The 72,089-nt window shown below is 42.7% G+C and overlaps 1 protein-coding gene and 1 non-coding gene across 2 annotated transcripts; both read left to right on the top strand.

Annotated features, from left to right (window-relative positions):
* Positions 1-26,480: 26,480 nt before the first annotated feature.
* On the top strand, positions 26,481-58,949 carry BEND4 (BEN domain containing 4). Its single transcript, XM_047091864.1, has 5 exons — positions 26,481-26,967; positions 34,289-34,855; positions 47,997-48,088; positions 54,643-54,883; positions 58,330-58,949. Exons 1-5 carry the CDS (start codon positions 26,481-26,483, stop codon positions 58,545-58,547), a joined length of 1,605 nt encoding a protein of 534 aa, XP_046947820.1. The 3' UTR covers positions 58,548-58,949.
* A 9,502-nt stretch (positions 58,950-68,451) lies between these two features.
* Positions 68,452-68,638, top strand: LOC124521483 (U2 spliceosomal RNA). Its single transcript, XR_006964560.1, has one exon. It is a non-coding gene; the product is annotated as a U2 spliceosomal RNA (small nuclear RNA).
* Positions 68,639-72,089: the final 3,451 nt, after the last annotated feature.

Here is a 72,089-nt window from a genome sequence, read left to right as displayed (position 1 = left end):
CTCCTAAACCCACTTTAATCCAGCCTGGCATCAAACATTCTTATCAGTGTCACCAATAACTGTCTAACTTTTCAATCATCTTCCTTTTTAAACCGTGATCCTGCTAAACTTCCCTGTGGCTTTTGAAGCTGTGAGTCATGTCCTCCATCAGGAACTGCATCCTCTCTTGGTGTCGACATGACTATCATGAGATTTTCCTCTTTCCCACCCCATCCCGGGAATTCTGTTCTTGGGGCCACCAGTCTTCTCCCAGTCACTCACCCTTGGTCCCATCCATCATCACCCGCCTCTCGTCTGCTGATGGCTCAAGCCCTGTAATCTAACACGCAGCTCCCTTCTGAGTCCTAGGACATCCCCAAGAACTTTACTCCCCACCTCCCTTCTGAGTCCTAGGACATCCCCAAGAACTTTACTCCCCACCTCCTTCTGTGTGTTCCAAGTCACATAAAATTCAACATATCTAAACAGAAAGCCTCCTCCTCCTGTGACCTACATTGAAGAACGGCACCTCCACTGAGCCAGATGCCCTGGTCAGAAATCTGGAAGTCACCCTGCCTCTTGTTAATCACTCTTATCCCCAAACAGAAAGTCACATAATTCTAGCACACCTTCCCAGAGAGGGCCTTGGAAATGTAATGCACAATTCAGAACAGAGTTTAGAAAAGACTCCCTAGTAGTCTGAAATTTGGGTGGTTCTCAAAAGGACAAACAACAAACTTGAGCTGCTCAAGGCCACCCAGTGGAGTAGATGGTGCCTGCCTTTTGGGAACCGACTCCTCCATGAGCCAAACCCCACAATCCCCAGCTCCCGTGCCTCAGTACTTCCTACCTCGCCTCCAGGGCCAGCTCCTCCATTAGGCAAGCTTCGCACAGTGCCTAGGGCCACGATCCTTTCGGGAACGCACAAAAAAATGTTTTAATTTACGTTCTTTTTAAGTCAGAAGAAAAAAATGAATACAATCTACCAGAGTGGATTACATTCATCTATATGCCAATGAAATCGTAAAATATGATTTTTGACATTTTTTATGGAGGAAGGAGCCCACAGAGCGAAAGTACTTAGGGGATAAAGCAACCTGCTTGGGTCTGCCTTCCCTCTCTGACTGCCTTGCCGAGGGCCCTTCTTTCAGTCACAAAGGAAAAGATAGACATATTAATTCACACTGAAGCACTAAAGATTGATAATTTACTGGGTAGCCATCCGAGGAAGATTTGCTTCAAATTTGTCTGAAGCCAAAGAGAAGGAGCCTTTTTTTTTTTTTTTTAACATTCACTGCTCCTTTTTAAGTGTAGAGGAAATACCTAAGCATTGTAGGAATTTTAGAGAATTCACAAAAGTTTAAAGATAGAAATAGGGGCGGCTGGGGTGGCTCTGTCAGTTAAGCGTCCGACTTCACCTCAGTTCATGATCTCACGGTTCATGGGTTCGAGCCCCATGTTGGGCTCTGTGCTGACAGCTCACAGACTGGAGCCTGCTTCAGATTCTGTGTCTTTCTCTCTCTCTACCGTTCCCTGCTCTCACTCTGTATCTCTCTCTCTCTCTCTCAAAAAATAAATAAACATTAAAGAAAAAAGCTTAAAGATAGAAATAATCTATAATGCTAGAGATCATCACTATTAACAAGTTGATGCATTTTCTTTTGGTATTCATGTGTGTGTATATACATTTCTTTTTTTTTTTAATGTTTTATTTATTTTTGAGACAGAGAGAGACACAGCATGAGCAGGGAAGGGGCAGAGAGAGAGGGAGACACAGAATGTGAAGCAGGCTCCAGGCTCTCAGCTGTCAGCACAGAGCTCGAAGCAGGGCTCGAACTCACGAACTGTGAGATTGTGACCTGAGCCGAAGTCGGACGCTTAACCGACTGAGCCACCCAGGCGCCCCATATACACATTTATTCTTAATAAAATGGAATTCCTCTTCTTAACTTGTGGCACTTTTAATGCTATAATTAATATATTTGTGCAAACATTTTTGTCAATTTTTTTTTATTTATTTATTTAGAAAGAGAGAGTGAAAGAAAGCACAAGCAGGAGAGGGGCAGAGAGAAAGGGAGAGAGAATCCCAAGCAGGATTGAGTATGTCGTCAGCACAGAGCCAGATGTGAGGCTGGATCTCACGAAGTGTGAGATCAGGACCTGAGCCAAAACCAAGAGTCAGACGCTTAATTGACTGAGCCACCCAGGTGCCTCTTTGTCTACATTTCTAATTATTTCTTTAAGATAAATACTTCAAGATTACTGGGTCAAAAGCTATAAATGTTTTTAAAGTTTCTGATGCACACTGCCAAATTTTTTATCAGAAATGTTATATAACTTTCTCATCCTTGATGCCAAATTCCCTATACCCCAAGCAAGACTAGAAATTATGCTTTATGATCTCTGGGAGCCTGATATGCAAAAACTGGAATTTCTTTGTTCTAATATGCATATATTTGATTACTTGCGATATTAAAAGTATTTTTTAAGAATTTGGGGGGTTTTTTGGAGAAAGAGTGAGAGAGAGAGAGCAAGCACGAGCAGGGGAGGGGCAGAGAGAGAGGAAGAGAGAGAATCTTAAGCAGGCAGGCTCCACTCCCAGTGCAGATCCCAACCCAGGGCTCTATCCCACGGCACTGGGATCATGGCCTGAGCTGAAATCAAGAGTCGGACGCTTAACTGACTGAACCACCCAGGTGCTCCTTAAAGGTACTTTTTTTTTTTTAATGTTTATTTATTTTTGAGACAGAGAGAGACAGAGCATGAACAGGGGAGGGTCAGAGAGAGAGGGAGACACAGAATCTGAAGCAGGCTCCAGGCTCTGAGCTGTCAGCACAGAGCCCAACGCGGGGCTCGAACTCACGGACCGTGAGATCATGACCTGAGCCGAAGTCGGACGCTTAACCGACTGAGCCACCCAGGTGTCCCTAAAGGTACTTTTTAAACATTTACTAAACAGTTGTTTCTGCAGTGAAATTCTGTTCATGAACTTAAATTATGATACTAGAATGATGGTCTTTTCCACATTAAGGGCGCTCTTCTATACAATAAAGATGTTAACTTTTATATGAGTGCACATTTTGTCCAAGTTTATATGCTTTTCAATTGGGTGTTATATTTTTAATCATATAGACGTTCTTAATTAAAATTCAATAAAATAGATCAGCTGTTCCTATTTCTACTTTCGAAGTTACACTTTAAAAGCCCTTTGCCGGGGCGCCTGGGTGGCGCAGTCGGTTAAGCGTCCGACTTCAGCCAGGTCACGATCTCGCGGTCCGTGAGTTCGAGCCCCGCGGGCTCTGGGCTGATGGCTCAGAGCCTGGAGCCTGTTTCTGATTCTGTGTCTCCCTCTCTCTCTGCCCCTCCCCCGTTCATGCTCTGTCTCTCTCTGTCCCAAAAATAAAATAAATGTTGAAAAAAAATAAAAAAAAAAATAAAAGCCCTTTGCCATCCTAAGATATTTACTTTCATTCTAACACTTTATGGAGTTTTGTTTTTACATTAAAATCTTCTCCATATTGAATGTATTTTGATGTAAGCAGTGAGAAAACACATTGTCATTCTTTTTTCCTACGGAATTAGAAAAGTATTCAAAAATTACATTTGAATAATCCATCCAGCCACTCCCTGATTCTGTTTTCCTTTATTAAACTGGAAGCAAGTCTGTCTCTTGACCTTCTCATCTGATTCATCACCTGCTGCCTCATTCCTGGCCAAGCATTGTTTTAATATGTGTAAACTTACCATGTATTTAAAAATCTACTGGGCTGGGACCCTATTTTTTTATCCTACTTTTTGAAATTTTTTGGTTACCCTCATACTTTTTTTTTTCATCTTGCAGATGAAGGAAAAGTAAAAGAGTGATGAAGGGAGACAGAGAGAGAAAGAGAAGGTAGAGAGAGGGTACTGAAGATAAAATGATTCGAGGCTATTTTAGTCCCTCTTCAGCCTGATTTACTCTAGCTGAAGAAATTCCGTTTCCATCAACATTTAATGAATGCATTGTGACCTAATATGTCAGTTCCCCCTCTTTAGTGTCAATATCTAACTTTAATCAATTTCATTTTTTTAACACTTTAAGGTCCAAAGAATATAGACAAGGCTTTCATGTCTTCAAGACTAAGAAATACATTTATTAGAGCACTGAACATCCTGAAGACCAATATTCCAAGATGTCATGATTTCCTGAGAAGAAAGACTTTGACAAACATGTCTCCATAGCAGGAATTCACATCCCAGGGCATACTTCACTGACAAGCACCTTTAAAATTATTTTATGGAGATCAAAGTTCTGAGGTTTTATTATGTCATATTTTAAACAATCTATTTCAGATGGTAAATATCCATCTCCCAAAAAACACAAAAATGCTCATAAAAAGTACCATAACCCAGAGCATTCAAAGAGTTTCTATGCAATCACCACATGATGGGCTCAAGTAAAGATAGGTTTTCACAGAAGGTGCAGAGGATGTCAAATTTCTCTCTCTACCACCTAGATCTGGACTCAATCTTGAACATTCCAGATAAACTGCCTCTCCCATCCTGGGCAGGGCAAAAGGTCCAGCCTTGTGGCCAACAGATTTACCTCCAAGTTCACCTCGACTACTCCTTTGCTTTATGATGCCAAGGCAAATGCTTTGCTTTCTGTGATTCAGTTTCCTTACCTATGAAATGGATAAAAATAATGCCAAGTTTTGGGTGATTGTGGTAATCAAATAAGTTAATGCATGCAAAATATTCAACAGAGAGCCTAGGAGGGGCAGGCTTCCTATAAATAATGACATACTTTTACTGGGGCTTTGAGGCTGAAAGGCTTTATGTCTTTTTCAAATCAATCATATTAAATCACAGGCCTTAGCACATTGTTGTCGCTCAATAAATGTCAGGGAACAAGTTAATAAGGCAGTACCTCTCCAAGATAATAAATTTAAAAATTCCTGAAAACTTCTTACAATATCAATTTACTATATATTTTTATATAGTAAATATATATATATTTATTATATATATGTTATATACTATCTATTTTTTCCTATCCACCAATGTAACACAAAGGGAAAAAAGAAAAAATGATCAACTCTGTTATATATGATAATTTATAGTGTGGTTTTTTTTTTTAAGTTTATTTATTTTGAGAGTGAGTGGACAAGTGGGGGAGGGCAGAGAGAGGGGGGACAGAGGATCCAAAGCAGGCTCTGTGCTGACAGCAGCGAGCCTGATGCTGGGCTCAAACACATGAACTGTGAGACCATGGCCTCAGCCAAAGTTGGCTGCTCAACCAACTGAGCCACCCAGGCGCCCCCTATAGTGTGTTTTTAAACCTCAGTTTTGCATCATACAGACATTTGCCACCTTGACTACATGTGCTCCTGAAGTGACTGCACGTGTTCCTGAAGACGGATGTGAACAATCCACCCATTTTGAACAGACAGCTATTCCCACACAACTAAAAGGTATTATAAATTCTCTAAATAACCCTCACTTTTGGGGCAGCTGGCTGGCTCAGTCAGCAGAGCAAGCGACTCTTAATCCTGGAGTCATGAATTCAAGCCCCACACTGCACGTGGAGTCTAATTAAAAAATAAATAATAAATTTTAAAAAACAACCTTCACTTTAATTTTGCCAATTCAACCAGCTTAAAAGCAGGTGGTCCAGCTAAGGTTAAGATTGATCACTTCATGTCTTCATAGTAGTTTCCTTCTTTGCCTTAATGGAGTAAAACGTATGAGATGTTCATTTCCTACCTCTTTAATTTTTCCACTTGCCACTTGTTTTTATAAATATCACAGGCAACATAAAACAATAATTTTCAGAAATTTGAAAACAGTAAGAACCTTTCTTAAAAAAAAAATTATCCAGAAGCCAAATACATAAAATAGGCCAAAATGAAGTTGCCCTGGTTGAAGGCAGGCGGGAGGCCTAGAGCCCTTCTAGAGACAACCGCTCCCAGCCCAACAACCCAGGTCTCTGCTACCCCCAAAGTCTCTTGAATAAAACATAAGTCAGATCATGTTATAGATGATGCTCAAGACCTTCCAACGGCTACCACTCACACAGGGATTAAAACCCAAAGTCCACACCTTGCCCAACTTGTTCTGGTCTCTGACCACCTCTGAGTCTTTTATGTCCTAACACATTTTCCTTCTCCCCTCAGCCCCCCATTCCACCCCGACCACCATCCTGATGCCCCAATCTACCACTGCTGCCGGCCTTACTACTCCTTGAACAAGCCAAACATGCTTATTCCCCAGCTCTTTGCCTCTGCCGTGCCCTCTGTGTAAGATGCCGCAAAACCATATGGTCCCTTGCCTGATTCCTTTCAGATATTTACTAAATTGTTATCTGCTCAGAGAGGTCTTGCTGGCTGCCCTGTACAAAGCAGTATGCCCCCACCCAAGTCCCTCTCTATCTCCTGTCATTTTTCCTCCTTAGCACTTATATTATTGACACATTTCTCTACTTACATATGTACTCATTTGTTGCCTGTATCTCACGATTAAATGCGAGCCCATGAGGATAGGAATTTTATTTTGTTCACCACCAATTCATAATACAGCACCAGACACGTGGTAGGTGCTCGGTAAGTATGTGCTGACTGGATGAACGTGACACAGCTGTGCATGCTTCACAGGGCAGTTTTAAACCTCTTCCATGTGCAAGTCAATACTCTTCTATAGACAAATATGGGGACACTGTCAAAACTGGCATATGAGAGGGACACTGAAAGTGCCACGTACACAACCCCCAGAAGTACCAGTCGTTTGGACATCCACGTTTTGTGTCTTAGGCTTAGATTTAGAAGAAACAGAGATGGGTTTGTGAATGGTCGCAAAGAGTCTCATGAGTGCAAATTATTCTTGTGGTCCATAATGTGTGAGAAATGAGCCAGGTCCCAAGGTCTCCACACGAAGGGGATCCCTGGCTTCTCGCTTTTACCCACTCTCTGCCAAAAAAAACTCTATCAATTTCCAAAAACAACTTATACCCATGTACAGTGCCTTCATTCCACTTATCATCAAGCCATCACCAAGGCCTAATGTCCAAGGTCTCGATACTGAAATCCTTATTGCACCTTCCTTATGCAATGTTTTTTTTTTTTTTTTCCTTTAATTGTATCTCAGGATCCAGGGATTTCCCTTATCTGTACTCTTAGGGGCTTTCCATGGGCTGACCCAGCCTACCAAAGCATGAAGCCAATGACTACTTTGAAAACATACCTAGAGGGCACCTTTTGGGATGAGCACTGGGTGTTGTATGGAAACCAATTTGACAATAAATTTCATATATTGAAAAAAAAAAAAAAAGAAAACATACCTAGAAACACGAAACTCTGTGGCTTAAGTGAAGGACTAGCTTCGGGAATGATTTATTTACTATTTTTTAATGTTTATTTATTTTGAGAGAGTGAGCACAAGCAGGGAAAGAGCAGAGGGAGAATCCCAAGCAAGATCCGTGCTGTCAGCACAGAGCCTGATGCGGGGCTCAAACTCACAAACCATGAGATCAGGACCTGAGCCGAAATTAAAAGTCAACTGCTCAACCAACTGAGCCACCGAGGCACCCAGGAATGATTTAAATAAAAAAAAAAAATGGACCCCCCAAAATTACTCAACCAAAGAGTTCTCGCATTCTCATTAATATCCACTTAACACCGGTATTATCAGAGTAGAAGCAGGTTCAAAGAAATGTGGCCCTAATCACAGGAAATAAGATGGGTTATTTTGGATGTTACTACAACCCATGTTTAAATTGGACTTAACATACCACAGTCAGCCATTCTGTAATTGATAAATTAAAGTTTTATGTATAGATCCCTGAAAGCCTGATCTTAAGAAGTTTTGTATTTTTTTTTTCCCCTCTGCCTGGAACATTCTTCTCTTCTTTACTCCTAGATAACTCCTACCCACATTTCACATCTCAACTCCCCTCACTATGAGTCCCTTAGAGAGGCTGTCCCGGACTCCTTTCCCACACCCCTACAGGCTGTCCGACTGCCACCTCCCACACAGTCTCAGAAAACCTGGACTTTTCCTTTAATGCTTTGAACTCATCTGTAATCAATGTGCATTTACCTGACCTGTTTAATATCTGCCTCCCTTACCAGACTGTAGGTGAGCTACATATGGGCAGGAGCCATGTTTGGATTGCTCACCGTTGTATCTCCAACACCTAGCATGGACTAAGTGTTCAGTGGATCTGGTGAATAAAAGAATGAGTGAATGGAATGCAACCTGAACCATGTGTTGAAATGACCATGGATACTTGCAACAGCCCCACTTTATTAAAATAACAATTCCCTGTTATTTAATAAACAGCCCCTATATTAAAATAACAATACAAAAAAAGTAGTGATCCCTTGGAGCCAGATGTGGATCATTTTCTCAAGGCTCCCATTCCCAAACCTCCCTAATGAGATCATTCAAATCCTTTCAGGTACGCCTACTGCGTCAGGAAGCTCATGGAATCTTGGGCTTGAGTTCTGATCAAAACTTGACCTTAAAAGTTTTGAAACATTAGTAAGAATGGTAGACATTGGGTCAATCATCATCCCAAAGACTCTGGTAGACATTAAAGAGCAACTAAAAAGAAAACCCCAAGCAGTATTTTTCAACGCCAAATGCAGGAGTGCCCTTGGCACCAGGTCATTCCTTCGCTTCTGGGAGGTGAGAACTCCCTGGGCGCCCAGAGAACCAGCAGCCTTCAGGGCATGAGGAGACAGCAGCTCCCAGTAGACACTGCCACTACCAATGGAGGTAAGGTCCTCCGGATGGTGACTTTGGCACTGTGTATCAACTAAGAAGAGCCAAAGCAAGAGAAAAAGAATATGATAGACACCAAACAGTGTCTACATCTGACCTTTAAGTTGTGGGGCTCATCTTTGAGGACTCCAAGCAATATTTGACAGGTGAGGTGCTTTCAGGGCATGAGACTGTGCAGCGTGAGAGAGTAAGAAAAGGAAATCTAAACTGATGCTGTAGCAACTTCGTTTGTATCCTTAAGGTGCTGTGCTTGGTAAACTTTGGGCAACACCATTATACATTAGGCATAAGGAAAAGGAAAAGAGAAGAAAGTTCAGAACATTATGAACAGGAAGCAAGGGGATCTGGCATTTAAAAAGAAAAAAAGATCCCCTCCTTAGAGAGAGAGTGAGCAACAGCATTAGAATCACCACCATGGGCTACAAATATTACAAAGGAGCAGGAACTGATGGGTGAATGCCAAGGCAGCAAGCAAACACAGCATGGCAGTGATGCCCGGAATGTCAAAAGCTTGGAAGTTGTCCTAATCCTTGTTTAATCTCCATGGGAGTTTTGTTTTCTTCTTCCACAGAAATGCATCTTTAATTTCATAATGAAAATCAAGAGGCAAATGGATTTGATTTTATAGCCAACAAACAAAAAGGTATCTACTCCATTAATGAGTGGACATTGTACTTCTAAAAAGAAGGGGTTCCAGACGATGATCGTTTAGCCTCTGAGGAAACTGCCTTCAGTTCACACATTCAACAAATTTTTATTGGGCCAGACACTGTTATAGGGGCTGGGAATGCTGAAGTGAACAAAACTCTCTGCCTCCAGGGGGTGTGCATCCCAGTGAGGAGAGGCAGACCATAAACGAAGGAAGTAAACAGAGAAAGTACTAGTTACAAGGCCTTTGGAGAAGAAGCAGAGAGAAGGCTAGTGAGCATGGCAGCAGGACAGGGCCCGTCTCACGAGATGAGATTTTGATCTCACTCAGGGCAAGCTCACGCACGCTGACAATATGGTCACAGACCTGAAGAAGGTGAAGGAGCAGGTCCTATGGACGGCAGCAGGGGAGTGAGGAGAGTTCCAGGCAGAGGGAACAGCAAGCAGAAAGACCCTGAAATGGGGCTGCCCTTCAAGTGTTCCAGAAACAGCAAGGCTGGTGTGGATGGATTGTGCTGGTCGTGGGAGTCGAGATCAGAGGTATGGGACAGAGGGGCCGGCAAGAAGGCCTTTGCAGGTTTTGTGTGAGTGAGAGGGGAAAGCATTGCGGGCCTGAGCAAAGCAGTGATGTGACTGACTGTCCTTTAAAAAGCATCACTCCAGGGATGCCTGGGTTGCTCAGGTGGTTAAACTTATGACTTCAGCTCAGGTCATGATCTCATGGTTCATGGATTCGAGCCCCGCATCCGGCTCTGTGCTGACAGCTCGGAGCCTAGAGCCTGCTTTGAATTCTGTGTCTCCCTCTCTCCCTCTGCCCCTCCCCTGCTCACGCTCTGTCTCTGTCTCTGTCTCTTTGCTTCAAAAATAAACGTTAAAAAAAATTTTAATAAAATAAAATAAAATAAAATAAAATAAAATAAAATAAAATAAAATAAAATAAAATAAAATAAAAAAGCATCACTCCAGGTGGCTCAGTTGGTTGAGCATGTGACTCTTGATTTCAGCTCATGTCATGATCTCACAGTTCGTGGGTTCGAGCCCCATGTCAGGCAGTGAGAAGCCTGCTTGGGATTCCCTCCCTCTCTCTCTCTGCCCTTCCCCCACTCACGTGTATGTGCTCTCTCTCTCTCAAAATAAATAAATAAACTTAAAAAAAAATAAGTATCACTCTGGAAGCAGCACTCAGGTGCTAGACATATTTGACCTGAAGCCCTCAACCCCCCCAAAAAATTAAGACTTAAACTTCTAGAGTTCCTACCCATCCATCAACTCCATTTCAATACTCCTGCTGAGATTTTCAACACTTGGCTGAGGGGTCGTTTTGCAAAAATGCAGAAAACAGCAATTCTTTTTAAACATAGCACAGAGATGCACAGGGTAGTACAGGATGGAACAGAGCCGCTTCTCCACAACGAGTCAGGTTATACATGTGCCAGGGTCTGCAGCTCCTGGACCACACTCACAGTTCCCTTCTGGTCCAGTCAGATTTGGGGGTACAGTGGCTGAAGGGAACATGAAGAGAGAAAGAAGGAAGAAGCGAAAGGACTGCATCTGACCCAAAACCTAAATTCAGTCTTGAGGAAAGGGCCAGGCACTGCCGCCCCAGCCTGAGGTGCGCCCTCCCTGTGGGAGCTAAGCTCGTACCCTGATGCTTTGATGTAGGCAGGCCGGGTCCAAAGACCCCCAGAGGGGGTCCCGCAGGACCAACCAAGAGGGTTCTTGGCTTCCTGCAGGATAGAAATCAAATTTGAGCTAACAGGAAATGAAAGCAGAGCTTACTGAATGGTGTTAAGTGATAGCAGACCAAGTGTCTGAGAGAGTCAGAAAGGAGACAGTAAGTCTTGTCATCGCTTGGGGTAAGGGGTTTGTATTAGAAAGGGGTCCATGGTACGTGTTTCTTCAGGAATCCAGGGCGGGGTCCAACCAAAGGCAAGTGACAGGTAAATAGTAAGTGCTCTTTCACAGATCATCAAAGTTGGGGGTATTGATGCCAGGGCTGGCCGAGGTTTGACCACAGCTAATGTCCTGGAACATGATGGGCTCTTCTTAGGTGTTAAGGGGCGTGGGATGAAACTCAGAGAATGATTAACTTTCTTGCTTCCCCCTTGGCGTGGGAACATAGCTTCTTCAGTTTACTGAGATGCAAGGTAAAATACAGAACGTTAGTCAATGCGGCCTAGCAGAAAAACAGCAGACATGGAGCCTTTCTAAACATGGAGTCCCTTCAGTTTTCCTATCTCAGTTCAATGGTGACCGTTGGTCCTACAGATTCTGGGACAGTCATGATTTCATACAGCATATCCCACTGGCCCCACAAACCATTAAAAATTGTCCCTGAAGAACTTCCCACAAGGCTGCCAATAGAAGACATCAGAGGTCTGTGTCACAGAGAGAAGAGAAGGGTAGGCTGGAGGAAGGGACATCTACCCAGGGGAACTAATAATGCTCAGGAGTCATGAGGAGGAGAGTGAGGGGGAAGTTCAGGATGTGCCCAGTAGCTGAGTCGTAGGCTGGGGCCGCCACTCACTGCGATGCTCCTGGGTTCGTGATCCTGATCCAACAAGATGGTGGGCATCTCCACAGGCACTCAGGCCAGCCCTCTTCCATCTCCCCTGCATCCTCCTATCACCTCTGAGGAAGGCTCCCGGGGAAAAGCAGGCAGGTTTTAGACACGTTGCACAACGGGATTCCACTTTCGTCCAGCACGCACACAAACACACAGGCACATACTATAAGAAAAGAACATACAGAAGACTGGAAGTTAAGTGGTTACTGCCATGTCTGGACTGTGATATTATGGGTAATACTTTTGTTGTTGCCCATCTGTGTCTTTTCCTTTTCCGCAAGGAACAGGGATTACTCACATTTTTCTCGAGGCAGAGAAGTGCATAATATACTGTAGGAAGGCTTCTAACACCAATGGTTCACGTGAAAAGGAAAATCCCTGACACACCGGAAACTAGTGTAATATTGTGTGTCAGCCATACTCAAATGAAAAACTTTTTTTAAAAAAAAAAAAAGAAAAGAAAAATAAAGTCCCAAAAATGCAAATGTCTTGTCATCTAAACTACATACTCCTGGAGCGCCTGGGTGCCTCAGTCGGTTAAGCATCCGACTTCGGCTCAGGTCATGATCTCATGGTTCATGAGTTCGAGCCCTGCATCAGGCTCTGTGCTGACAGCTCAGGGCCTAGAGCCTGCTTCCGATTCTATGTCTCCCTCTCTCTCTCTGCCCTTCCCCTACTCACACTCCATCTCTCTCTCTCTCTCAAAAATAAATAAACATTACAAACAAAAAATAAAAATAAATAAACTACATATTCCTGGACATGCCTGAAAGTGGTTCCTGAATCCCAGGCTGGGTTTTGGAATATATGGCCAGCGCATCACACAAGCCATAGAAAGTCTGGTTTGAGGATGGCATGGATGTCAGGCATCAGAGTACAGCCTCCACGTCTCCTCAGAGAAATGTGACATGCTCTTCCTATTGTTTACTTTTAAGCTTCCCAGTAAAGCCACCTCATATCAAGTGACTGGATTTGGGAGGGGACTCACTACTAGAGAAAGAATTCCTTGCTATTCCTGGATACCAGGATGTGAAAAAAGGCTAAGGACTGTGATTGCTGCATTTTGCTTTCCATTTTCTTATTTTTCTAACTGAGAGGCTTTAATTGCATTGATCCTTTTACCCTATTATTGTACACTGGGCATTTGGAGACTATTAGTCAAAGGTTGCCAGACCATAAAGAGGCATGCTTGAACCCGACCTGTGGAAAAGGGATTGCCTAGAAACGCTACCCTTGGAGCTAGATGTAGTAACTGGATGTGACATTGGGTTGATTCTCTTGATAGGGAGTATATGAACGTATTTTGGTTGCACGCGGAACAGTTAAGATAAACGAAAGCATTCTGGTGGTATTATGCTATGTATGTCGCAGATAGCTAAGGGCGGGACTGCCCTGGACTCCACTGACAATGATCTCATCCCTCTTCTCCTGAGAACACACACTCTGCCCCCGGCCACAGTGGTAAGCATCAGACCCAGATCAACCAATTGTAATATGTACTCTTTGGCAACAGAGATTGATTGGTCCAAGGGTTGGGCATATATGCCAAAGTAGAGTGAATCAGCCTCCCAGCCTGGGATGTATAGTACAAGTGCTGGATGAAAGAAGCTCTCTCACCCAAACTGAGGCTGCGGGTGGCAATCTGCTGGCTCTGGCGTGCAGACAGTCCACCTTCAGTAGGACAGAACGAGGACGACTCACCGAGAGAAACTGAGGCACGCAGGGATGAGTACCAGGTGGGGAGGGAAGGAGTTCTGCCAGCTCCAATCTGTGGTTCTGGTTGCTATAGCCTTGCTGCTCTGGTGACCCTGTTACCCCCTCCCACCTTCCTCAGTCAATACAGGCCTTTGCTCCTTCAGCAGACCTGAGCTGGGTTTATGGGTAACACCTCTACCTGAGGGTTCAGCTACAGTAACTAATACCAAAGAAGCCCTGGATCCATGTGGGTTTTTTTGTTTTCGTTTTTTGGTTTTGTCATACCTAAAGGAAAGCTAACTAGTTTATTTTTTATTCAAATCCATGCAGATCTTCCCTAGTCTCTCGTTCTTAGTCTACTTTCAATTGGTGTTAAAAGGCTGCAGGATTACAATGAGACATCAAATAAACAACGTAAACATCTTGTCACCTGCCACCCATCTGAACATTTCTCACAGCAACACCTGTGGTTAAGACAGACCTATGTTTCCTCTGTGGAATTCCCTAGCAACCGAACATAAATAAAGAAGGCAGCCATGGGAAGGGGGCGGGGGGGGGGGCTCAGTATCACAGGGCAACTGGGGGAGGGGGAGGGGGGCTCAGGTGAGAACAGTGTTTCCTGCACTACCTCAGAGAGCCAGCACCTAAGAGGAGTGCAACCTTGACAGATATGCAGAGTGTAGTCTCTCACCATAGGAATTACCAAAGAAGCTAAAAACAGAAACACGCACTGCATAATCTCTAACCTCAGGGGACAACAAAAACAGAGAATTGCTGTGTCAATCTCATTTCCTTGTTAGGCGCATTATCATAAGTGAGGGCCTTTCATTCTGAACGCCACACTTCACTAACATTTACCCGACTCTGGCTTCTGAAATATTGAATTCCATAGTAATTTTATTTTTTGCTTTTGATCTTTACTGTTTTGCTCATTTATCCATAAACATGAGCTGCTGAACTGAGTTTAAACCAAATAGCTAAGGTTAGAACATGAGGCCATCCAGACAGGACTGAACCAGTAGCCCAAGACGGGACCTCACTGTTGAAGGGAGTAAGAATAATAACTTTAAAATTTCTATCTTTGGATACCTCCATGGAAGGTTACTTGATAATGATCCATGTCTTGATTTATCTTGATGCTCTGCTTTACGAAGGGAAGAGATTTATATTACACAGGGATTTTCCTGGATAAGACGGTAAGCGTTCTCATAATGTGAATTTTATAAATCCTCCCCTTTTGTCAAAACACTCTCTTACAGAATGGTTCCATGACAGGGAATTGCTAGACCCACTCTGCAAAGCAGTACTTTGTATCACTTGACTAATTTTGAAAGTAGCTCATTCAACCAATTTTGGCAACTGAACTATTTCCTGAAATTCAGAACAGCGAAAACTTGAGGACGAGACAGGGACCAAATGGGGGAGTTAAAAACAAGTCACAATGCATCTCGGGTGTCTTGCATTTACTGAAATATTACCAGTGGGGGGAAAGGAGAGAAGGAGTACATCTGAGCCGGGGGGCCGCCCACTGATGCCGGGTCTCAGGTCAGGGGCAGCTGGAAAATGTGGTCTCCTCCATCTACCCAGCCAGCAGAGGAGGCAGGTCAGTGTGATTTTCCAGGGTTCACAGTTGAGGAAAATGGGACTCAGAGGCACGTCCAAGCTGCCTAGAGTCACACAACTTGTCCACCATCTCAGAGTCAATGAGTGCCGGAGCCTCAAGCAGGGTCCAGAGGTGCTGGTTCCAACATCTGTGCTCTTCACCCAATTTAGGGTGAGGCCAGCAGACTAGCCTAAGCTACAAAGATCCCTCTCATGGGCAGTTGTTTGTTTGGGATTAAGATATATACAAAGGATTTCATCTGATTGTATCTAGTGATGATGAAGACAATGATAAGAACTAAGCTTTCTGGAGTGTTTTCCGTGTGCCAGATTCTGTTTACGTGCCATGCATTTATCCCTGTTGTCCTTAGAACAATATTGTCAAGTGGGCACTGTTATTATCCCCATTTTATAGACGGAAAACCAAGATACTGAAGGTTAAGTAACTGGTACGAGGACACACAGCTGGTAAACAGAAGACCCAACAGAAAACCCAAGCAACTAGTTCCAGAGCTCATACTCCCAACTTCTATGCTCTCCTGTTTCTAAGACACACAGATAATGGGTAGTTAGCACAGCCTACAACTTCCTGATTCTACACTGTGCCGCTCAGACTTTTATTCAGAACAACACTCACGCTACCCTTCTATTGGCAAAAATGAGACCCTTGGAACATGGAGCAGCTTACATGTTTCTAAGGAAAAAAAACAGGATCTCTTTCAACTTGATTCCATTTCTACACTTGAAACCATATCTGTGTTCTTGGAAATCTCAAACGCCTATAATAGTGTCAACAGACTGAAAACAATTATCTCTACAGGTTCAAAATGGGTGTGTGGGGGGGTGGGAGGTTGGGGGGAGGTTCTGCTAGGCAGCTAGGCAGGCGTCACACTTCTGCTCTTATCTTCTGGATTCATGAATGACCCTTCCTGGGAAGCATGGAAACACAGCTAGAAGAGAAAAAAAAAAAAAATACGGAAGAAAACCACTAGGCTCTCCCATTAAAGGGAAAGTAACAGCTAAGTAACAGCTGCCGTCATGCATATTACAGAAAGTACATTACTTGCTTTACAGAGCAGACTGTGTCGCAAGTCAAGTCACTGTTTGCACAGGTGTATCTGTCCGTGAACAAACAAGTCCAGATCAATCCTCCTAAATTTCACCAAATAGAAAAGTGGAGATAGCAAAGCATAAAACTGGCTTTTGACATTCAAGATGGTCTTCCTTTGTCATTTTGGTTTTTCCCTTATAATTCCAAAGAAGGCTTTTTCCTTGATTTAGAGAACATCTTTATTCCACAGAAATGGCTTTTGTGAAAGGTTGAGAGAGAGCTATTAGTCTGCTCTCCAAGACAGCAGTTGCTCTGGTCTACCTAGCATTCTTTCCTTAGGGAAGCACATCCCTATGTGCAGTTCCAGTGGGGAGGCCTGGATCGCAGGGCTCATAACACAACCCTCTCTCCCAAGCAATACACTTGTCCAAGGATGGCATGTAACATCTCTTTCTCTTGTGGATTTTGTGTCTGCTGGGCCCATCTTTCCTGTAACATGGAGAGATGAGTAGGGTGGAGACAGAGAAAATTCTAGAACCAGTGAGTCCCTTTTTCTAATCTCAAAGACTCTAACTTCTGTAGTTTTCTTCCTTCCTGTGAGATGCCTTAGCATCCTTCTGAGTTGAATGAGCCAATAAATTTCCCTTTTGCTTAATCTGGTTTGAGTTGGGTTTCTGTCTCTTGCAACCAAAAGAGTCATAATATAAAAGACTAAAAGTTTAAATCACTGCCTTGACCTCTCCCAGAAGGTGCCTGCCTGAGCTGAATGTATTTCCCTCTCTTACAAAAGACTGAGTTTCTTTTATATCCAATAAACCCGTCGACATTCTAGTTTGAATCATCCTCTGATTTTAATCCATTTCTTCCTGTTTCATGCCCTACTTAGCCTGGACTTCTGGCCAATGTGATTACTCTCTAGCTGCAGTAACTTAGTCTGTCTTTGCAAAGACAGGGCCATATGCTGTTTGCTCATAAACAGCAAAATGCTCAAGCACCCCCCCAATGTGGAGTGGTCTTCCAAGTGGTTACCTCGATACCATGATGCATTTATACCAGTGACACTGCCATTGCTTCAAGCAGTGGTTCTTAAGATAGCCGTATATACAAATCACCTGAAGAGATTCTTAACCCACCAAGGCGATGAGGTCTTGCCCCAGAAGTTCTGTTTTAATTGGTCTGGGGAAGGTCCTGAGCATCATCAATCTTTTTAAAAATTCTCCCAGCCAAGGTTAAGTCAGCCAAGATTAAGACCTAAAAAAAAAAAAAAAATCTATATGTGTTTTTAATGATTTTTAGGTTTGAATCAACTAGAATAACTTGTTCTCTGACCGTGCCTTGGGGATGGGGTTGGAGATGGCATGGAGGTGTCAGCCCTACGTAACTCTCCTTCAGTATCTCCTGGGGGTGTGCTTGAATTCATTAAAGCACAGTGAATATCTCCAGGGGTATGATGGGGATGATCAAAGGCCCTGTTCTTAACATCACTTACACACTGTCCCTGTCTTCTGTGGCCTCATGGGAGCCCAGCGTTTGTGCCAAAGTGTGCATATCTGTTGTGTGGATTGGTCTTCTGCCTATATATATTATTCAAGTTCTGGTAGACTTGTTTAAAAAAAAAAATCAGACACTTGACCTTTCTGACAAAACTCACTTTGGTTAACAGAGATGATGTTATAGCCCACCTAAATGGTATATGTATTAATTTTCTAGGGCTGTGATAAGAAGGGACCACAAACAAATGGGCACACAGACACACACAGGGAGAGTGCCATGGGAAGAGGAAGGCAGATGTGCAGGCGATGCTTCTACAAGCCAGGGACACCAGAGATTGCCAGCAAAGCACCCACCAGAATCTAAGGGAGGTCGTGGGACAGACTTTTCCTCACAGCCCTCAGAAGGAACCAATGTGGCTGACACCCTGCTCTTGGACTTCCCTTCTCCAGAACTGTGAGACAAAAACTTTCTGTGGTTTAAGCCACCCAGTTTGTGGAACTTGGTTACGATAGCCCTAGGAGACAAATATAGTCCCTTGCAGAAAGGAAAAGTCTATGATTCTGTAATCGTTCACCTTTAATGCTGCCTGTAGTGATCAGGGGAAAGACCCAGATGTCTAACCCAAAAGCAGTAAGTTAAAGGGTCATTGCTGATCTTTATGCAACGCATGAAGTTTATTACCAGCTGATTTTTGAAAACAAAAGAAGAGGAACAAAAACCAAAACTTTCCTTTTTCCTAGCCTAGAAAACAAATTCCAAAAGCCTAGCTGCCTGGGCATTATAGAAATCAGTTAGAAAATTATCATAATTTTTACAGCAAAAACATATTTCTATTGGTCTTCAGAAATGGGTACTAACAGAAGCTTTGTTAGCAAACCATGAAATACTCCAAGCAACTGGTGCATCAGTCAAATCCAATTGCTTTCTTGGTTAGGGACATTTGGCATGGATTAATTTATAGAAAGCCCAGTAAACTGTATATAACTGTATATAAGCCCAGTATAACGTGTGATGTTAGGAAACCTCAAGTTGCCCTTATTTGAGACTGTATTTCATTGGCTCACTTCAGAACCTTCTTCATGGAAGCTGGTCCTTCTGGGGTACTTTGGAATAAGATGTGGGGTTAAACACTAATTAACATTGTGAACTCATTCTGTCCTATTGCAATACAATACTCATACAAAGACATTAAGAGAGGGCAGAATGCATCTTGCTGGTGGAGGCTGCTAACTCCACTAAGAACCTGAACGCATCTCTGACTTCTTGTTACCACATCTCCTCAACTTTCTCTTAATGACTTTTTTCTTTCCACCATTTTCCCTCCTGGCTTTAATATCCAACTTTGTTCTCATAAATATCTCAAGCTCAAACTTCTGCCCAGGGTTCTTTCAGCTCTTTGGGAGAAATGTTCTTCTAAAAATTGGAGGAAAGTGAAGAATGGAGAATAAAATATTAAATTTACTAAGTTTGACCAGGTATGTTTGCCACTTTGATTAAATAGAAGAACCTTGACTTAAGTTAAATCCTCCAATGACCTGCTTTGTGACTTTGGGAAATTTCTTCAATTCCTTGTTCTTTAGTTCTCTTCACTTTATGCGAAATAGCCCTAACATATTGTTTTTTTTTTTTTAATTTTTTTTTCAACGTTTATTTATTTTTTTTTTGGGACAGAGAGAGACAGAGCATGAACGGGGGAGGGGCAGAGAGAGAGGGAGACACAGAATCGGAAACAGGCTCCAGGCTCCGAGCCATCAGCCCAGAGCCCGACGCGGGGCTCGAACTCACGGACCGCGAGATCGTGACCTGGCTGAAGTCGGACGCTCAACCGACTGCGCCACCCAGGCGCCCCAGCCCTAACATATTGTAATAGTGAATGGGTCAATGAATAAATAAACTAACCCATTAACCTGACATAATTAGACAATGATGGCCAATTCTTTTGCTGGAGCCAATGGGAAACTGGTGCTCTCTTTCCACACAGTTGACAACTGCTGGTAGCTAGATGAACACTACAAGGGAAGAGCCTGCCAGAGAATGAAAAAAAAACACAAGGAAAATCAGAGGAGAGAAACGGAGAGAGAGATCCTTCCTAATAACATCAGAGAAGGATTGATGCCTATTCTATACCCAATACATGTATATGTATATACATATACATATAAATATATACAGTCTTCAGGGTCATGTGAGCCATAAGCATTTTTATGCTTAATCCATTTGCATTGGGTTTCTGTCACCGGCTACTAAAAGAGTCCTAATAAATATATGGAATCCTGTTAGTGAGAAAAATAGTAATTAGATCAAAGGTGGCTGTTCTTTTCTACTCTTTAAAAAGAATGTATCTGTTCTAAAAAGGTCCTAGAAGTTGTCATATGAAGGAAAGGGAGGGGACTGAACTTCCTCTGAATAGCCCGAGGGCCAGCAGTTGGAAGAAGCAAATTTGGGTTCAAGGTAAGGAACACCTTTTCATGACCCAGAGCTGCATAAAATGGAACAGACCCCCTCTTAAATATGTTCTGTATCCATGTACCTTTCTTTCATCCTCACTGCTGCTGCACCAGTCCAACTCATCTCCGCTCCCATCGGAGTTACTACCAGAGCCTCCTAAAGTCATTCATGCACTCAGCAGATATGTGTCAAGCCTCTAATCTGTGCTAGGCACGATGCTGAGGACTCAGCAGGGAGTAGAACACATAAAAATGCTGAGGACTCAGTAGGGAGCAGAACAAAAACCCCTGACCTAAAGGAGTCTGCATTCTGCATAGGGGAAACAAGCAACTTACAAGTACCACATACAACATGACATATGGCGCTAGGTACTAGATGGGAAAGGAGATGGGGAGCATGGGTGGAGGGCCCAGTTGCAATATAAATAGAGTGATCAGCGAGGCCCTCACTGAAAAAGAGATGCTAGAGCTAAAGAGATAGGCTAGGGACTGATGCAGATATCTGGGGAAAGAATACTTGAAGCAGAAGAAATATTTGAAGCAGAAGAATCTGGACAGGACATTAGGGCCTCTTCAAGACCAGTCAGACTGGAGTAGAGTGATGGAGGGGGAGGGAAGAAAGATTGAGGTCCAAGAGGCGGTGGATGGTTGTGGATCGTGACAAGTCTTAAGAAAGCAATTGCACAGACTCTGGGTTTTACTCTATGGAGGAGAAAGACAATAAAGGGCAGTGGAGAGACATGATTATATTTTAAAAGGGTCACTCCGTTGCTGTTTGGAAAATAAATTGTCTTCCTGCTGCCAATCTGATTCTCTACAGTCCACTGTCCACAAAGCAGAATGAATCTTCTAAAACATTGTCCAGCAATCCACTCCTGGACATTTACTCTCCCCAAAATAAAGTTTACATCCACACAAACACCTGTATGTGGCTTTTCAGAACTGCCTTGTTTGTAACAGTCCCAAACTGAAAACAATGAGAATGTCCTACAAATGTAGGCACGGTTTGTATGTAGGCAAATGGTTAAACAAATGGAGAGACATCCCTGCTATGGAATACTACTTGGCAATAAAATGGAACAAACTATTGATACACACAACATGGAGTGATCTCAAGGGCATTAAACTAAGCAGAAAGTCTCAAAAGATCACATATTGCATGGCTCTATTCATATAACTACAGTTACATGAAAAGTGCCCATTGGAGGAAATAGATGAAAGGTACCCAGGACCTCTCTGACCTGTCTTTGCAACTTCCTTGTGAATGTGCAATTATTTTCAAACAAAAAGTTTACTTAAAAAAAAAACTGTAGAAAAGACATTGTGTTCTGGTGAAAAAGTCTGCATTGTCTACGAAAAAGTCTGCATTGTCTATGTATAGCACATCCTTCCCAGTTACCTGATTCTATTCTTTCATTGTCTTTGAACTATTTTTACACCTTTGAAAGTTTAGATAACTGATAGACATGCAAACTGTCCTGTCTGGTAAAGGTTCCCTTCCCCTCTCACCTGCACGCCCCCTCCATGGAATCACGAGTTTACACATGTTAAAACCATTTACACATTCAATTCAACATTGCCTTATTCCATATCAATCTGTGTTTTGGCTTTTCCTTTGAATACTATGAGGGCATTGAACAAGTTAAAGAAAATCTTTAACATCTGTTCATTTTTTTTTGTCTGTATGAGAATCATAATTTTACTTTTTCTGAAAATTATCTTTCAAGAACATAAATCAGGTGGTGTCACTCCCCAGCTTTACCCCTCCCAAGCTTCCTGTTGCAGTTAAAATGAATGCCAGGGGCGCGTGGGTGGCTCAGTCAATTAAGCATCCGACTCTTGGTTTCAGCTTGAGCCATGATCTCACAGTTTCATGAGTTTGAGCCCTGCATCAAGCTCTGTCCTGAGAGTGAGGAGCCTGCTTGGGATTCTCTCTCTCCCTCTCTCTCTCTGCTCCTTGCCTGCTCACACTATCTCTGTCTCTCTCAAAAATAAATAAAACTTTTTCTTTAAATAATAAAGAAACAAACACACAAATAAAATGAATGTCAAACATTTTCCAAGGTGCACAAAACATGGCCAAGCCTGGGCCCGGTTTGCCCCAGGGCCTCATCTCCTCACTCTGCCCCATGCCAGGACACTCCAACTACTTGCCCTTGCTTCAGCTCCATGAGAACACCAAACTTGTTCCTACCTTATGGTCCCTGCACCTGCTGTCCCTCAGCCTGGACGGCTCTTCTCATGGATGGCTTTTTTTCTTGAGTAAACTCTCAGCTCAACTGTTCCACCTCAGAAAGATCTTCTCATACACACTGTTCTATCAAAAGTAACATCCCCATCCTATTTTTTAATCACAATTATTTCTGAAATACTGTCAATAATTGTGCTATTATTACATATGCTTTTTATATTATATTAATATTAGTAAAATAATCATATAAGCATATACATTTATGTATTTATTATATTATGTAAATGTGATATGTTAACATTGTTTGGTTAGTTTCTAGTTTATTTATTACCTGCCCACCCAAATTCCATAATAGTAGGATCTTGGAATCTGGTTCCATTATATCCCCCAATGCTTAGAAAGGTATCTAGCACATAGTAGGCATTCAAAAAATATTTGTTGAATAAATCCTTGGGTGAAGGGCACCTGGCTGACTCAGTCAGTAGAGCATATAATCATGGGGTCATGACTTCAAGCCCCACATTGGACAAAGAGCTTACTTAAAAACAACAACAACAACAACCAAACAATCCTTGGGTGAATGATGCTTCTGGAAGTAGTGAGGTATTCAGGTATCACTGGAAGTATGTAGGCAGGGTTTGTACAACCACTTGGGAATGTCATAGCAAAACCATAGGCATAGGCTCGGTCACAAGAATAAAGGAGCCTGAAGGGCTCTTCTAGTACTACAAGGCTAGGATTCTATGGCTACTACACCCTTTCTGTCATGCAACGGGAAAAGCAAAGTAATCCTCAGACATTTTCCACCAAATGATGGTGTGCACACTCCTATTCCTGCCGCAGTATCATCTCCGCATTAAAATGTTGAAGCTAATCAGACATTTAATTTCAAAGTGGAAGGTCATTATCTTGTCACAAAATTTTATTCCAATTACTTTTTTTTTCTATTATACGAAATGAATTAAAAGTAGCACAAAACATTGGGAGATCAAACAGTCAATCAGAAGCTCATTAAATATCATTGAAATTGGTGCAATAAAAAGCATTTCCCATGGCTGGCTTATTACTTAAAAGCTATATTCTGGATGGCTCAAGGAATTGACATGCTGCCAATCAAAAATCACCCTGTCCATAAATAGCCACTTGGCTTTTAAAAGTTCACTACCTTTTTTTTTTTTTTGAGATAAGAGTAAATATCTAAAGAGATTTAAAGCATAGGTGTAATTACCATCCTATCAGCCCCTATGAGACCCTAAAGAGAAGATATCAGCAAAGTCACCATCTGATAATTTAGACTATAACTTACAGAAAGATGCTTACAAAGTGCTACCAGTGATTTTATAAACACTTCAATACATTACTTATGTCCGATACTCAGCTAAGTACAAGCCCAGGCAGGGATTAGTGGCCAGTTACAATTTTAAAATTGAGTTCAACTATACAGTTGGAAAAAATGCCCATTTTATTTTCTCAAGAGTGATTATAAAGCGCTTCATTTATCTATGGACTCAACTGTTAGCATGAAGACCTGAAAGTTGATCATTTTTAAATTTCCAATATTTTTCCACTAGAAGCCTTCCCCCCCACCTTTTCTTTTAAAGCTGGATCACTAATTTTAGCATTTACTTTTACAGAAACGACCACTTTTTGACATATAGGAAAGTAGGTCCTTTTAGTTGGGAAAATATGACAACAGAAATACTGTTCCCAGTCTCTTAAGGTGTTTAAGTGGTGAGGATGATACAAACAAAAAATACATAAGCAAAAGAGAAAGCTCTCAGGCATAGGAAATTACTTCTTCAGTAGAAGGACTCAAGAATCTCTCCCCTTGAAGCCACCTCACACACACACTGCCACTACCCCAATTGCTTTTCAAAAGCCACAGCTTATTGGCAAATTATCTGGGAGTAAAGTGGGAGGGAAACATTTCGATGCAAAATTCAGAACTGCTTTATAGGAAGAAAAGTGTGGGAAGGTTTGTTATCATTTATTTCCTCCAGTATATCATTCAATTTCAGCTGTCTCACATCTCAGAAGCAGCTCCCCCATTTCTCACTTATGTGCCTAAGAGACATCTCTTTGGCATCTCATTCTCTCTCCCTGTCTTTTACCAGCATTTCATTATTTCTTAACTGTCCCTCTCATGCTTGTCTCCTTTTTTCCTAGTGATCCACGTGTCCTCATTTAGCAGTTTTCAGAAGCCAGGGAGAAACGTTGCAAATAATGTTAAATATGATTAATATCTTGAATTCCTTGAAATATGACATGCATGAGTTACAATGAAACCTCTTTTATTTCCCCATGAAATGCTTTTGCATAATGAGAAAGAAAATGTCCTCTATGCCCTAATCAGCCCTGACAGTTCCTGGACTCCCAAATACTTTTATTTATGGCATTATTTATTTCATCTCTAATAAATGGAAGGGGGGGTACCCACAGCATGATCTGAGGAGGTTGCAGGAGAAAGGGAGACTATCCTAGGTGGAGGAACACAGAGGCTGAACCAACAGAGAGAAGGCTTCTAAGAGAAGGGAGATATGGGAAATAAGAGGAAAAGACCTGAACCCACAGAAGAAAATGGGTCACTTTCCCAAGATTAAAAGGAAAACTGAAAAGAAATGTTAACTTCAGAGTGGAGAGAGGGGAGTCATATATCAGAGAGGAGATGCACCCATAATCCTAACCCTGGAAAATGAAGACTGACGGCTGGCAACCAATGTTCCTGGGAAGGAGTATGCTGGCATTGGAGTTGACCTAGGGGAAGGCTGATTTGCTCCAAGGAGCCTCTGGGAGAGGCCAGGACACTCCTCTAGATTTGAAGACAGCGCTACTCCATGGGGATCCTCCTCCAGACCACAGAGGCGCTTCTCTCATTCAGATAATTACTGAAATTGTGTGTCTTCCAGAAACATTGGCCTGGTGGCCCCAGATGCAGTGGGCGATGCAGGAGGCAAGCTCTCAGGCCGCCTTGGTTCTACAAGCACATTTACGTATATATCAAATGACATTGTTGAAAGTATCTAATCACCATCCCAAAGGGAGGTATCTGGTCATATTTTTCCCTCAATTGCACAGACAGTCTACGTGCTATGAGAAGGAGTGAGGATATGAATTCAAATGATCTGGATGCATCTCTGCACTCGACTACACACTCCCTGAGTGTCTGGCTTTGGGCAATTACCTCGCGAGCCTCGGTTTACTCATCTGCAGAATGGAGTAAATGATTCTGTTACACACTTTCGGGGCTCCTATGGTAAATTAATAAAATAACGTAAAAGTCCGACGCCCTGTGCGGCCTTGTGATATGCATGAGCTCAAAGACCATGCGGGCAGACCCCGAGAAGTGCAAGCAACGCGCAGCGACCATGGATCAGGACCTTCAAGATGTTCTTTACAGAAGATTGGGGGAGCAATTCCCCGTGGGCAGAACAACTGGCTGTGGGGATACCTTCCCAAAGGACACACGCCCCGCCCCAACTACTACCGGCCCCTCTGTGCAACCCCGAGAGTTTGGGGTCACGTAGGGGGCGCCAGGGGCTCATTTCCGAAGCTTAACCCCGCCCGCAACGGCAGAAGCCTCAAGTCTGCACGTGGGGCTCCAAAGTCTCGCGCTGGCCGGAACCTCGCCCTGTTTACCCGCGCGCCCTCGGGATCCGGCTTTCCCCCTCCCTCCCCCCGTCGGAGGCGCACACCCGGCGCGCGGACCCCACGGGCGGCGGCGGCGGCGCCAAGCCCCGCCCCCGCCCCCATTATCATTAGCAGATATTACCCTAAACACTTGCTCTTTACCTCCTTTCTCCCTCCAGGCATTGGCGAGGCGGCCTGTCAATCAGCGCTCGGGCGGCAGCCCCCCGCGCGGGGGCTCAGCTATGCCAGCCTCAGCGACAGGCGGCAGTGGCGGCGGCGGCGGCGGCCCAGGCACAGGCACACACCCTCCCACACGCGCGTACTCGGGCAGAGCCGGCGGGCGGGAGGCGGAGGCACCCTCGGAGCCCGGCGCCCGGCGGGGAGGGGGCGTGCGACCGGGGACCGGCCCCGAGGCGCAGGATGGAGGAGGAGATGCAGCCGGCGGAGGAGGGGCCCAGCGTCCCCAAAATCTACAAGCAGCGCAGCCCCTACAGCGTCCTCAAGACGTTCCCCAGCAAGAGACCGGCGCTGGCCAAGCGCTACGACAGACCCACCCTGGTGGAGCTGCCGCACGTCCGGCCGCCGCCGCCGCCCCCGCCGCCTTTCGCGCCGCACGCCGCCGTCTCCATCAGCAGCAGCGAGCCGCCGCCGCCGCAGCAGTTCCAGGCGCAGAGCACCTACCCCGCCGGGCCCGGCCGGGCAGCCGCCGCCGCGTCGTCGTCGTCTCCATCGTGCACGCCCGCCGCGTCTCAGGGCCACCTGAGGACTCCGGCGCCGCCGCCGGCGTCCCCCGCCGCCTCATCATCCTCGTCCTTCGCCGCCGTCGTCAGGTATGGCCCGGGCCCGGCGGCCGCCGCGGGCAGCAGCAGCGCGGGCAGCGACGGCGCCAGCCTGGAGCTCAGCGCAGGTACCAACTCCTGGGCGCAACTTTCCTTCCCGCTCGGCCGCGGGGAGGGGTGGGGGCCCGGGAGCCAGAAGCTGGGCATGGCGGACACCTTTTCCGCGCGCCGGACTGGCGGGAGGGTCGTGAGGGGAGAGCGGAGAGGTGGAGAGGGGCGAGTGCAGTCCGGGCCGAGAGAGAGTCGGGCGTCCGAGCGCACCCCTGAGGCCTCCACGCGCGGGCAGCAACTTCTAGAGGATTCCCCGCCGCCGCCGCCGCCGCGTGCGGAGCTTCCGACGGCGCGCGCGCCTCCTAACAGGTGGCTCCGCGCTCGGTTGCGGCTTCGCGCCCAGGAAGCCGGGCTGTGGCGGTCGGCGGCAGGGGTCTTTCGGGCGGGGGTCAGAGAAGCAGGCTTGGCGCCGAGGCCGCGCGCCGGACACCCCAGGGTGACCGCCACGGCAGCTCCCGGAGAGGCTGGGGCTGCTCTGGCGGCGCTCGGGGACGCCTTCCCTTTATCCTCAGCTGTTTCACTTTTTCCTTCCACTTCTTCATTTACCTCTCTTTCTTCTCTTCTTGTTTTTCCTTCTCTCTCTCTTTCCTGGCCTTCTGATTATCTTTTTAACCACCTCTTTGGTGCACTATTACTCTGTCGCGGTCCACTCGACTGGCTCTTGGGTTCTTTTTTTTTTTTTCTTCTGTGCGCTTGTGTTTCTCATGCGCGCGCTGTCTGCTCCCTCTGCCCCTCTTTCCCCACCCACCCCAGAGTCCCAAACCGTGTCAGACAGCGGGTTCCTGTGCACCAGCCACGCGGGTGGACCTGACGCTCGCCCCTGTTAGCGGACTTTAGGGAAGGAGACGTCCCGCCCCTCCCCCCAGCCCAGAAGATTCCCCCACCCCCACCCCGGGCTCTCGGGGCCCGCCGCTTATCCCTTCCCCACCAGGAGGGTGGGGGCTGCACCCCGGGATCGCGAGCCTCCCGAGCATCTGTCCTGCCCCTTGAAGAAATGCCTCTCCACCGGGAGGCTGCAGGAGGTCCCCTGCGGGTTAAGCTATGGGAGGTGGGCTGGTAGAAAAGCCTTAGCCTGGGGGCCTGGCCCAAGGGCCCTCCGCGTTTATCTCGCTTATCAGAACTAAAAGTTCCTGCTCAGGCCTTTTTTGGTATTTTAGAACCCCCCAAATTCTGCATGTCGGTGAGTCCAAGGCTTTTGTCCTAATGAAAATGTGAGCATTGTCTCTAAATGAGTTATAGACGCCTATGCTAATGTTATGTTGTTTGTCAATATTTTGACACATGAGGGATTGGTTTTGAGAAAGAAAATCTAATTACAGGTAATAGTGAAGACTTCCTGTTCTGTCACATGTCTCACTGATTTGGAGGTGTTTGTCGGCTTTGAGTGGGGTTCTTGTGTAGGTGTCTTATTGTTGGTGGGGTGGGTTTTTTTATTTTCAGTTGCCCTTGACCCAATATTCTCGTGTGTTTTTATATTCATTGTTAGGCTACCCATTCACTTCCATTTTTCTCATTTTTCTTCTGTGTTCTCCCCTTCTTAGTAGTAGGTTTGTGCTCTTTCTCTCTGGGTTTGGAGTCTTATTTATACTACTTTTAGTTCATGCCCGTGTTTATTCCCTAGTTCTGCTTAATCTTTATCTTTTTTTATGTTCTTTCTCAGCAGTTTGGGTTCTTTTCCCATGTTCTGTATTTGTTTACTCCCTTGCATAACCTTAGTTCCACCATGTTTACTGGGGGAGGGTTCCCCTTTTTTATCTGCCTGTTCAGTCTTTAATCTCATCTTGCTTTCTCCTTTTAGTCTTTGCTGTCTTTCAATCTTTTATTTCCTTTTATACACTATAAATCTGCTCCCTCATTGCCATTTTCATCCATAGTTTTAACCTTGCTTTTTCCTGCTATTTTTCCTGCATTGTTTCTTTTTTCTGCACCAGCCACTTGCTGTCCTTTCCATGCTCCTTCCTACTCTGGCAGTGTCCTTCCTGTCTTTCATTCACAAGGAGTTTGTGGGTGTTGTTTTCCTTTTTCACCTTGTTGTAAATGTACTCTTTCAGTGTTTCTTCTTAGCTAATTTTGTCTCCATCCCCAGGTGGAAATCACAATATCACTGAATCTAAAAGAGTGAAAAGGGGCTTTGTTTGATACCCCTGAAACTCCCTATATTTTTTATTACCTTTTATTCTTAAAGGCTGCTTGCTTGCTTGCTTGCTTGCTTTCGTTCGTTCTTTCTTTCTTTCTTTGTTTCTTTCAGGTCATAAAGAGTAAGCTTGATAGCACCAAGGGCAGGATGCCATTTGCTTGTTGGAAAAATGGGAATTGGATAGTAGGTTTCTTCCATGCAATGAAGAAAATGGTCTGGCAGCAAAAAGAAAAAAAAAAAAAAAAGGCCATAGTACTAGACATCCTGAATTGTGGTCATAATATTAATCATTGATGGACAAACCCATCTCTTAACCCAGCACAGAGATGTGAGTGGCCATCAGAGGGACAGTCACCTTAAGAGCTGATTGGCTCTTTGAGGAACTAGTGGTTCCACTTTGAACCAATGAGCATGTGTGTACAGACAGACACCACTTAAGCATATTGAGGAGGGGGCTGAAGGAGGTGGTAAGTTGCTTGTTGCACCCTCACAGAAGTGTTACTGTAGCCTCGAGGGCCACCTAATAGACTGAAAATAGCCAAAACATTGATGTGATGAAATGAGTCAAGGACAGAAGAGATAAAACTGAGTGTCCAGCGTAAAGGCAGTGAAAAGATGAAAAGGTTGAAGTGAATCTTATTTCCCATTAAAAGCCATAAACCATTGAGAGGAGAAATGTGATTAAAAATAGATTTTTCAGCATTCTTATAAAATCTCATGAAGAGTATAATTTTCCTTAAAAGGGGTAATATACCATGGTTTTAAAAGCGTATTTTTCCTCTGTGGGAGGCTTAGAGTTAAAACCCACGTAGATCTTGATATGCAGCCTAAATTTGGCATCAGGAAATGGGAAATTGCATCTTTAAGCAGAGTACAATCAAAAATGAATTACAATAAATCCTATATAATTGCATAGGTCATTCTCTTTAATGAGATTTTATTAACCTGACTGTCAAGCTTTTGAGTCAGGCAGATATTTTATCTTCTTCAACTGATAAAAGTGTCAGCTATAAACCACCATATAAATATTCATAAATCTACACATCTGTGGCAGCCTATCAGCATCATTCTTTTGGACATTAAAAGCATTCTAATTACTTTCTGTCTAGCAGAGCTGAAATGCTGCCTGTTATAGTATGTGCTTGGCAGGCATGATTGCTTTTGTTTGCCATCACAAATAGCAGCATCCTATTTTATATACCGATGGTCCAGAAAATATTCAGGGATTGACTGAGCAGGATGAATATTAGGAAGCACCATCTGGTTTTGATAGCACCAAGTATATTAACTCATCTGTTAATTTTTGACACATCATTGATTTATTTATTTAGAAAAATTGCATCCTGTTTTGCTGTTTTGATGTTTGCCATTATGAAAAAAAATTGGATGGCATTTTTTTTAAGACATAGTTCATTGATTTAAGACAAGGGTGATACTTCCAAAGATGCTTTCATTTTCTAACTTCTATTTTCTATGCCTTGAAGTCTTCTCTTAAGAAGTTATATTAATGTTTTAAGGAAATCATCTATTTTGAACTAGCTGGAAATCCTTTTGGTAGATATAATGTTATGGATACATGATAATAGGTCACAAAAAATTTTTTCTGCTTCTGCATTTTTAATATTAATATATTTCACCCTCCGCTGGGTTAAAATCAAAAGGTTACCACTAATCTCGATGGCTGTGATCTCCTTCATAGTAACAGAATACTCTTGGGTATGTGCTGTGATGGGCAAATTCCATTCAAGGCTTTACTTACAAAGAAGGACATTAAAGTAAGGCGCCTGTGTTTGATTGCCGAGTTCCCATCCCTCTTCTTATTCACTTATCAGATGTAGGATGGCTTAAACCACTTACATTCAGAAGAATTTCTAGAAATGAATTTTTTAATTAAAAATCACGGGTTCAGATTTTGGAATCAGACTAGGCAAAATTTCCAACATGATACTATCCCAACAGATTGTGCAATAGAGCAAAATAAATTACAAGTGGTCACTTTATAGTGCTTTGTGGTTGTGCTGTATGAATATTTTGTGGTGTTTAATTTTAGAGAAGTTAAGAATAAAGTAGGTAGTTTTAAAGCCCCTTTGTAAACTGTTGGTGTTCTTCCCTGCCATCTCTTGAGTGGAGCATTCTGTAACTAGGAAAAAAAAAAAAACAGTTAAAAAATTTCAAAATACATGTTCATACTTTGCTCAATTAAGAATCATGGGTCAGTGACCATTCAATTGTGTTCATATGAAAACAGAACTTTTCTCCATTTCTTAGCGATAATGAGCATTGCACAGTACTTGCATTTCTAATTATATTTTGTCTGGAAAGCTAAAGTATTGCTGGCTGCAATATGTAGTAGGTAGAAAGATTTGCTGTTTTCTGCCAAGTGTAATAGTAATATTGTTCATCATATCTTTCCGTGTATTGACGTTAAAACAGTATTTAAATATTTCAAGGTACCAAAAAGGAGAAATTCAACTTTTTATGGTCGTTATTTTTGCATCTATCAATTCTGAGAACAAATTCAGAATGAAGCGTTTGTAAAAACTGAAGGCAAGAAGTGTTTTATGGTTGTAGCTATTCTCTGATACTCTGGGTACACTTTAATACATTATCTTCATAATGTAGTGTACATAATGATTTTTTCTCAGCATATTACAAGCTTATCCTTCAATTAAGAAAACAAATCATGCTTGTCCCTAAGTCAGATTTTTTCCCTTAAAATCTATACTCTAATGTGATGTATCAATATGATTAAAGCTACTGAGTGTGTTTTAGGACATTGAACAAATATATTTGAGCAATTCTTTATAGCCACTTCTATTTTAGCCTTTCTTTGCATATTTTGTTCCTTTCATCAAGGTTACGTTAAAGGTGTATAGGCTGTAAATCAGTTAGGGCCATGCTGATTAAAATGCAAACAGTAAATACAACTTCAGGTCTAGAATGGGATTATAGGATTAAAATGAATGAAAACTGCCAGTGTGCTAGAATTGAAAATTCGTGATCAATAACATTCTTTGATTTTACTAATAAAAGAACAAAAACCCGGAAATGAAGACCACTGTGCAACATCTGAAGGCTTCCCACTTTTATGGTTCAGCTGTTTACTTTGTTTATTTGGTTTTGGTCAGTGTAAAGAATTAATACCCAAATATTTAAGGTCTTTCCCCATTACCTTTTGGTTTAAATCAGGGGCTCAGTCCTTCCCTTCCATCTGGCAGGGGGCAGAGGCATCAATTCCACTGTTTGGTGTGTAAAAGATACTTCTTATATCCATCTCCCTTTTCTCTAGTATAGCAAGTGAACTTTGTCCTGGCTGCTGCTTCAGTGAAGTTCCCAGCCCATCAATCAATTCTAGCCTGAAACTATGCCTGACATCTGGTTTTCTTCTTCAGCACTCAAAATCACTGTGTAAAAAACAGGCCTGTGCCTAATATTTGTGGGATTTAGGACAAGAGTACAGATGCAGGCCTACATACCATATATCTAAATAATTAACAAACTATTAAATAAAATATGTTCCATCCACCTCCCCTGACAAATATACCTTAATGACCAGATCTGACTTTGGAGTTTTCAGCCAGCCCATGGCCTTCTCTCCCCACCCCCAGCTTCATCTTCTAATAGGAGGAGCCTCACATACACACGAATGGATGCCCCCGTCCAAACTTCCAGGCTCTGGCACCATGGTCTATCCTTGGGAGAATGGCTCAGGGAAGAGTCCAGCACAGGCCCTCGAAGCAGTTTAAGTAAGGAATTCCTGGATCTTGGGTACCTTACCATGGGGAGGGGAAGGGATGGAGGAGGATGATTAGGGCAGGGCCCCCCTCCCTATGTCTAAGGGTGGTACTGCTCCTAAGCATGGGAAAGCACCATGGCAAGAACAAAGTAGTCCCGTGGACTCTCAGCCTACCCAGAATGCAGCCAAAGCAATGTCCAGTGTTACAAATGAAGATCTATATATTTATGAGAGGACCCACATGCATTCAGTAAATATTTTGTTGTTCCCATAGAAGCCCTCAAACATTTCACCATTTTTCATTTTTAAAGTTGAGACAGTAGGTAGCTAGTTAAATTTCTATCATAAATACTTATTGGCATCTAAAATCTACAGTATTTTGTTTGTTGCCATTATTCTGGATAGGGAAGAGATGAAATGAGAGGCATCCTATAGCTGTATACAAGCCCTATAAAGTATCTCTGTATATTTATAAATAGCCCATTCTGGGTGGTAGTCCAGAAAGAAGAGGCTGCACCTCGTGATATTTGCATTTAGGGTGAATTTTCAAGACCCAAGACTGACAGAATTAAATCACATTTGCACAATGTTTGAGGTGTTTTTGGTTGTTTGAACTGATTGTTTTCCATTTGCTTTTTATTTTTCACTGATTGACAATTAGTATGCTTTAGAATACATTTATGTCAACTAACCAGCAGTCTGGACACATGCCATTTAAAAGATTTGGCAACCTAATGGAAGAGGCTCATGGAAGAAGCACTACTGCTTTTTACATGATACTTGTATGGATTGGCCTAAATATTGGCCTTGACAAGAAATCCAAGTTCACAGATAAATGAAGAGAAAGAATAGTGAACACAGATGTTGGATAACACAGTTTTGCTTTTGGGCTCATCATCTTTTGCCTTATAGGCCATCCTTTGTTTTACTTTAGATGTCTAGTGAGCTCTTCAAAAAGACTTATCTTTCTTCTCCAGTTTGCATCTGGAAGCAACGTACTCTCGTCAGGGATTGTATCAGCTGATTAATAGCAAGGGCATGAGGGCACTCCAGAAATAGAAGTAATGATTGCTGTAAGCCCTCCTATCAAGGAGGAATTGAGTCTGCAGTAGCTGGCTCGATTCGTTAGAGTAAGGATCTTAATGAAGCCAGAGGTGTGAGTTCAGACTTGTACAGGCCAGTTAATGCCACAGAGAGGGAAATCTCTCTGTGGTGCCCAAAGCCACAGTGCAGCCATTTCCCAGAATGAGGGACTGGGAATGACTCTTCAGACACCCCTCTGGTTGCAGAATGACAGGAAGCTATGCATCCTACTAAAAAGTACATTCACTGTGTTACCTTGGTTTGGGATGGAGAGTAGAAATACATAATTTTAACATTTTTGAATGTTAACCTCAAAATTGAGGACCTTACTTACCCTTGTCTTTGGCTGTCCGTCTCTGATGTGTTTTTTCATGTGTTTCAGAGAGTCGTATGATCTTGGATGCCTTTGCCCAGCAATGCAGTCGAGTTCTTAGTCTCTTAAATTGTGGAGGAAAACTACTGGACTCCAACCATTCTCAATCCATGATTTCTTGTGTCAAGCAGGAAGGCTCGAGTTATACTGAGAGACAGGAACAGTGTCACGTCGGGAAAGGGGTCCACAGTCAGACGTCAGATAATGTAGACATAGACATGCAATATATGCAAAGGAAACAACAAACTTCTGCCTTTTTGAGGGTTTTCACTGACTCCCTACAAAATTACCTGCTCTCGGGGAGCTTTCCAACTCCAAACACCTCATCAGTCAGTGAGTATGGCCACCTGGCCGACGTGGATCCTCTGTCAACCTCCCCCGTGCATACACTAGGTGGCTGGACCTCCCCGGCGACATCCGAATCCCATGGTCACCCGTCCTCTTCTACACTGCCCGAGGAGGAAGAGGAGGAGGAAGAGGAAGGCTACTGTCCTAGATGCCAAGAGCTGGAGCAGGAGGTTATTTCACTGCAACAAGAAAATGAAGAGCTCAGACGGAAATTAGAGAGCATCCCAGGTACTGTGCCATATTTCTTGCAAGCTAACTGCAGATCATTCCTTCCTGGTGTCTCTGTGTGCATGCGTGCATGCACGCATGTATATGTATGGTTTTGGCCAGTGAGGTAAAAAAGTTGAAAAAACAGGCATGCACAGGGTATCCTTACCCTTCCAGTACCACACAGAAGTTTCAGGATAAACTACTAGCCTTGTTCTATGTTTAAGTCCAATCTTAAGAGATATAGGCCTGAAGACCACCACCCTATTCAAAGATGTCTCTGTCCATATAAAAAAGATTCCAGACGTGGTACAATAAGATTGAAATAGGCCAAGTACCGTGAGCCTGAGTTTTCTTCAAAATGTTGCCCTCTTTTTTTAAAAGCGGCTTTTGTATTTTTAAAGATTTTGTTGTGTTTTATTAGTTAGTAATAAAGATGAAAGTGAACTGATACCTTCGGTGGTTGGACTTGAGTAGTACTGAACAAGTGGTCTCTTCTGTTTCATTCATTTCTTGCCATTCTTGTTGAGTTTCAACAGGTATCTTCTCTTTTTAGCATGCAAGCTCCCTGTTAAATGAGCAACTGTAAACTGAAAGGAAAAGATCAAAGACAGACCAGTAATTAAGCAGACTCAAACTATTTGTGCCCCTGGCAAAGCAGGCATTTCCTGCCTCTTAGAGACATTAGATTTGCTGCATAGTAAAGTCACCTTTATGGCAAGATCTCTGGGTTGCAAAGCCATTTTTTTTTTACTATTTGAAAAGGTACCAATTTTGCTTATACCTTTGAATTCATTCCTGCATGTCTGTGGCTTACAAAAGATAGTGAGATCGTTAGCTAGAGCAATATCTTCAAATCCTTTTAATCGTGCAGCCCACTGATAAAAAATTTTGAGAATGTATCCACCAATGTACACGCTTCTTGGTTAACTGCATACATGTCCTAGTATACTAATAAAGTATATTTCAAAATAAAGCATATATAGCATGTTAAAAATTTTAAAGGCCGATACATAAATATAAATAGAAAGTATGTTCGTTTCCTAACTCAGTGTCTTTGAACCGCCCAGTTTGGCAACTGACTTAAAAATAAGGAAATATTGAAGAACATTACCCACTTGTTTATTAGTTCCCTTAGGAAGCAAAAAACAAGTGTTAAGAATTGCCAGATCAGAAATCTATTTTCTTTCTGTCCTTTCATTTAAAAGCATTACTCAAATAGACCTGAGGTTTGGTTCAGAATATTTTGCAATTAGGTTTAATGCAGTCATGTTGTGGGGGAGTCGTGTGTGCAGGAGGTGAAGTAAATTCATTCTCTCTCTGGGGCGCCTGGGTGGCTCAGTCGGTTAAGCATCTGACTTTGGCTCAGGTCATGATCTCCCGTCTCGTGGATTCAAGCCCCGCTTTGGGCTCTGTGCTGACATCTCAGAGCCTGGAATCTGCTTTGTATTCTGTGTCTCCCTCTCTCTCTGCCCTCCCCCACTTGCACTGTGTGTGTCTCTCTCTCACTCTCAAAAATAAATACTAAAAAAATGTAAGAAAACATTCTCTCTCTTTGCAGTTGAGCGTTGGGGTTAGATAAAAGGGCCGTGGTGTCTTCTCAAGTCAGGAAGGCAGGGACCACAGGAGACACTGGGTAGAGCTTAAAGAATACAGTGGAACCATTGTTCCACTGGGTTCTCCATGGCAGAGAAAGAGGGGTGTAGCTAACATGCTGGGATTTTACAGCTTTCACAATTCCATAAAGTATGGTCAGTTAATTATGGGTTTGATCCGACCCAAAGGGGTGTTTTCCATCTTACTCCCCACCCTCCTCTGTGCCTTTCTGGGGGAGAAAATACTATCCTGGAGATCAGTCAATTTTAGATACTTACATCAGCCATTCAGAACTGTGGGTAAGAGTTTCAGAGCGCAGGGACAGGTGACACAGAAGTCCAGAGTGGTATTGTCTAATTCCCAGTTCTAAATATTTGACCTTGGTAAATATTAAGCAAATTTGGGGTTTAGTCCTCCCATTTCCCAAACTGTGCCAGGTGGAAGGGCTGTGTCGTGGATATAACTAACTCACTGCTGACCTGCCACTAATCACCGTCTTTTTCCATTTCCAGAAAGATGAAAATGCTGAAATTAATTGAGCCTTCTTGATAGTCCAGTATTGAAGGACACTTGTTGAAATTAGGGTGTGGTCACCACTGTTAGTGCAAACATTCCAGCTCTGCTGACAGTCCCCTCCATAAACTTGAATCAATAGCCATTTCATATGGAGAACCATGATTGCTGTAATTCATACCGAAACTCAACTATGTAAATAAAAATCAGTTTGTCAGTTATGAACAGAAAAAACTTAGTGTAAAATTGAAGAAAGATTAGCTTATTTAACACATACTCATTACCTAGGGACACCTTAGTATTGGGTGTCCAGTTGAACGTGTCACTTGCAAACCAGATAGTGATCACCTAAGAATCCACCTTTCACTCCATTAGCTACTAATTTTGTGGGGGAAATCTGTAACTTTTAGACAGTCGTTTGAAGAAAAGTGCAGCAAGTAGTACACTCTGGTTTTGCATCTAACAAGAGTATTTTTTTTTTTTTAATTTTTTTTTTCAACGTTTTTATTTATTTTTGGGACAGAGAGAGACAGAGCATGAACGGGGGAGGGGCAGAGAGAGAGAGGGAGACACAGAATCGAAACAGGCTCCAGGCTCCGAGCCATCCGCCCAGAGCCTGACGCGGGGCTCGAACTCACGGACCGCGAGATCGTGACCTGGCTGAAGTCGGACGCTTAACCGACTGCGCCACCCAGGCGCCCCTAACAAGAGTATTTTGCAAGCAGTAACTCTCCTGTGGAATTTGGGATGGATTTTCCTTAAGTATCATCACTGTTTCCCAATGTCTTCAAAAGACCTCTGTTGTTCCAGAGGGCAGTGCATTTCCATGGAAGCACCTGCGACCTTCCTGTAGTAGAAATTACCCTTATGTTGTGATATAACTGTATTTACAGCCAAGCAGGATGGATGAGTACAAAGGAGAAAGCATTCAGAGCGCCTGGGTGGCTTAGTCGATTAAATGTCCGACTCTTGATTTCAGCTTAGGTCATGATCTCATGGTCTGTAGGTTCGAGCCCTGAGTTGGGCTCTGTGCGGACAATGTGGAGCCTAGTTGGGATTCTGTCTCTGTCTCTCTGTCTCTGCCCCTCTCCCGGGCATGCATGCACACTCGCTCTCTCTCAAAATAAAATAAACTTCAAAAAGACACAAAGCATTCAGAGGAAATAAAGTTAACAAGAAGATAGGGACACCTGCCCCAGGTCAGAGCTGAGACCCTGGTTTTAGTTCCTTCTCTGCCACTCCAGAGTTGTGCTATTGAGTAATTTTGAGATTCCTGTTTCTTTATTTTCTTTTCCTGAAATAAAGCATTCATATCTAGGAAGGGCAACTATAAAAGAGGATGGGAAAGTGCAGACCTTTCTAAAGAAGGAAGAGTTTGGGGAAGGTGCACCTCCAGCACCTCCTGGGAGGGCTGGGTAACTGTTTATTTGTGAAACACTCCACAAAGTCCTGTTGATTAATATCAGCCACATGCAAGCAAGGGGCTTCTGGAGAATAATACTCTGACTTCCTGTCCACAGTTACTTGCAGATATAGGCTATTAAATATTTTATCCCAAGGAAAGAGCATTAGCACTTACTCTTTGGTGTTAGATGATCACACTAGAAATTAAGAAAGTCAGTTGAAAAGTTTAATTTTTTAAAGGCAAGAAAGCAAAGATAGGTTAAAAGTAAAAAGCCACAGAAGAATTGATATTTAGATCAGGAATACAAAAAGTTGAGACGTTATTAAAAGAAGGAAAATGTTGGGAAAACTTCTCACTGGAGAGGGTGTCAGTTTAGAGCTGGCATGTTTGTTTGTTGGGAGAGCGCGAGCAGGGGAGGGGCAGAGAGAGGGAGGGACAGAGGATCTGAAATGGGCTCTATGCTGACAGGCTGAGGGCAGTGAGCCCAATGTGGGACTCAAACTCACAAACCGCGAGGTCATGACCTGAGCCGAAATCAGATGCTTAACCAACTGAGCCACCCAGGTGCCCCCTGCATGCTTGTTTAGAAAGCATACAGTCAACACGAGATGAGAGAACTCCTAAGGGAGGATAGATACAAAATACTGTATGTCATCTAATTTAAGACCCATTGGATGCAAGATGCGCCAATATTCTATGTTCCACTAAGAAAGAAGGAAAAAACACTGTGAATCATAATTGCATCTTTGAACGAGCTCAGAGATTTTAAAACACGAAAAAAATGTGGGTCTAAGGATCATAAAATATGGTAATTTAAAAAAATAACTTCCAAAGTAAAATAATTATGACATATTAAAAACACCTTGAGATTGGGGGTGCCTGGATGGCTCAGTTGGTTAGGCGGCCAACTCTTGATTTTGGCTAAGATGATCTCAACAGTTTGTTGGATCAAGCCCCACATTGGGCTCTACCCTGACAGCAAGGAGCCTGATTGGGATTCTTTCTCTTTCTCTCCCTCTCTGTTCCTCCCCCACCTGTGCTATCTCTTTTCGTCTCTCAAAATAAAATAAGTAAACATTTTTTAAAAATACCTTGGGATGTTTTAAGTGCCAGATAGAAGTACACTATTAATATTATCAAAGAATTTTCTACTTTTATATTTGAATGTTTATTTATTTTTGAAAGAGATAAAGCGTGCGTGCACAAGCAGGGGAGGGGCAGAGAGAGAGGGAGACAGAGAATCTGAAGCAGGCTCCAGGCTCTGAACTGTCAGCACAGAGCCCAACACAAGCTCAAACCCATGAACTGTGAGATCATGATGTGATCCTAAGTCAGACGTTCAACCGACTGAGCCACCCAGGCACCCCAAGGACTTTCTACTTTTTTAAAAAGTACATTTATAATTATCAATTTATCTTCATAACTCCAAACAAATATTAATATTCCTATTTTATAGGCAAAGAGGTTGAAACCTGGATAGGTGAAGTCTGTGGCAGAGCTAGGATTATTATTTTTTTTAAGTTTATTTATCTGACTTTGAGAGAGGGAGCATGAGAAGGGGAGGGGCAGAGAGGGAGTGAGACAGGGAATCCCATGCAGCTCCACACTGTCAGCACAGAGCCCAGTGCAGGTCTCAAACTCACGAACCTGGAGATCATGACCCAAGCCGAAATCAAGAGTTGGACGCTTAACTGACGAAGCCACCCAGGCGCCCCCGTGGCAGAGCTAGGATTATAATCAAAGTCTCTTGATTCTAGATCTAGTGTATTACCCTCTTCCACCCTAAAAATACAGTCGATTCTTACTATTCATTGTAGTTATGTTCTATAAAGTCACCGTCAAGACTGAATTAGCGAATACCAAAGCGTTACCCCTAGGAAAAGTACAGAGCTATGTTCCTGAGAACCTTTAGTCACATTTTTACCAACTGATCAATGCATAACCTTATTTTATGTATGTTTTTGTCTAAAGAGACTTTAATATATAGCGTTGTCAGATTAACATTGAACTCACAGCCAACAGCCCTAGAACTCATGCGTGAATGAAGCTTATCTAATACGTATTTTCTCCCTAAGGCTCATCATAGCATTCCTGAACTTAGGAACTCTAGACCGCACTTCAGCTCTGTGTTTGGGGTACCTTTTAAACAGCAGAATCACCAAGAGAAAGCACAAAGTATGAAAAACATGGCACGTGAAGAGAAGAACACTTGTTACCCTGTGAGCTGAAACAAACAGCCGAAGTGTTAAACCTTGTTCAGCCTTAGCTGGGAATGTGTGCATTGTGCAACCCAGGTTTTCAGTGATCTGCAAAAGTCCGCAGATGACTGCTAGAGCACCAGGAAATATGGATTTGACAGTTACAAATACATTTTAGCAAGTTGGCAAATTTGAAAACATGTGCTCTGCAAATAATGAGGGTGGATTGTACTTACTCAAAAGAGTACAAACCAGAAAACTCACCTTGAATTATGCACCACTGATCCTATTAGTCCACAGTTGTCATTTTCTAAGAATATTTTAGAAAGATAAATCAGTAATGTCCGTTTTTTGGATAATTTTACAACAGTAAAAAGCCCCTGGAGTGAGTGTGTTGTGGATGTCCTGGGGCCTTCTCGGCAGCCTCCCACTTACACATGCCCAGAAGTGCCTGTGCAGGAATGTTCAGGGCGGCTTCTAGTCCTCAGAAGCCTATTGTTCACATTTAGTGTGGGGGGTTCTAAGGAGGATGAAGACCTGTGAATATATCCTGAGTAAAAACTTAGAGCAAATGATAGGAACAGAGAGGTATAAAGGATTTAGTTCTTTTACTTAGAAATTGGTAAAAGTCCTCATAACTCTTGCTATGGCCATGAGATTGAGAGAGACAGAATATGATAAAAGACAATGGGTTTGGAGTCAAACCTGGGTTTGGATTTCTGCTTCTGCTATTTGCTAGCTGTGATTTTTGGCAAATCAACCATTCTGAACCTCAGTTTCTTTCTGTACCATGAAATTAATAATACTATTAGGGGGCACCTGGGTGGCTCAGTTGGTTGAGCGTCCGACTTTGGCTCGGGTCATGATCTTGCGGATTGTGAGGTCGAGCCCCGCGTCGGGCTCTGTGCTGACAGCTGGGAGCCTGGAGCCTGCTTCAGATTCTGTGTCTCCCCTCTCTCTACCTCTCCCCTGCTCACACTCTGTGTCTCTGTCTCAAAAATAAATAAACATTAAAAAAAATAAAAAAAAATACTATTAGAATGTTGGAAGTATTAAGTTCATTAAGTAGCAGTTGGATGTCTATTAGTTCTTCCAGTAAGTGCTCAATAAATAGCAACTTTAAAAACAGAGAGAGGAGGGGAGCCTGGGTGGCACAGTTGGTTAGGCGGCAGAGACTTGGTTTCGGCTCAGGTTGTGATCTCACAGTTCGTGAGATCGAGCCCTGCATCAGGCTCTGTGCTGACAGCTGAAGCCTGCTTGGGATTCTGTCTCCCTTTTTCTCTGCCCCTCCCCTGCTCGCTCACACTCTCTCTCTCTCTCAAAATAAGTAAACATTTTTTAAAAAAGAAAGAAACAGAGGGAAAGTGTTCTGTGCCTAGTAATACAGAAATTTTAAGTGTTTTTCTTAGATTGCAAGTGGTATTTTTAATTTTTTTAAATGTTTATTTTTGAGACAGTGTGTGAGTGGGGAAAGGGCAGAGAGAGGAAGACAGAATCTGAAGCAGGCTTCAAGCTCTGAGCTGACAGCACAGTGCCCAACACAGGGCTCAGACTCACAAACCATGAGATCATGACATGAGCTGAAGTCAGACGCTTAACCAACTGAGCCACCCAGGGCGCCCCCAGTTGTAAGCGGTATCCTTAAAAAGAGGTCAGTATGCAGTTACCCAGGTTAGAAACCTCCAATCCATCCATTACGCATGTCTCTCCCCTATGTCCTATCAGTCTCCTCTCTGGATTCCGCCTTTTGGATACACATCAGTATGGGTTCCTCCTCTCCCCACTGTTTTCATCCGGGCCTATCTCAACATGGACTACTGCAGTAGCCACTCACCTACTCCCAGACTCCAGCCTCTCCCTGCTGAAAAGCCTCTAAAGGCTTCACCTGGTCTGTAGAGTAAATTCCAGCACTCAGTATGACACATGGGGTCTCTTTCTACCTGAATCTTTTCCTGTCCATTTTTAGAGACTAGACTCTAAGCTCACACCATACACCAAGTATTCCAACCCCACTGGACAGTTGTGATTCCTGTGCAACCTTATACTTGCTACTGGTTTTCCCTTACTCCTGCTGTTCCTTCCATTTCAGGAACATATTCTTTTCCCCACTTGAGAAATTCCAACTCCTCCTTCAGTACCCAGTTCAGGTGACACTCACCTCTGTAACAAATTCTACCCCTCTCTGTTCCCAGGCAGAATTAACCACTTGCCATAATATATCATGTATATGTCTGTGAAAGTCAGTATTGGGAAGTTTTTACTGTGTGTATTTGTTTTTTCTCTTTCTATCTCTCCCTGGTGTCCCAATATGAAGAGGGGCTGGCCATCTGAGCTCCTTGAAGGCAGAGATGAAGTCAACATTATCTGTGTATCCTAAATCCTAGCCCAGTGTCAGGCATGTTGTGGCATCTACCCTCATCAGTTAAATTAGACAGAGATGGGGGGCGCCTGGGTGGCTCAACCAGTTGGGCATCTGACTTTAGCTCAGGTCATGATCTCATGGTTTGAGGGTTCAAGACCTGCGTCGGACTCTGTGCTGACAGCTCAGAGCCTGGAGCCTGTTTTCGATTCTGTGTCTCCCTCTCCACCCTTTCCCCACTCGTGCTCTGTGTCTGTCTCTCAAAAATAAATAAACATTAAAGAAATTTAAACAATAAATAAATAAATAAGACAGAAATGGGACATTGTCATAATCAAAAGCATAACCATGCATCTGTAAGGCTGAGTATTTTCTAAAGCTCATCGTTTATTTCTTCATATTTACAATTCAGGTGCTTCTACCTTATAGACACAATGTGAATAGGACGCTTAAAGATGATACAATCGCACAGATGGCATGGTCATCAGAGGACAGTAAATAATTTCAATCTCCCTATAAAATCACAGGTGTTGTATTTTGTAAGTCTTTAAAAACAATTATACAGCAAAGTAGATTAAATGCTTGAGAAACAAGAGAAACTCTACTCTGATCAAAATTTTAACGTAATGATCTGCAATGAAAATTGGGTACCCAAGCCCAAGCACCCTTAATATGGGGGGAAAAAAAACAGAATTGGAACAGTTTTCCTTGGAAGAGCCTTAAAACAAAGTCAGCAGTCAGTGAAGTAACCTTTAAGGAACTCACTAGGCTCCTACTCGTAAAATAATAATAGCTTACATTAGGTAGTATCTGCTGGGTGCTTTCTGCTTTACATGTATTATTTTAAAGTTTACAGTAACTGTATATAGTAGGCAATTGTCCAGGTTTTACAGATGAGATAACAGAGCCTAAGAGAGGTTGAGTAACTTGCCCAGAATCACACAGTTCCTAGTGCCAGAGGCAGTACGTTAAGGGGAAAAAAAGTACCCATGGATGACTTTGGGACCAATTCTTCTCACGCCTTCTTGTCAGCTATTATATACTAGTACTGAGAATGTGTTGAAGACCCTGTCTGTGTGGATTTAACTAACACTGGCCATGACAAAATCAAGCCATCCAAGCTAGAGGGTGTGTTTGTTTTTGAGAGTAGCACATTCATCTGGATGTCTTAGATACCCAACAGAGTATTTGTAACCTGTTTCCCTCAGTCTTTATCTGTTGACATGAAAGATGTTCCTAATTTGCTTTTTTCCTCTCAGGTTTTTTGCTCTTTCTAGGATTCTCTGGTATGCATTTTAAAATGCTGTTACGTGGTGGTGAGTGCCTGGGTGGTTCAGTTGGTTAAGCATCAAGCTTCAGCTCAGGTGTGATCTCAGTGTGTGTGGGTTCGAGCCCTGCGTCAGGTTCTGTGCTGACAGCTCACAGCCTGGAGCCTGCTTCAGAATCTGTGTCTCCCTCTCTCTCTGCTCCTCCCCCACGTGCACGTGCTCTCTCTCTCTCTCTCTCAAAAATAAACATTAAAAAAAATTAAAATGCTATTACATGGCTGGGGGTGGAAATTCTCAATATCAGGATACAACTAGGGACATTTGGGGTACCTTTATATTCTCCCTTCCCTTTAATAGAAGCTTTTACAGTTTTTGGTTCCTCATTTATTGTCTCATTAAACCTGCTAGGTGCATGTGCCTTTCTTTTTCAGAATGTATAAGTAAATACATGAAACCTGCCCAGTGGGTCTGAGTTGGTAGCTTCTCCATCGACGGGAATGACTTGCTTAATTCACAATGTGCGTGAGGAGGCAGTTGGATGTGAGGTGTCTGGGGCATAATCAGCTCCTTGAGGATCCTGCTGCTCTTTTCTTGGTGGAAGCCCTGACCCCATCTCTCATCTCTTGGAGGCCAGAGGAGCAGTGTCTGGCCAGGACTGCAGGAATCTCAAACGAAGCAAAGGCCTCTTATTCCCCATCTCTGAGGGCCCCATGTGCTCACTGGGAAATTCCACAGTGTGTCCACAAAACTGTAGATTGACACAACAGCAGGGCAGGAGGACAGGGGGTTTTCCACGATTGCCTTCTCAGTGCCCGGTGCTTCTCTGGGAAGGCAGCATGGTGTAGCTGTGGGTCAGGATAATGTTTCCTTCCGCTTTCATCCCTCTTGAATAGACACAACTATCTCTATTTTCCAGACTTTCTTTTTTTTTTTCCACCAAAAATATTTCATTTGATTCTACAGCTTCCCTATTATAAATCTAGGCAACCCTCCAAAGAGCCCTAGCAGAGAGCAATGTTTCAAATCTGTAACAGCAGGGACATGCCCTGTGCTGGATAGGGGCCTGGAGGCCTCTGCCTTGTGAGGGTCAGGGCCAGGGGAGCGCACTAGGGAGGGGCTGGAGGAGGGTGTTACTCAGGGCCCAGCATCATGCCTGGTGGCTATTTCTTTTTTTTTTTTTTTTTACATTTATTTATTTTGAGAGAGACAGCACGAGGGGGGGAGGGGCAGCGAGAGGGGGAGAGAGAGAGAATCCCAAGCAGCCTCCATGCTGTCAGCATGGACCCTGACATGGGGTTCAAACCCACCAAATTGCAAGATCATGACCTGAGCTGACACCAAGAATCGGACACTTAACAACTGAGTTCTCTTTAATAACTGGCTAAATAGCTTTGTCTTGTCTTCCTGGCCTTCAGTCTTGTGCCCAGATATCAACCTACAGGACCCACTTGCCTCCTACAGCCAGTAAATGAGCATGAAATTCTGTTTTCTTCCAACATTTGAATCAGCTGGCCTTGCTCATAGCTTAGCACTGCTAGGAGATGGGAGAGTCGGCCTCCAAGCCTTTCCAGGGCTGTGTACAAACACTGCAGATAATATATAGCAAAGGAAGGGGTGGGGGGGGATAATAATTATGTAGATATTCTTCAAACCAGTTTTAAATTATAATACATGCCCACTGTAGAAATGTTTTTAAACTGGTTTTTACAAGGATGATAGTGTTAACTACCCTAATCTTGCTACTAAAATATAATCGTTTTTAATTATTATTAACACTTTGGTTTATTTCTTTTCAATCTCTTTATGTACATAATTATTCATAACATGGTTGAGGTCATGCTGAATATTCAGTTTTGTAAGCATTTTAGTGTTTCATTTAAACATTTTTTTCTTAGACATCTTAATGACTAAAAAATATGGGTAAAGGATCAAAAGAAGTCTCATTCAAATCCTAATCAGTCCATGAGTATTTGCAAATTTTACTAAGACTTCCCAAATAGGGGCACCTGGGTGGCTCAGGTGGTCAGGTAACAGACTTTGGCTCAGGTCATGATTTTGCAGTTCGTGAGTTCGAGCCTCGCGTTGGACTCTGTGCTGACAGCTCAGAGCCTGGAGCCTGCTTGGGATTCTGTGTCTCCCCCCACCCCCACCCCTCCCCTGCTCACACTCTGTGTCTCTCTGCCTCTCAATAATAAATAAACATTAAAAAAAATTATTAAAAAAAAAAAGACTTCCCAAATAAATCCAGAGTAACACCTTGCATGCGTCACTTGGCAAAGCAGTGACGTGTACAGCGGTGTTTGCTTCTGAGCACAAACCGGGAAGGACCCAGTGCTGCCATTGGGAGTCTCCCACTCCACGCTGGTTGCAGGAGACTTGGACACAAGTTCAGTGGGGCCACACAGTTAGTGGAAACCCAGAACTCAGCATTAGCTTCTCAGGTCCCCTGCTTTTCCCCCCACAGTCAATGCCATTAACAAAAGAGTCATTCTTAACTTGCTGTGGTGTCAGTAAAGTGGGTTAGACTTTTAACAGGCCAGTGAATTAGAGGTACTTGACAGGTTTTATTAAACTTTGGTTTAATAAAAGGCCTATTTCAAACTGATGCACGTATGCCTTCTTTTTGTTGAGTTTGTGGTTATTTGGCAAATGCTTCTCCAATTTGAAGACCATATTCGAAGGACTGCTTAGGCATGGCCTGTGACAGGTCTAAAATACACAGGTCCATAAGGATGGTTATTTAAGAATATATGGTACTTTTTTTTTGGCAAGATTCTTAAACTACTTCTACTTCCTATCATTCAGATTCTTCAAAAGGATGTTGATGTAGTTTTTGATTTGTTATATTACAACATGATGTCACCTAAAAAACCCAAAGCTATTAGCTGTGTAGATAAAGATGATAACTTATGTTTGCGATCTTTTAAAAAAAAAAAAGGTGAGAAAAACCAAGAAGCAGTAGTGATACTTTGGGGATTTCGGTTAAATATTCATTATTTTCTTTACTGTGACAAAAAAAAGCTAAAGAAAACACACATCTGAGACAGATAGTGGCAATAATTCCTATAAACTGGGTTATTAACTAAGCTACCAAGACCTTTAAAGGCAATTAGTACTACTTCTGAAATGGCTCTTATATCAATCTTAAGATGTAGGAATTATTTCTGCAGTAGTACAAAAAATGTACCGTGTTGGGTTACTATCTGTTTAGTTTATGGTAATTATTCAATGAATCTATGAGCTTCAACCTCAAAAGATTAGTGCAACAGTTAATGAAATACACAATAACCAACTCTGTATTGGACCAGATGAGTAAAAACCCTGGCCAGCTGTATCCACGTTGGGAAGCAGGTCTACACTGCATGGCATTCCTGCTTGCTTGCAGAGCTAGGAATGAATCTGTCCGTAAAATTGGGCATTATATTATTAATTAAAAACTGGCAAAACATTAGTTTGCAGTACCTTGATTTTAAAAAACATCACTGAGTGCTGATGTTACAACTTGAGTCAAAGAAGTCAAGATACATATCTTCTGGTTCATTGATCATATTATTGACCCAAATCCATCTTAGAGTAAGTATGACTTGAAAGTTTTCAGTGAATTGTGCTGAGCCTAAAAATTCTCCCCAAATCATAGCATCTGTTCTGTATTTACAAACTGAAATAACTACGGATGTCAAATGAAAGAAGATTCTATTTCCTTTAGAAAATAAGTCTTTTTTTATTTAGATGTTTACATCAAAAATCTCTTCAAACTTTAAAGCTTTTGATTTCCTTGTCCTGGGGTAGCTAATGTGTGATCGTTGCCATCTCTCCCACCCAGTGCCCTGCCAGACCGTTCTGGATTATTTGAAGACTGTGCTGCAGCATCACAACCAGCTCCTGATCCCCCAGCCAGCCGACCAGCCCGCCGAGGTAGGTTCCTAGGGAAGAAGGTAGACATCATTCTGTCTGAAGTTTCCTTCAGACCAAGCTTCTCAATAGCTTCCACGGGTGCGCCAGAACAGATGGCCGGCAAGACACATTTTTGACTCTCTGAGGTCTGTGGTGCTTATTACCTATGAGTCCATGTACTTTGGAGGAAGATCATGCGTGTACTTGACTCACCAAAATTCAACGCTGTACTCTTGAGAGGGGGCGGTAAAGAAATGCCAGTTTAAATGGCATAGGCAAGTCTTTTGGCATTCTTGCGGCACAGGGGCTGAAATGGGAAACACCAGCCTGCCCTTCTCAGGCAGAGCCAGTATTCCAAAAAACCTCTTGCTCTAAGGCACCTCCCACACTTCTTGATTTTTAGATGGGTGTTCACCAGACCCCTGGCTCTGAAACATGAGCATTTCTTCCTCTGGACCTTGGTAGGAGCAACCACAGCCCCTTCCAAAGTGTAGGAGAAAGGGTCTGTTCTGCTGGTAATGGCATGTCAGTTTAAACATGGTACATTTTTACAAGATTTTCAAGGCTTGGTTTTGAAATATGTTGTTTTAATCATACAGACTTTAGAACCTAAATCCAGTGGAAGTAACAACAGCACTGTATGGTGCTGAGGTTAGAAATGTCCTGGGTTGATAGCAGTATGTCAGCTCTTTTTACGTAGTTTGCTTCTTTTGGCAAGGTGAATTGTTCACTGGTGACAGCAGGCTGTGGACCTTCTCATCTCGTCTTCACACATCCTTCCATACTGTCTGTGTCTAGTTGAAATCATCTTGAAATTCCTTTCTCAAGGGGCGCCTGGGTGGCTCAGTCAGTTAAGCGTCTGACTTCGGCTCAGGTTATGATCTCGTGGTTCGTGAGTTTGAGCCCCACATCGGGCTCTGTGCTGACAGCTCAGAGCCTGGATTCTGCTTCAGATTCTCTGTCTCCCCCTCCCCCTCCCCCATTCTCTCTCTCTCTCTCTCTCTCTCTCTCTCTCTCAAAAATAAATATTAAAAAATTCTATCCTTGTGCTATCCACTTCATAGATCGAGCCTCACACCTGCCATTCCCACCCTGACCCCATCCCTCGCTGCCGAAGATAGACAAGAAAACACCACTCCCCACTTTTCTGCACATAAAATAGACCAGAGAATGAAAAGACACGGAAACTCAACTGTGGCATGAGACATGTTTGGCAGTCACTCCCTTTCCCTGAAGTTTGGAGGAGCTACTTCAGAGTGTCTGCCCCTTTCCTCCAGTGCCCCGTCCCTGGGGCCACCACCCTCCCTGTCTTGAATTCTGCAAAAAAGTAAGCGATACCAAGTTGGAGTCAATCCGGTGAATTCTGCTGCACTGATTCCTACCTTCTGGCACACCTGGTGCCCCCAGGAAGCCATGCCCCTGCCCCTTGTTGGGGCTACCCATCCACGCCTGTTCTTTCATCCATGCTGCCCTCCCCCTTCTGGGGCTTTGTGCCATCAGTTATTCCTTGTCTTGTGCACCGATTTACCGGGTCACTCCTCTGAGTATCAAACACCATGAAACTCGGCCTTCCCTTGATGCTCCCACACTCCCTCCATTATCATCTTTTCTTTCTCTTTCCATCACGCACTGCAGTCTCTGTCCACCCTTCCACTGTGCACCACCATGCATCAGGCTCCTTGAAGGTTGGGCCATGTCTCCAGTGCCTGTCATTGAAGGCACTTGCAGAATGGTCACCTCATTTCTTTAGAGATTAAAACACTTGAAAGACTGGTCTGTATTTGTTACTCCATTCTTGGTTTCCAACTTGCTCTTTTGCCCCCAAGAATCTGGCTGCACCTTGACTGCTTACCAGAGTCCTCTGCAAGTGGCCCTGGGGACATTCCCAGCGCCAGTGCAGGGGCCCTTTTCCCAGCTCCCATTATCCCCAGGACCTCACCTTTCTGCTCCATGCTTTCTCTTGGACTCTGTGTCAGGACTGTCTTCTCCTTCCTTGTCCTTTTCCATCCACCGTTTCCCCAGAGTGTCACCTTTCATCTCCCTCTCTCACCATCCACTGCCCTTCTCCAGTCAGTTATGTTCTCTCTCTGAACACCAGCTACATGCAGGTTAACAAGTCCCAAATCTAGATCTGGGCCACCAGTCCCCAACTCCCAGCCACTGTGTCCAACTGCTGACCAACAATGGAATGCTCTTGCACCCTCAGACTCATGGCATGGCCTCTGAATGCCCATCCCTACCCCTGTTTTCTCTGCAGTAAAGGCAGCAACAACCCCAGGCAGAAATTTCTGAGGCATTACTGATTCCTTCCTCATTCCTGACATCTGCTTGTTCCACAGCTACATTGAGTAGCATCTCTTTTCTCTACCTCTCTCCCCACACTTTTTACCTGGACTACGCAACATATTCTTCTCCTTTCTCCACACTAGGAAGTTAGTTTTCTAAACCAGTATTTATTCCAGAATAAATGTCACATGCTTGAAATCCTTTGTTTACTCCCTAGAATAGGGTCCACATTTCCCAACTTGACATTTCTGTTATACAGAAAAACACTTCTAAAAAGCCCACTTCCTCCAAGAAGTTCTCCCTGATTGCCATACCCTCTCTGTGCTCACAGAGCACATTGTTCCTAACAGTAATTCAGAAGTTACTTAAATGTTAAGTAATACGTCTTCCATTTGTTTGAGTCTGTGAATGCATTAAATGAATGCTTTTTATTTTGGTTTTTTCAAAGTGATTTATAGATGAGAGTTTAATAACCTGTTGGTGGCTAATTGAAGAGACTATGCAATCAGAATTTATGAAAACATAAAAAAGGGACATATCTACATTTCCTCTGGATAGGAATATTCAAACTTTTTTATTACCCATCATCGCCATTATTATGCTGTTTTTACTGTCATTTCAGGCATGTGGGCATTTTCTCAATATTATTGATCACATTTTATTTCTATTAACTATGGTAAAGCAGTATGGTAAATCTCAGGGTTCCTGGGTGGCTCAGTTTGGTTAAGCATCTGACTTCGGCTCAGGTCATGATCTCACGGTCCATGGGTCCGAGCCCCGCCTCGGGCTCTGTGCTAACAGCCCAGAGCCTGGAGCCTGCTTCAGATTCTGTGTCTCCCTCTTTCTCTGCCCCTCCCTTGCTCACATTCTCTCTCTCAAAAATAAATAAACATTAAAAAAAATAAAACAGTATGGTAAATCTCATCCTTAAAACAGGGAGCATCTGAGTTGTTTGGGGCTGTAAATTACTTTCTTCCTGCTTTTCCTTTTTTTTTTTTTTTTTTTTTTTTTTTTTTTTTTTAAGAAAATTACCTCCAAATGGTATTTCTACACTTATGGAGAGCTTCATTTTTTGGAGAGCTGTTGAGCTCTTCTGTACGAGTGGATTCTTTTTAAGGATTTGAGAAAGTTCATTCCTTGGTTTCTGAGCTCCCTCATCTCCAGCACCTCTCATCTTGAAACAGACTCAACCCTGGTCTTAGGGGTGGGCTCTGAATTCAAGGACCAGGTTCCTAGTTCCACCTTTTGTCTTGTGAGACCTTGGAAAAGGATTTAACATCCTTGGCAAAACAGTTACAGGAACCCTGTCTTGCCCAATGAGCTCAGACACCCAAGGGAAAGCTGTTTTTATTTATTTGTGAGACAGAGAGAGACAGAGCATGAATGGGGGAGGGTCAGAGAGAGAGGGAGACACAGAATCCAAAGCGGGCTCCAGGCTCTGAGCCGTCAGCACAGAGTCCAACGTGGGGCTCGAACCCATGAACTGCGAGATCATGACCTGAGCCGAAGTCAGACGCCCAACCGACTGAGCCACCCAGGCGCCCCGGGAAAGCTGTTTTTAAAACTTGCACAGTATTTGAGGCTCCTGAGTGGCTCAGTTGGCTAAGCGTCCGACTTTGGTTCAGGTCATGATCTCGCGGTTCATGAGTTGGAGCCCCACGTCAGGCTCTGTGCTGACAGCTCGGAGCCTGGAGCCTGCTTCAGATTCTGTGTCTCCCTCTCTCTCTGCCCCTTACCTGCTCTCACTCTGTTACTCTCTCTTTCTGTCAAAAGTAAACAAACATTAAAAATATTTTTTAATAAAAAAAACTTGGACAACATTAAATAAGTAAAAGGTTTAACAACCCACTGCTCAGTGTCCTTTTCTGAGGCTGACAGGTGTACTTACAAGGACCATCACTGAAAGGATGATCTTAAATTAAGGATTGGCAGAAGCCCTCTGTCCCTAGTACCAGCTTTTAATGGCCCCTTGTCTTTGTTGCTCTCCTTAAAGATCTTTCACTCTGCCCATTTCTATTCATCAGAAGCTCCTCACATGTCCCAGTGCCGCAGCAGTAAAAAGAGAGAGAAAGAAAACAAGAAAGAACTCTTCATTGTAGCCACCATTCTTGAGCGTGTGCTTCATAGCAGCCACACTAGCATCTACTGCATCAGTCATTGTACAGATATTCACTGCACCTACTGTGCATCAGACACTGTTCTCAGCCCTGAGAATAAGGCACTGAGTAAAGCACAGACTAAAAACCCCAGCCCTCATGGGCTTATCTTCAGGTGGGGAGATGGGTGGTTTCCTCACCACAAAGCTGCAAGCGGGGATCATTATCCTTAGTTTGACAGACAGAGCTGAAGCTTCCATGTCGGTCACCTGTCTGAGGCCTGCCCCAGAGCCCGGCTCTGCAAGGGTACTGGCAGCACCACGTGTGAGCAGCGAAGAGGCCAAGGCCACAGAGTGCACGGGGCTAGCCTCAGTCTGTGCATCGCTGATTGTGTAAATGGTGGCGGTTATCAGTAATGTTCTTCCACAGAAATACTTTTTGACACAATCTGTGGTCTGAGGCAACCAGCCCTGGATTCCACCTTCCTCGGGCCCCACCCTGTTGTCCTGAGAGCTCCACTAATCACAACCCTGGTAAACCCTTTTCTCCCTGTGCATGGGAAGCAGGAGAATTCTCTTCCTTGCAATCTATCTCCTTCTCCATGCCGTGACCCTCTCTCTGTTCCTTGTCTTTGTGAAGGACACTGCCATTTCACCTGGGAATCACCTTGACTCTTCAGTCCCCCACACCCTGGCTCACTGGAATGGTTGCCTGCCCTCCTGGATTCTGTATCTTTCCTCCTTGCAGACTCCTATCATCCCTCCGTCTCTCACCCCGGGCTGTGAGAGAGCAGCCTGGGCTGAGGGGACCCTTTCTGAACCTCTGGGCTCTTGCCCATCTGTGATCATTTACAGCACCAGAGCCAAGTCTTGGTTCATGCTCCCCTATACTCAAGTCTTAAACCCACGATAATTTAGTTCTTCCCATTTTATAAACAGGGAAACTTTGGTGCAACCAGTTGAAGTCTCTTGCTCAAGAAACACAAATAACACCTGGAACCAAGATTCAGTTCAGACTGCAGCTGGTCTAAATTCAGAGTACAAACCGTGTGCCTCAGCTGCCTCCCTTATAACAAGGAACCTGAGCCACACTCCTAGTTCAAGGAAGTGTGACCAGTGTGGTGATGACTTTCCCCGGGTGTGATTCCATGCAGCTTTAGGGGACAGTCTTGTCTGCACCTTTCCTCCTGGGTCCTGTGCCATTTGCCCTTCTCAGTGCTCAACTAACAGCAATTTTTGAAATAAAACCCTATCAGACCCAAACAGTGCCAAATTTATAACATGTAGTAAATTTGCAGAGTTGTAAAACTGAATGAGTTTTTCTTTATTTTGTACACCTTAATTACTAGGGAAGGAGTACATTAAAACTAAGATCATGGGTTAATTAATTTGTCCTGGACTGTAGAATTTTATGGACAACCAGAACTAAAGTAATGGTTGTGTAGGTGGAATTGACTAAACATGGCTTATAAATGTTACAGAAATTCCTGTAATTAGTCCCACTGCAGCTATTGAGCCTGGGAATTTTATAGCAGACATAAATTAAGAAGATGAAAAGGAAGAAAAATTTTGAGTTGACATAGTGGCATTTGCAGAAGCTATAATTTGAGGAAACCTGGTTTGCGTTATTGATTTTTTTTTCTTTAGTTTTCACAATTCTCCCTTTTTTAAATTCACTTTTTAATGTCATTTCCACTGTTATGCAGTGGCTATCAGGTGTTAGGCGAATTAAGCACAAGTAATAAATACCTTATGAAAATAGACCACCAGCATCATTTCTAAAAATACTTAACCGCCAACCAAAGGATGAAGAGACCTGTTTGATCACACTCTTCAAAGTCATTTTTGCATATTTTAATAGATTGAAAAGGAAAGTTACGGGTTATATTTAAATACTGTTCCCTGTCATTGGATCTTGACACATTTTAACCTACCTGTTAAAATGCAAGTTATAAATAGCTCCTCTTTCAAAGGTGTTCATTATACCTCATTGGCTCTTGTTATAGAAAATGCAAATGTAATTTGAAAAGTGCCCGTTCTCAGTGTGAGCAATTACCTGTGCTCTTCAGTACCTGGTTCATTGTCAGCAGAGCCACTTGGTTAAAAAGCATGTTTGCCTTTGAAATGGAGATCGCCTTGGCTGGCTGGCTGGCTGGCTAAGTTAAGGTAATGAGAAAATACTTCGCTTTTCCAGGGAAGCAAGCAGCTGTTGAACAACTATCCTGTCTACATAACGAGCAAACAGTGGGACGAGGCGGTAAATTCTTCAAAGAAAGATGGGAGACGGCTCCTTCGATACCTCATCAGATTTGTTTTCACAACCGATGAGCTTAAGTACTCATGCGGCCTTGGGAAAAGGAAAAGGTCAGTGCAGTCAGGAGAGACAGGTCCTGAAAGACGCCCTCTGGATCCAGTTAAAGTAACATGCCTCCGAGGTACTGCATCCTTCCGCTCAGTGTCACCATCTGTGATCTCATTTCACTGCATTGGCTGTGGCTCCCCCGTGCAAGTGTTCAGCCTTTACTGTATTTTGGTTTTTTCCGCTGAGACCTTTCTAGGCTTCATGTGGCCCATCTACTTGGTATCGAGAAGTTCTTTAAAACACCTTCGTTTGCTTTAGCCTTGGCGTTCTCACTTAGTGGCACATAAGCATTGCATAGCACCTCATGTTTCACGCTTTAAATCTAGAGTTTCTTTGCTGCCACAGAAGGCCACCTCCAGCAAAACTGGAGCATTGGGAAATGCACGGAGGAAGGGAGGACGTGGAATTTGCCAAAAATTAGTAAAATGATATATCCCATTTCCATTTGCAGCTTGTGCCTCCCACCACCCGCCAGCTACCTCTTCAAGAGTACTTGCACCTAACTCCTTATTAAATTTATTTAGAATTAATTTCCCTTAAAATTGGGGTGCCTAAAGTATTCCTGGCCCCATCAAACTTTATTTTGTCAGCATTTTTGAAGTTTCTGTATTAAAAATACTACTTAGATGCTACCATTTCCTCAGTATTAACAACTGATTACTTTGCAGCTTATCTACACTGTGGTAGGCCAGGCAGAGGGTGAGAAGGAGGAATCAAGAGCTACACAGTTGATTCAGCAGGTGCAAATAAACACAGATTTAGACAAGTAGAAACATTATAGCGCCACCAGGAACACTGATCACACATGACAGATTCACATCAAAAGGCTCAAACATTAACCTTTATAATTCACTAGTAATTTTATTGGTTGGAAAAGCTTATTAATAATTTACTTGAGACAGGGATCAAAATATTTCCTGGCGAAGAAATGACAGTGAAGAAACATCATTACTGATGAGGCCTTGTTTTCAGAAAGGACACTCCAGCATTCCCTCCCAGGATGCCCACAGTATTCGGCAACATCAGGGTGCCTAAGACATGTGTAGATTTTGTTAGCAGCTGCAATTCCTCAGTGCCTCCCCCCCAGCCCCCAGGCTTCCGATTTAGCATGTCTGGAGTAGGAGTGAGAGAGGCATGCATTGCTGGTGATTCTGGTTCAGGTGGCCCATCCTTGAGAAAACCACCAGGAATGAAAACCCCAGTGTCCCCTAGGCATGGGTGAGCCAGAGCACCGCCTGTTGGCCAGTCTGAAAATTCCACCTACTCAGTGGGTGATGGAAATTTCCAGGGTCTTAGCAGACTAAGCCAGAGTTTCCTTTATTTCTCAACATCATTAGAGCTGACAGCGTTACTCACCAGGAGTGACAGAGGCATTTGTGAGATTGGGGCGCTCCTGGGAACACTGTACTCCAAGAAGTTGCCCTGGGGCTTATAAGGGGAGTCAGGACAAGAGGCCTCACAATTGTATCCCTTTCCAGAAATTCTTACTAAATGGTTTACATTTTAACCAGCAAGTCAGTGAAACTGGGGGATTAACAGGCATCCCAAAGCACAGTGCTGCTGTCCTGAGCATGTTGCCTGACCCACCGTGACCCTGACAAAGTCCAGGTTGGCTGACCAGAATCTACATTCTCCAGCTCGTGCCTCACCTTGGGACACAGCCACAGGCTTCCACCCAGCCCAGGGGTGGAGAATACACAGGCAGAACGTGGTGACTGTTTGTGTCAGGGGCAGCCAATTAGAGTGTTTATATGCTTGTCCCAAAGGCTGAAATCCTAAGGCCTTCCTGTGACCCAGATGGCATCCCTTTCATAAAGGTTTAGACCTGGTGATTCCCAAGGTGGACATCCCTGTTGTGAGCAAGATTAGAACAGCCAAGGAAACCTCAGACCATTGGACACTTTGAAAACAGGGTGCTTTCTGAAATGGAACCAAACTCCAGGTTGACCCTGAAGGTGGTCTGACCTTAGAGGGAAGAGGGCCTGTGAAGATGCTTCCTATCTGTGTAACAGAGTGAACTCTGCATTTAGTTTTTAATAGTCTTTACCACAATATTAGAGAAAGTCCTGTGTCAGCAACAGACACTAAGGAGAAGGTGGAGGTTGAGAGGTGTCATAGAGCGGGCACATTCTCAGAGTTGCAAGGTCACAGTGTCCTCATTCCTTAGCTTTTAAATCCTCCTGCTGATAGGAGTGAAGAGTCTGGACAGAGACGACAGGAAACTACAACAGTTATTGAATACTTACTAAATACAGTAGGGGTGTGAGGGGGACAGAAGAGGATCAGGGAGTTAGCCTTCAGTGTTTCCCAGGCCTGCACCCAAGGATAAGCCATCTGATTCTGGCAGTTTTGGAGGATGAGTTGCTGAATAAACATTGTTATTTCCCTTGAGGAAGGTAACCAAGGCTGGGACTCCGGTGAGATGAGCGAGGTTCTCACCCCAGGAACAAAATTGAATGGAATGCCAGTGAACTCAGTGATGCCCCTGCTTCTCGGCTGAGCTAGACTCTATCTACTAAGATGGGCACAGTTCAGTTCTTGAGATTTTTGAGGTCCAAGTACTTGAAAAGCATCAGCATCTCCCAAAGGCAGATAGGGCCAGAACTGCACGCAGTAATTTTAGACAAATCCAGTCCTACAACCAGACCTATTGTCTTGTAGAGGGAGCGGTGTTGGAGAGGAAACTGTGTAAATAATAGTCACATTGGACTTAGAATCAGCTATGCAAAAATAACACAGTTTGACTTAGAACTTTTTCCAAAATGCTCACTTCAGTTTATAAGGGCTCATATTAAAATAGCCAGGTAGGAGTTATGCCTGTGGCCTGACCCCCTGAGAAAACAGGAAGAATAGGTCATTTGGAAGCCGAGTTTATTTTATGGGAGCCTTGGCTACTTTCTATATATGTACCCTTCTAGGCATGCTGATTGCCTTCTGGTGAAATTAAGTATTTAGAAGAAATCTGATGTAAGAAATAATTCGTCAGTACATGTATGGACATTCTAATGAGAGAAATAAGCATAACCTATGATACATGTTGAGAATGTGAAAATCTGTTCTGAGCTACAATTTGGGCAGTTTCTCAGTCATTGAGATTTTGTTAATCCTGTTGCACTTAATCTGCAGATTAGTGGCAGCTTAAAGAATACCATGCCAACAATATTTGCTGTGTTTCCGGAAATAGTTAACATTCTAAAAATGTGAACAGATGCCACCATAGGTTTGAAATGTACTTCATAACTCTTACCAAGCGTGGTGTATCTCGTACATCTTACAGATCACATTTACCTTTCATTTCGATAGGAGATGTTCCTTAGGAGGATTTGTACTTTTGCACATGAGTAGGAACTTACATGTAGTGACTTGAGTCTAAGGAGTGACATCATCATAGCATTACATTGGATTTCCCATAAAGATTTCTTGTAGAGCTTCTGTAAATGTTTAAGCAGCCTCTGTCATTTTCTGCAAAAACCAGTTGTTTTTCTCTCTCTCTCTTTATTGTTGTGTTTATTCCCACAGAATTCATTAGGATGCACTGTACCTCCAACCCCGACTGGTGGATGCCCTCTGAGGAACAAATAAACAAAGTGTTCAGCGACGCTGTGGGTCATGCCCGGCAGGGGCGGGCAGTAGGGACTTTCCTGCACAACGGTGGCTCGTTTTATGAAGGGATCGATCACCAGGCTTCCCAGGATGAGGTCTTCAATAAAAATTCCCAGGATGGGTCTGGGGATTAGTGGACAAAATCTTTACACTGTAGTAGCTGGTCCTCCGAAGAGTTCCAGTTGTCAATGTCTGTTATCATCACCTGAGAGTCCAAAGCATGTCCTCCTGTCAGACTTGCCACATCCCTAACCTTAACTCTCTTGACCTACTGCCACACTTCCCAAATAGAAATCCATTTTAGGGTTATTTGGGAAGTCTCTGGAACCTGCAACAGACTTTCGGGATATTATAGAAAGAAACAAACGAGATTTGGAATGATTACTAGCTAGACAGTGGAGGTAAAAAGAATAGGTGAGCTCCTGGTCAGCTGTCTGAAATCTTCAAGTAAGTGCTGCTTCCTGAGCAGAGCTGGTCCTCACAGAAGATTGAGTTAGAGTCCCTGCCCATGAGAGGAGGTAGAGACATGGAGTTATTTTAAGGGACAATGAACAAACATTCTCTTACTTTAATTCAAATTAGTTGTCTATAGTTTACAAAGACTTGAATTCATACTTCTCAGCGAAGACCTAGGTTAGGTGACATTGTATGCTGTTTCTACCTTGATAAAGCCTATATTAAAAACAAGCCAGAGAAAAGGCACTGCCAGACAGTGATTAACTGGAAATCAGCTGGGTTCTTTTTTAGTTATTTTAACCCCCTAAAATTCTACCATGTTGATTAGAAAGGCACTACATGATCTCTGGGGTTTACAAACAGCAAGCTTTCATTATTATGTCAGTCAAGAAACCTCCAGGGTCCAAATCCCCTTCAAATGCTTAATTTTGTGGGTTCATAGACCCACAGTTTCCACGGCCTTAACTCCGGTTCTGTTGACACATTGCCAGAGTGATGGGCTGAGCGATGAGAATTTCAATCAATTAGTTGTTTGGTGCACTGAAGAGCAAACAAGTGGTGTGACTGATGGGACTCACTGAATTGACCAGATGTTCTGGAATTGTATACACACAGCTTCGAGGCCGTTCTGACAGCTATGCAATAGGCTTGTCTGTAATTTCTCTGAAATGTGAGGGTCTCTCTGTGCTGAGTTGATCTTTACAGTTTGCACCAAACTTTTGTTACTTGTTGTCACCGATAAAATGTTTCGTTCCAATGTTTTGTGCCTCCTTCCCACTCAGTGTTCCCTTGAGCGACAAGCTCTGGCTAAGTTAACACTAAAGCACTCCCACTTGTGTTCCCCTGTTTAATTTGTTGAGCTCCTTCTGGGAAATTAGTACTGTCTTTGAGAGCATTCCTTACCTATAAATACTGTGGAGGTGCTAGAATCTTTCTGAGGGCTTCATATTTGGATGGCAGGAGAGGCTTCCTCCATCACACAGATCCAATGGTTACATTCTTTGTAGAGTATAGGGCTACATGGGCAGAAGTTACGGCAGGTTATTAATGTCCTCTACAAACATGACTAAGGGCTTTGAAAATGGGTTGGAAATTCACTGAAAGTTTATGAGCATCCATTTATAAAGAGGAGGTTTTTGTGACCATTTTCTGTGAGACAGTAAGTTACCCTTTATGCTCAGTACTTAGCACCAGCTATATGCACGGCCCTGGAAACGGTCCTTCTTTAGCTTTTGTTATGATTCTTAGTTTCATCCATTAAAAACTTTAGTGTTTATAGAGCTGGTTCTTTGTCAGATCTGTTCAGTGGTGTGGGGAGAACTAATATTTCAATCCCGTTTTGGACAAGTTAGCTAACATTTGTAAGTAAAAGAAATGATAAGGGCAAATGTGATGTTGGTTGGGAACCAGGGAACGACTGTTCTTTGGCCATCCACGGAAGAAAGAGACTTTTTGAAAAAAAGTTTTTAGAGGTCTGAGAAGTCCACGCCTTACAAGATTCTTTGGTGAGAGGAAATCTTGGCCAGAACAAAATTACTATCTGTATTTCCAACTTACCTTTGCTTTTTTGCATTAGGTTTCAGTTACCCTTAGTGCTGAGTTCAATGTCCTTTTTTTCCTTTAGCAATAATATTTGACTACTGCTTTAGAAAAAACTCCAACTCGTACGTTTTCTTGCAAGCTTCAGAATTCGGCATGTCTTCACATCTGCCCATCATGGTGGAGCTCTGTGTCATGCTGGTCTTGAGTGTGGGTGATGAGGAGAGCCTCTCTGCCCTCACTCTCTGTAGCCTTGCATGTTGATGTGTTTAAAGATGAAGGACTCGCACCACTGCTGTGAGAGAGCGTGACAGGAACTTTCTGTTTGGCTGTAATTATCATCACCCGAGAAGGCTACTGGGTAGCTCTGCTCCCAAGCTACATGGTTGCTCACAGCCTTTGCTCCACAGGCACACCTGGTCTCCCTCCCTTCCCACCATCCCAGGTGGATTATTTGTCTATCAGCTGTTTTCCAGTACTTCACGGATTCCAAAGTATTGGAACTACATGTTGGCCATCTCTTACACGCATGGGGAAACCAAGTCCCAGAAAGATGAGTGGCTTACTCACATCACACAGCCAGTTGTAATGCTTCTCCCGGGCCTGGTACCTAAGAGTATGTGCCCCGAATCAGGTGTCTCACTACATCCTTCACCCGCCAGCTGTGTTCCTTTAGCCAGATGCTGATGGTCACTTGGGCTGTGGCACAGCATCTGCTTGGATATTCTGCCATGTCCTCTCCTTCAAGTCTGGTCCATGCCACCATTTGAGCTTTAAGGCTGCTATGTTAACCTGCTTCATGGTGGTTGCCTGCATGGTCACCCGATTTGTAAATCACCACCAAGAACTCACTGCTCTGTCTTTCTATTGATCTCTTTGAAGTCCTTAAGATGTTGCTTATTTTCTTGAGTTGGATTTTCTACATGTCTGGCAATTGGACCGATTGCTTTCATGGATAGAAACTTAGTCTCATGTCAGCTTTTGGAACCCTCCTTGAGTCATTCTGTTGTTGGTGTAAAATGGATTGAGTGAAAACAGCTCAGGATGCAGCTATGCTCCACTTCCTTGATGACAGAAGGAGGTCACAGGGCTGGCCTGACAAGAAAGACTAAACTTGGCATTTTTATCAGTACTAGCTGTAGCCCCTAATCCCAGCTATCAGAGGAGTCCTCAACAGTGACAGTGTCTTAATGTGTCTTGTGTTTTCCCAAATTAAAATCCTGTGACAAAGAGTATATGCCCACTTTTCAAACTGACCTGGAGCCCCAGATGCAGTTCTGCTGGGCTCAGGATAACCTCAGTGATCCCCATCAGAGGATGTAGGCCCGGAACCCATGGAGGGGAACTTTGTGTGAGCACTTTTACTAGAGGCACGTTTCTCACAGTGTCTTCGAGATGTGCTGTTCACAATCTCATGGTTTAACCCCCATGCTAAATGCTTTGAAGGAAATCTGTAAAGATTAAAGTTTGTACTTTTTACTTGAAAATATTACATCCAGCCCTTGACCCTGGGCATCTCTCTGTTACACCCCCAGTTTCCACCTCAGGATTTAGGTTACTGTCACCATTTGTGTAAGGTTTCACCAGGAATGTAGGAGGGTAATGACAATGTCCGCAAAAAATTGCTGCCCTTTCCTTTGGTAACTGTTTCACAGCTGTAGAGCAAGTAAGTGAATTTATATTCTGGATCTTTCTTGGCTCTTCATCAGTTATAAATACATTGACTAAAAGATTTATCAGGATTATAGGGGTATAAAGTGTCACGATGTATTATTTGGTCCGACTACCCCACGTGTCAGATGTGGATAGAATGGTTTTTAAAGTCCAGTAGCTATTCCTGTAATATCCAGAGTCTAGACGATAATCCAAACTTGGATTTCTCCATTTTCCTGCCACCTTTAATGTCTTGTCCTCCCTTCTGTTGCTCTCAGAAAATGGAGGGAGCGTCCTGCGAGATGAAACAGGCACTATTTTCAGAAAAGCAAACATACATTTGCTCTCATTTGGATTCTGTCAAACCCGTGCTCTAGAATCTAAACCCAATACCCATTCACTACCTCCTTTGTTTTTTCTTAGATTTCAGTCATTTGTTAAAATCCCATTCTTGGGTAACTTTATTTTTAGGAAATACTTAAACGTAACTTTTCTCATTCAGTGCTATGTCGTTTGACAGTGCAGATCTGTAATTTTTGACAGCTCTTACATACCAATTTCTAGAAATATAATAGAGAATGATTTTGCACATATGGTGCCAGTCTTGCTGGTGTATGTTTAATGTGGCGACACTTGCCGTAGCTGCCTGGCAAAACATGTCAACTAGAACGCTTGAGTCAGAACTCTAATGTAAATGTGTCTAAACAGCGGTATGTATCGCTATGGTATATTATTGTAAACACAGTGATGGCTTCTTTCAGTCATATAACGACTGAATGAAGATCTCTTCCCTTGGAATAACTTGGAATAATCTCTTGGCATAATAGGAAAATGTTACCCAGCTGATGGCCCTCTGCAAAGTTACTTGCATTGGCAGCCAATGGCATTGGGTCTTCTATTTAGGTTGTTTTTTTAGAGAGTGAAGGATTGACACCAGTGTGAAGTGCAAAAGTAACGACCCGTCAGTACGTGCCTCTTGTTGTGTAAAATTCAAAACCATAACTGATAATATCTATGCATTAGAGACCACTTTTACCCTCTACAGTGTATTCAGTTGCAAGAAGCATTGAGAGGACTGGACTCTGTCCAGGTCGCCTAATGACCAGCTTGGTTAGTTTGGCTGTTGAACCACTAAATTACCAAATCTTTGTGGTAAAATGGCCACATTCATTTTCCTCGTGACCATCCATCATTGGCTGATACAAGGTCTAGGTGTTTATGAATCACAATTCCCCAAATTGTAATGAAAATCTATCTGCTGAGAAGACTCATTAAAAAACCTGTTCATTTTCAGAATAATTGCCACAGTATAAATGGCCACGTGGGTCTTGGCCACGTTGGAAAACTATTTAGGCTCATCCCAAACCACTAACAACAACAGCAGTAACTACAACTAATACGCATTGAGTTCTTGTGCGCCAGGTACTCACTAAGCACTTTAATGCATTCTCTCCTTTTAACCCTCCTGACCATCCTCTGAGGCTGTAAGTTCCTGTTATTATCCCAGTGTATTGATAAGGACACTGTTCAAGGTACTCAGCTAATAAGAGGATCACTTTGGGCTTAGTAATAAGCAGGGTGACTACTTCAGTTTTCTCCAGTAGTCAAAGTAAAGTTCTCAGATCCCATCAACACTTTGGGATGGATTTTGTTTAATTTATGGCATCAAGGGAAAGATGATATTTGTGTTCTTAAAAACCACCTTTAAAATACATTGATGCTTAAATAGGAACTTATAAACCATATATCCTCTGGTAACTTCCCAGGTTTCTGCATAAGACATGACTTACATAAGATTCCATGTTAAAGACTAGAAAAAAATTTTAAGTAGTGAATAAATTAAAATTGCTACTTTGTTCACATCTGCTTTGTAGATTTCCTGTACAAAAATGCAGGGATATAAAAGCAAAAATTTGAACTCAGTGAAGTGATACTCTTTGGGAACTCCTAAATGTTAGAAATGACACTGGGCATCAGTGAGCTAATGTTTCATTCACTTTTCACATTTGTTGTATTTGTAGCCTTAGATTGATGAGTCTGGTTTGGAAGAGAGGGATTTAATTTACGATTTCACTGTGAGAACTGTTGTGAAGATTTTGTAGGAAAATACAGTAATCTGTCGATTCTTTCCTGTAGTTATGGCTTTAACATCTCTTTGGCTGTGTTTAAGTTCAAGAGCCTGCCAAGGCCTGGCTTGTGTTTCTTGGGAACAGGGCATGCCAGACCGTGTGATGGGTCCTGAAACTGTTGAGGTCACTGGTCCAGCCTGCCCTTGCCCAGTGTAAGCACTGCCTCTGTGTCTCTCCTCTCTGGAACTTCATGTAGCAGCCTAACACTGGGGCCAACTTGCCTTTACTCTATTTTCTATGATGAACACTTGTGGAGAAACTGTGACAAATCCATTGATCCTAATATTTTTATTGTTGGAGTCTTGTTGATTCTCTATGAATAATTTCTATTGGATTGTACTGTGTAGAATTAATACCCACTAGGGATATGTTAATAAAACTATAAATGCATAGTGTAATATAGACTAGCAAGAATTTTTTGTGAACAATTTATATAGAAAAGTAAGTTGTTTTTTAAGTGTTAGGCACATTTCTTTTAGGAACTTAAAATGTTATAAGAGTTTTTTAAACATTCAATATTTTTAATTATAAGAAACATTTGTTACTAGAGCCAATTATTTCAGGTGTTCTAATTGGAGTATTGATTTTATGACCTCATATACCTCTAGAATGCCACATGTTCTGTTGGAGATAAAATTGCACAATAAATGTCAAGTCTCTGTTAAGTGTTTCAACTTGCCTTTTGCATCTTTCTCCCAATTCATTGAAGAACGTTTTCTGGGTGGTGGTTGTTTTTTGTTTGTTTGTTTGTTTTTGAAAAGAACATTATGCCCCCTGAAGCTAAGGCTTTTCTGCCTGTCTTGGAATGCCAAGAAAATATTACATACTTAATACCCAAATACAAGATACTCAACTTATGTCAGAGAACGGACCAAAAATCATTCAGAAAAGTCATGCAATCTAGTGAATGAAAGAGACAACTAATGACGATCTAAGAGAGGCATGGAATCCAGGAGGACTTATGCCTGCTATTTTGTACATTCATACTTCAAGCACACTTGTTTCCTACTCAACAGAGCCATTCTACCAAGGAGGAGAAAATCCTACAGCTGTTACTCATGACCTTTAAAAATGAACAATGTTGATTGTTTATGGTTTTTGAACAGTGATCTGAATACAAAAACAAAATAATTATGGCTAAATAGGGTGGCATGGTTGTGGCTTCCCACTTTTAGTTATTGCATAAAATATACATCAGGCATATCAACCATTATAGAATAATAAATTTGAATAAATGTTATTTCATAAATCAGACTAAGTAAAAGCTAAAAACACTTGTTTCATTTTAGGGGAAACATAAAGATGTGATTTTTTTCACCATAAGATGCAACATTTCAACCAGTTGTTTTGGATGAAGCAGTAATTTGATCCAAATGATTTGGGTTTGAATTGGAATACCAATTAAAATGGAATTTAAATTATTTCATTATTCTAAAGCATTAAAAGAGGATTATTAAGTAACGAGCTTAAAAATATGTAATCAAGGGGCACCTGGGTGGCTCAATTAAGTGTCCAACTTCAGCTCAGGTTATGGTCTCATGGTTCGTGAGTTCACCACGTCGGGGTCTGTGTTGACAGCTCAGGGCTTGGAGCCTGCCTCAGAATCTCTTGTCTCCCTCTCTCTCTGCCCCTCCCGCACTCGCGTTCGGTCTCCCTCTCTTTCTCTCCAAAATAAACATTAAAAATATGTAATCAAATATTCTCAAATATTTTGAATATTTACCCCAGACACATAGGGTAAAGCTTCAGATTTAAATACTTTAAAAAGTATTAGGAACAAATTCAGGTTGCAAGATATGAGAGTCAAGAATTAATTGTATTTCTAAACACCAGCAACAAACGACTTGAAAATGAATTTAAGAAAACAATTCTACTTACGATAATATTGGAAAGAATAATATACTGAAGAATAAATTTAACAAAATAAGTGCCAGACTTATACACTGGAAACTACAAAACATCAGTTGGAAGGAAGTTTAAAAGATCTAGATCATAATGATAATGGAGTGGAAGACTTAAGATGGCAATACTGGAAATGATCTACAGATTCAATGGAATTCCTATCCAAATCACAGAATTCTTTGCAGAAATTGACAAGCTGATCCTAAATTCATAGGGAAATGCAAGGAACCCAGGTAGCCAACATATATACATCCTTATATTTATGTTCAATTGATTTTTAACAAAGAGCCAAGACAGTTCAATGGGGAAAGCATAGTCTTTTCAACAAATGTTGCTGGGACCACATCATTGCCTCATCAAAAAGAGGGGTACCTGACTGGCTCAGTAGAGCACATGACTCTTGATCTGGGGGTCATGAGTTTGAGCCCCATATTGGGGATAGAGACTACCTTAAAAAAAAGAAGAATGCTGTTGGACCCCTATGTCAACACCATATGCAAAAAAAGTCAAATTGGATCATAGACCTAAATATAAGAGCTAAAATTATAGAACTATTAGAAGAAAACTATTAAATCTTCATGATCTTGGATTAGGGAATAGGATCTGTCCATATGTGAAACCCAAAAGCATAAGCAACATCAAAAACAATAGATTAACTGGACTTCATTACTTTTGTGCTTCAGAGAACACTATGAGGAATGAAAAGACAACCCACAGACTAGGAGAAAATACTTGCAAGTCATATGTGTGATAAGAGACTCGTAGTCAGAATATATAGAGCTCGTAACTCAATAAATAGCCCAATTAAAGGTGGGCAAAGGATGAATACACATTCTCCAAGGAAGATGTATAAATGGCCAATAAGCACATGAAAAGAGGTTCAACATCATTAGTCGTTAGGGAAGTGTAAACCAAACCACAATGAAATACCACTTCTCTAGGATGGCTACAGTGAAGATGACACGCAATAACAAATGTTGGCAAGGATACAGAGATACCAAAACCTTGTCATTTTGAAGAGCAGTCCCGCAGTTGCTTGAAAAGTTACATACAGAGTTAACATGTGACCCAGCAATTCTAGTCTACACAAAAACTTGTATACAGATGTTCCCAGGAGCATTCTTTATAATGACCAAAAATGGAAACAACCCAAATGTCCATCAATTGATGAATGGATAAACAAAATATGGTGTTAAAAAAATGTGGTGTAGCCACATGGTAGAATATTATTCAGCCATAAAAGAAGGAGTAAAATACCAATACCTACTACCATACCATATGGATGAACCTTGAAAATATGCTACAAGACACCAGGCAAAATGGCCACATTTATATGGCTCTATTTGTAAAATGAAATATTCTGAATTGTCAAAATGCTAGGTAGGCCAATTTTAGAGTATGCTGATCAGTACACAGTTTACATAATTAAGGAATGGAATATATTATGATGTAATCCCTTTAAAGTTGATTATACATTCGCACAGCCTATTTATTGAAAGCCTGATGCGTCTGGCACTATAAGGACCATATCCCGAGAACCAAAGGAGTACAGCCAATGGCTGGGTACCTGTTTGGAGGAAAATGACAAAAACCTATTGTGAATAATGAGAAAACCCCAAGTTCCACTGAGCAACTTGTTCCTCCAAATAGAGCTGTATACAAAAAGCTTAATCAGGCATAAAATGAGAGAAAATAAGTACTACTGAGCCTGTGTCTCTATCACCAAGACAATTCAATTTGACTGTCTCTGCCAAAGTACATGCCAAGTCAGGGGGAGATTTATTCATATATGATTTATTATACTCCCAAATCCTTGTTGAATTACTTTTTTTCCCCTTTATTCCCCCATCTTAAAGCTGTCATTCAGACCTCTCATAGACACAGCCGTAGTGGTACATACCTGGTGTTTCAGCCTGTCCGGAAACGGCCCAGTTGATCTGAGAAGTGTTTAATAAAGACATTTGGTAAAAAGGTGTAGGCAGGATGGACTGAAATGACAAGGGAGAGTGTAGTGTCCAGACCTGGGACCAGCAGGGTGCTGTCATTAGCCTGGAGGGGTAGGGGGAGTGAGTGCTAGCACTGGAATTAGGACCGTGTTGAGAACGCTCCCCGCCAGGAAATGTGATCTCCATGTAAGAGACATGGTTAGACTTGGCAGAGCCTGTAGGGAGGGAGCTGGAGGGTCAGTATGTTGATCTCCCTCCTCTTTTCCAACTCCTTCTGCTGCTCCCCTCTAGCTGAAAGCAACTGGAAACCGGAAGGCAGGGAACCCATTCATGTCCATACAAGTTGACATGCTGGGACACCAAGCCAAGTGGAGAAAGGACACAGGGAGGACATGAGGCACATTTGATAAAACATCGCTTCTCGGCCTTTTGGCTAAGATCAAGTGTAGTATCTGTTCTTATCAGTTGATAATGGAGCTCTTTGGTCCCACCTCATCGACATCTTGAGAGTTGACTTCTTTACATAAGTGACCTTATAGTTCTCAATAAATTGGAATAGTTAATATTTAGTCAGTAGGCTAAGTGTTTTACTAAAATTATCACTATATCTTCTTAATGAGTCTGAGGTAAACTAATATTCCCATTCTACAGATGAGAAAACTGATGCTTCCCAAGGTTACAGAGCTAGTAGTGGTGAAGTGGTGAGGCCAAGGTACTAATCCAGGCAGTCCAAATCCAGGCAGTCCAACTACAGGTAAGAAGAATAGGTTTTACCTACTTCAATAAAACTCATCTTTGAAGGTAGTAGTATCTGTAGGACTTTCAAGACAGAAAAAAAGTTACAACAATTAGGCTAACACAGCAACTACCTCTTGACTCTGGCTCTGGCTGGTCAAACTATAATTTATCGTTCAATATGGCCTGAGAAGTCTGCCACTTGAAATCCTGCAAAGAATGCACAGATGAACATTTGTGCATATTCTGGGTTCCAGGCAAGTCTTGGTTCATATTTAGTACTAAAGCTCATTAGAGACACAGTCTCAATGCCTCTGCTAACAGCCCTCCCTATTCGTTGGTCTTTATGTGTTTTAGTGTGTGTGTGTAAGTTTATTTATTTTCAAGAGAGAGAGCAAGCAGGGGAGGGGCAGAGAGAAGGAGAGAGAATCCCTAGCAGGCTCCACACTGTCAACACAGAGCCTGACACAGGGCTTGATCCCACAAACCATGAGATCATGACCTGAGCTGAAATCAAGAGCCAGACACTCACTTGACTGAGCCATCCAGGCGCCCCGCATTGGTCCTGATGTTTAAGAAACAATGCTTCAATCGATCAATCATCAATAAGATGGAATGAAATATGTCTAGAATAGAATCTGAGTCTTTGTACTTATTAAATGTCAAATTTTAATAAATTGGCTTATGCAATAGTTTTGAAATATAGCTTTAAGACATAAACATTCATTCTCATTTCACAAAAATCTTATAGACTAGACTGATCCTGATTTTGTTTACTTTCTTTAGTTATAAAAGTCAAAATTCATCAAGGCACAAAAATATTTAAGAATACACTGATGAAAATGAAATATAACAAATAGTAGGCTGTGTGCTTGAATAGAAGCACAGGGACCAGAACATGTAACTGTAATACGGGCACTTTTTTAAAACCTAGGGTCCTCTTCCCAACAATAAGAGACTGAAAACAGAGACTCTTCAGCCTCTGCCAGATGCTAAGGAGGGATTCATGCCCTGGGGAGATCCGAGGAACAGAGGTATGAATGTCTTCTACTCTGTCTCTTTTTTTGTACCCATGACAATGATTCATGCTCCTTCCTGGCAACAGAGAAGCATTTTCAATTCAACTGAAAAAAAAAAAAAACATAATAACGTGTTTGATTGTGGGTTGTATTGTATTTTCTATTAGCATTTTGTGCTAAATAATTACCCTTTCAGTTTCTGGTGTATTTTTGGGTAGACTGTTTTTCTGTGATTACAGAAGAATGTCAAAGCCAAAACTAGGCATATGATATATGAAATATATGATAGCTCTAGAATTGGTAAAGATTGGGGAACTCTGTCACATTGCTTTTTAGGGATATTTAATGGGGAAAATTCTCATGAATTTACAAGGAACTATAAATACTTGTTTAATAAAAAAGTGTATTTTCATTGTTTAATGAAAAAGTGTATAATCCTAGTGAAAAGTATAAAACAAGCCCTTTCCCTGAAAGGTCTAGTAATAATGATTGAGAAGTTATGGACAGAAGGAATTTCAAGATCTTCTGATTCAATAGGCAATTACCATCACTTAAGGAAAAGTAAGGCCCGGAAAATTCTAGTAATTTGCTCAAGTTCATGCAGCTATTTCCCAGCAGTGCCTAAATGAATATCAAAATAATGCAGTCCCCTAAAACCATGTTTTCCAAATTTCTTATTGGTGTCTCCCTTTCTGCTTTGGCTGTCAGGAAGCCTAGGGTTAAGTTGTATCTTACATCTTCCTTTAGCTCAGCTTTTCTGGTATGCTTATTCTCTACCACCATCAACCCCCTCTTTTCCCCTTCTTGTCTTTGCATTTATCTCTGAAAGTTCATTTAACAGTGCTTTATTATTAAAAGCTATTTCTATCTGAAAATAGGTGAATTCCAGATTATATTAGAATGCTTCCCAAAACATCAGTAGTGGTGTTCAATATCTAACTTCAGAAATAAGACACCTCCAGGTGCCTGGGTGGCTCAGTCGGTTCAGCATCTGACTTCGGCTCAGGTCATGATCTTGTGGTTTGTGAGTTCGAGTCCCGTGTCAGGTTCTTTGCTGACAGCTCAGAGCCTGGAGCCTGCTTCGGATTCTGTGTCTCCCTCTCTCTCTGCCCCTCCCCCACTCATGCTCTGTCTCTGTCTCTCAAAAATAAATAAATGTTAAAAATTAAAAAAAAAAAAAAAAAGAAATGACACCTCCTTTACCCTTTCCTGCCCCAAACCAACAAAAACATTTCAAACTATCTGTTCCAATTTATCCATAGAATCTATCCTCTCAACCTTGCTGCCACTTCCCCACCAAGTTTCTGTCCCCTCCTTGCCTGCAATGAGGGTGAGAATCTGATGGATAAGGAAAAGTGAGGAACTTGCCCCAGAGGGAAGGACATGGGATGTCCAGGGGACCTGCTTCCCTCCCTCTCTGGGATCCTACCTGGGAGCCTTTCAGCAGAGTAAACTCTGAACAAGTGTCTGTTGTCTGACAGGAGCTGGAAGGGGCAATAACTTCATGAGTGAGAACCAACTGTGGCTTTAGGCTACCAAGACCTCAGGATTAGATTGTTCCTGCAGCAGACTTAGTCTGTGTTGACTCCTATTACAAGAGTGATTCTAACTCTTGGGTGAGAACCACTCGAATCCTATACAAACTAGGGACTGTCTCCCTAGATGAACAGACACTCAGGATTTTCCAGGATATTCCCAAGGGTTCTTGAGTCCCCTAAAGCTTATCGGTGGTCTTTAACAAGCTTATCGGTGCTTGTTAAAAACTCTTAACCTAGAACCTTCTCCTCTGCTCAGAACCACCTTTTCCTTGATAGCTTATCTTACAGTTCTCCATTGTTTCTGACAGCACTTGTTGGCTACATAAGAAAGACTTTGGCGTAAAATACACTGCTCTAAAGTGTTAAAATGAAATGCCCAAAATATTAGTCTAGAAAGAGGGTATTAGACAAATGGATGAGGCATTTTCAAGATGAAAATTACACTATTAAAAAAGCATTGTGCTACATCATTATTTAAACAAAGCTGCTTTGCTCCCCACAAGACCTTGAAACCCAACGCATATACCTTCTCAAAATTCTGCCAAGCTTTAATATGGTGGGTTCTTTAATATTAAAAACTTTATATTATACTAATAAAAACATTTATAAAGAAACATTTTTGAAGGACAATTGCTCTGTGCTAGAAACAATCCTGCCCATTCTGTTAGCCAGACAAACGTGCCCATTTACATGGCGGCAGGCACACACTGCAGACGCCGCTGCCCACGCCGTTCCCTCCGTGTTCTGCCCGCCCAACCT

The sequence above is a fragment of the Lynx rufus genome, unplaced genomic scaffold (genome assembly GCF_022079265.1).
Source record: "Lynx rufus isolate CCGP_SWC_20201006 ecotype Redwood Valley unplaced genomic scaffold, mLynRuf1.p SCAF_3, whole genome shotgun sequence".
NCBI classification, from domain to species: domain Eukaryota; kingdom Metazoa; phylum Chordata; class Mammalia; order Carnivora; family Felidae; genus Lynx; species Lynx rufus.
Note: the sequence above shows the minus strand (reverse complement) of the source record. Positions and strands in the feature narration are given on the sequence as shown.

Coding starts and splice junctions, on each gene's coding strand:
- BEND4 (XM_047091864.1), top strand. CDS start 26,481: ATGGAGGAGGAGATGCAGCCGGCGGAGGAGGGGCCCAGCGTCCCCAAA. Junction 48,089..54,642: donor CAGCCGACCAGCCCGCCGAG/GTAGGTTCCTAG, acceptor TCGCTTTTCCAG/GGAAGCAAGCAGCTGTTGAA. Junction 54,884..58,329: donor TAAAGTAACATGCCTCCGAG/GTACTGCATCCT, acceptor TTATTCCCACAG/AATTCATTAGGATGCACTGT.